Source organism: Arachis ipaensis, chromosome B5 (assembly GCF_059453495.1).
Source record: "Arachis ipaensis isolate K30076 ecotype BB chromosome B5, ASM5945349v1, whole genome shotgun sequence".
Classification (NCBI taxonomy): Eukaryota; Viridiplantae; Streptophyta; class Magnoliopsida; order Fabales; family Fabaceae; genus Arachis; species Arachis ipaensis.
Genome location: NC_142440.1, coordinates 141,926,724 through 141,998,812, shown reverse-complemented (window position 1 = coordinate 141,998,812; position 72,089 = coordinate 141,926,724). Strand labels below are relative to the sequence as shown.

The 72,089-nt window shown below is 34.5% G+C and overlaps 1 protein-coding gene and 1 non-coding gene across 2 annotated transcripts in view; one reads left to right on the top strand and one right to left on the bottom strand.

The window, feature by feature from the left end:
• Positions 1 to 30,559: 30,559 nt before the first annotated feature.
• On the bottom strand, positions 30,560 to 30,666 carry LOC148566027 (small nucleolar RNA R71). The gene has a single exon (XR_015884728.1). It is a non-coding gene; the product is annotated as a small nucleolar RNA R71 (small nucleolar RNA).
• A 38,797-nt stretch (positions 30,667 to 69,463) lies between these two features.
• The window catches only part of PIN1 (Auxin efflux carrier family protein), a 4,995-nt gene continuing 2,369 nt past the window's right edge, over positions 69,464 to 72,089 (top strand). Inside the window, exons 1-4 of the mRNA XM_016348000.3 lie at positions 69,464 to 70,527; positions 70,610 to 71,403; positions 71,480 to 71,732; positions 71,821 to 71,906. Of these exons, the coding sequence (XP_016203486.1) occupies positions 70,097 to 70,527; positions 70,610 to 71,403; positions 71,480 to 71,732; positions 71,821 to 71,906 (1,564 nt within the window). The 5' untranslated portion in view covers positions 69,464 to 70,096. The remainder of the gene's footprint in view (positions 70,528 to 70,609; positions 71,404 to 71,479; positions 71,733 to 71,820; positions 71,907 to 72,089) is intronic.

Genomic DNA, 72,089 nt, shown 5'->3' with positions numbered 1-72,089 from the left:
AAATCTAAATAGCTACACTCGACCAAAAAAAAAAAAATCTAAATAGCTACACCAAAAATTAACCGACCAGAAACAAGCTATCCATCAATTTTCAAGGCAATCAGTATGCAATTTGCCGCAAATCTTGTAACCAGCTCTCACCATCTTGGGTTAATTAGCTTACCTCTCCCTTTAAATAATTATTGAGGGTTTAAATTTGATTTTGTATATATAACTATTCATTGATCTGTAGTAAATATTTTAAATGGAGTTTAGATTTATGATGAATTAATTGAGAAATAAAAAATTTGCAACCAGCTCTATTTTCAGAAAAATGATAAATTTTGATGGAGCAAGAATTAGTTACTATTAGTTTATTAGTTTATTCTCAAGAATTATTATTGTTCCGGTCCAGCCCAACAAAAATTTTAATTCGACTGTAAATCGGTGACCCACCGAGTTACTCGATCCAAATCTAAGGGTGATCCGCGCACTACCTCACACTCTACTGAGAAGACCTGGATAGCTAGCAAAAGCTTTCAGACAGATGGGTTCAAGTGAAGGGGTCCACCCGAATTCAAAGTATAAATTAGGAGGGACATATCCCTCCCTAGAAGTACGCCACCTTTTTACCCTAATCAGCCGCCTCAATACGGACACTAACTTTATCATCGGAATGTCCTTGCAAGTGGCTCCACCCGTCGACTCACTGACGATTTAGACAGTCATCTTCCTTGAGAAGCTCGCGCTTAAATCCAGATACTCTACCTCACCCAATTGCTCAATTTCAGATTTTATTCGCACTGTCATTCATCTGAACAACCGAACAACTGGCAAACGATCCAAAAAATATATTTACCTGCGGAAAAAAAGTGTACTAAAGCTTGAAATAATGTATGGGATAAAATATTATCTAATGAATAATTTTTGTCTTTTTACATGGTTTCTCTCTACTAAGAAATGTGATCTTGGTATAATTGTCTTTGTACATTAATTTGATTATCTACAATTCTACATTGATTCTAATCCTATTAGTCTGTTACATTTGGTATGGTCTCGCTTGATGTAGAACCCTATATGAATAATAGTCAACAAAATCTTAAGCAAAGTCAACATTGGATATTGTGTTTGCAAGTTACTTATGTGGATCCACACAAATTTGTATGCTTTTTATCACCTCTACATTCAATCCGATTTCAATTGAAACTGGTCATAGTATTAAGGAGATTTGTAGTAACAGTTATCTTCACTGTCTTAGTTGCCCTTTTTCTTTCCCCAAAAATTGGTTTCCTTATCTGATCTAATGGAATAATGGTTCATCAAAACCACAGCAGAAACATGTCTCCAACAGAATTTATCCCACTGCTTCCTTGTTTTCTGTCTCATTGAATCTCTTCCTGTTTCCTTCCTAAGATGATTTGGGGAACTGTTGGGAGAACACAGGAAAATAGAAATTACATTAATTATATGCCTATTTTGTCTATGTCAACTCTTACATTCATTCATTATTTGTACTAATGGTGTAATCATTGTGTAAGGAAAAAAATTTGAGAGAATACAAAATCAGTCTAAAGCAACACATTATTAATATTGCATATTTTAATTACAATGCAAATATTAATAAAGTTGAAGTTGAAGGAGCACCTCTAAAACAAGTCCAATAATTTTGTGCACATTTGATGTACCATTTTTTATGAATCATTAAATTTTATTTGAAAAATATTATAAAATGAGAGTATTAATAGACTTTAATGCATATATATTTTAATATATAATATTTTAAAAATGACAAGTGTAATCTTTGCTTTAAAATTAATAAATATAAAGCATATAAATATATACACAAATATTTTTTTATTAATATTAATTATTGTACAATAAATTATATTTTATATTAATTGAAAATAATTAGATTATCATTAAAAAATTAAAAAACATTGTAATAGTTAATTTTTAAAAAATATATCATTTTATAATATAATTTTTTTATCCAAATATTTGTAAACATGTATTTTATTTAAAATATTATATACAATCCATGAAAATATTATTTTTTATTTTTCTCGCTTATAAATAAATATTTTTTTATTTATACTCTTAAAAGTTAGAAATAGAAAATAAACATTATTTTTACTTTTTAAATATAAATAAAATATATTTCTACAAAAATAAAAAATTGTGGAATGACATGAAAATTATATAATTATAATTAACATTTTTGTATAATTATATATATAATCTTTATATAATTACATATAGTTTTATTTTCATGAATTTTTTTTTCTTTACATGAAATCGATGTTTAATTTCAACTATTACTACAAAATAAAATCCAAAAAAGGTAAAACTAATTATTTAGCTATAATTTAATAAATAATTGATAACTTTAATAAAAAGAAGTTAAAAATGCATTCAAATATTTCTTTTTTTTTCTTCATTTGTTGTAAATACTACTCATCGTGACTGATACGAGATCTATCTAAGAGACAGAGAATTGTTGTAGTCACCCACACTCATGAAGGGCATAAACTAGTGGGTGTACATATATAAAGGTCCATAACCATGAGTTCGTTTATATATATAATCTTCAGAAGTAATTTTTTACCTATACTTGAAAAAAATCAAAATAATGTGAATCGTTTATTTTCTTTTTTATTTTCTAAGAATATAAATAAAGAAATTCAAAATACTTGTTTAAAAGTGTGAAATAAATAAATAAAAAATCAATGTTTTCATGTATTATATATAATTTTGAGGGCAAATGACGCATATAAACCAAGTATAGGGTGGTTTTACACAATTCTACCAAAGCAAAAAACGTTACAAGGTTCTACCAAGAGCAGTTTTCTATATAGTTCGAATTGGTGCATGTCGAATTACACATGCATAGTAATTTGAATCACATACTTATTCGAATTACATACACTAATACGAATCAACCTGATTCGAATTACACACACTAACACACACTAATTCGAATCACTTTGATTCAAATTAGTCAATTTGTCGTGCCCATAGTAATTCGAAACAGGCTATTTCGAATTACTCCCTATTTTGCATATATAAGTAGTTTGAAGTAACCTCATTCGAACTACTATTCCAAATCTATACCCCCACCAAATTCCAGAGAAAACGACCCAGTACGACTTCAACAAAGGCTTGAGCAGAATATTTAGCTGATGGGGGATAATCCGGACCGACTTTATCGTTTGGATGGAGTAGCACATATAGGTGGTGTCATCAATAAAGAGGTTAGTGCAAACTTGTTCTTTTAAAATAGGAGTGAATAACTTTTTTTTATATATATATTTTTTATATATTTTGTTAGTGGTTTTGATAGTGAATGATGTTAGTGGTTTTGTTAGTGAATGATGTTAGGGGTTTTGTTAGTGGTTTTGATAGTAAATGATGTTAGTGGTTTTGTTAGGGACTTTGTTAGTGGTTTTGGGGGTGAATGATGTTAGTAGTTTTGTTATTGGTTTTGTTAGTGGTTTTGTTAGTGAATGATGTTAGTGATTTTGTTAGTGAATGATGTTAGTGGTTTTGTTAGTGGTTTTTCTAGGGTACTGTTTCATGGCATCCAAGTCCAAAGATGAAAAGTGCGGAAGGTATTGCTGACTCCCAGAGCTAGAACCACCACCAGCCCCAGTTGGATTACTCGCTGCAATGTCATCGCCACTGTCATCAGCAATGAGGTCAGGCTCCACATCATTATCATCCAGCAATGCATCACCTATCCCAGCCGGTGTCCCACACTGCAAAGAACTCGGCACCCTCTCCACGATACCAACCTCTCCGCCACCACTGCAGTTGAGATCAACGACGAACGACGGGGACGCGACAGGCTAGTCCCTAGGTGCATTCACGGGCACGGACGAACATGCACCAACGGGTCTTGAGCTAGAACCGGCTACCGTGCCTAGAGTTTGGGTATTCCGGTTCGAACCTCCTGTGCTAGATACCACATCAACCAACTTTGCCAACAGCTCAGGTGTCCTGACCTCGGAAAACTGCCGGCGACAATGGAACAGGACCTGCAAATTCTCGTCACTCCCTATAATGAAAGAATCGTACTTCGCGTCATCTCCAAGCACTGAGATCGGAATGTGATAGATTAACTTCTGAACCTATTTCATGCCTTGCAGCCCAAGTTTCTGTATTATAGAATTCAAGAAGTCATCGAATCTCGTCGTAGGTCTCATAAAAATACTCAGAGGATCTTTATCAGTGAACTTCACACTGGAGCGTGTCTTTCTCTTAATCGACCCTCTATAATGCGCCAACACTACAAAAGCTCTCCTCACTAGCCATTTTGTCTCACTCAAATGAATTCAACTTACATTCACACCATATTTATACACGTCTGGGGCTTCCTAATTCGAAATAGCCAATTTTGAATTACATACACATAATTCGAATCAGCTAAATTCGAACTATAATTCGAATTCCTCTCCATATAATTCGAATCAGTTAGATTCGAACTGCCCATGCATAATTCGAATTGGGGTGATTCGAACTACCCCTGCATGATTCGAATCAGCACGATTCGAACTATCAAGAATGCAAACTCCCTCACTAATTCAAAGAGCATTGATTCGAATTACTAAGCTTTTTAGTTCGAACAGATTGATTCGAATTACATAGAGACATGCTTTTGGTTGATCCATATTTCTTTTTTCCGTTTGGCTTAATCATGTAATATCTCATACAAGCTGACTTAATACTGCCATTTGCCTTAATTTTGTAAAACATATATTAATATCAAAGGATAACTTTGTACACATTAAAAAATATATTATTATATAATAGTTAATTTTACTAAAATAATATTATATATAACATTTTGAATAAAATTCAATGTTTACAAATATTTGAATAAAAAGTATATTATATTGTTTAACAAAATTAACTATTACAATGTTTTTAATATTTTTTAAGGAATAATTTAATTATTTTCAAGTAATATAAAATAATTTAATTATTTTCAAATAATATAAAGTAATTTTATTATTTATATTTTGTTACTAAAAATAATACTACATAATAATTAATAATAATAAATAAAAATATTTTTATATATATTTTATATTTATTTATTTCAAAGAAAAAGATTATATTTTTATTTTTAAAATATTATATATTAAAATGTATTTATATATATGCATATATATGTATTAATATGTTTTATTTTTATAAAGTCTATAAATACTTTTCATTTATAACATCTTTTGATGTTTATTTAATAGAATTTAATAATTTCTAAAAAGTAGCGTATATAATATATACAAAATTATTAGACTCGTTTTAGTCGGCCCAACTTAAATCATTAAAAGCCCATTGTTACTTACCATATCTCACTGATTTCAATCAATTCCAATTAATTCAATATTTGTTTATTTGTTCAACATCATCAATTGCCCATTATATTTTCATATCTCTTCTTTTGCATCCATTAGTATTTTCTTTCTTTTACAACCTTTAATTTCAGAAATACCCTTAAAGAAATAAATAAAAAGAACGATAATTGAAATATATAACAATTTTTGTATTGGACATTTTTGTCTCTAAAAATTTTTTATTACATTGAGTTTTTTAAACTTTACAAAGTAAGATATATAAGTTCCTACCTTAGTCAGACTCATTATTTTTATTTGGACAAATAAATTTTTAAAAGTGTGACAAAAATTTCTATTAATTGTGTTTGCTTCTACTGAAATCAATACTGAAATACTGTGGTATAGGATTGAAAAGAGACAGGCTGAAATGAGCGTTAAAGAAACTTGGGTTGATGGATCATTGGTTAGTGAAGGGTTTAGCTTACATTATCCTGTTTTGGATTATTAATATAACTAGGGTTGCACATGGATCGAATAATTATCCGCATCCAATCCGAATTTTGTGGATATTATCCGATTCGCACTATGATATGATCAGATAGAGGATTTGGCAGTGATACCCGCGGATCCGATCCACAAATCCGCATATCCATATATCATATAAATAGCCTAGTTTCACCAAGTGTTGTGCTATGAATTTTAGCGTGTTGTCATGAATTTTATGATATCTTGTTTTTAGTTTTTTATGTTGTACTTCAACTTAGAACAATTAAACTTAGATCTTGTGTTATTATTATTATTATTTTTTTTGTTATTCAAGAGAACTTTTATTGATAATATTTTAGGAGTAAATAGGCTTAAACAGGTGAAAAAATAGATTTTCTAGACATTTTGAAAAACAGCCAAACAGGGCCTTAAATCAATTTTCTGAATTATGTGAATATAGCCGATATCCGATCCGACCTGAAAAAACGCAGATATCATATCCGATCCGATCCGATAGGAGTAGTACGGATCAGATAGAATTTTAGGCTATATTTGATCTGATCTGATCCGTGTGCAGCTCTAAGTATAACCTTAGTCTTAGATCTTAATTGTTTGGAGTTTAGAATTGTCTATTGGGTTTGTGAGATTTTACCTCGTCTTTATTTGGAACTTTTACCCTCCTGGGAACCTTTTTGGTTCTTACCCGTTTCAAAAATTTGCTGTTTTTCAGATAGAGGACGTGATGCATCTCATTGAGCGTGTTGGATGCTCTCCTAGAAGCGAAGATTTATTTTAGGAGTTGTATTTTGTACTTAGTTTATATATATATATATCCTCCACTTTTGTATATTAATTTGTATATCCCTTTTAGAGGTTGATTTTGGAGAACTAGAATTTATGTTTATGGTTGTTAGTCGTTTGAGGTTGTACATGTATATTTCTAGCCAGCCTTTGCTTTGTAGGTCAAGACTAGAGTTTGTTATGTCAGGAAATTATTTAATTTTCTAATTTATTTGTGGACAATACATATATTAATTATAATCATAAATTACGCTATTTCAAATTAAATGACTTATATAATGATGATCTCATTTATTGTTATAAATATTAAATTGAATAAGTCATAATTACTTTTGATTTGGAATTAAATGAGAATAAAACCAGATATTGTCTTTTGTTCTTTAGATAATTATCTTTTGTATTTTAGATATATTATCTTTTGGACTTTAGATACTATTTTATTTGGGCTTTAGGGTTTAATGGGTGCCATGCTCAAATATAAATAGTGCCTTTAGGGTTTCGGTCCTCAATATACCAAAGCCGCCTCTACAACTCTTTCTCCATCAGAGGAGTTGTAATTCAGCCGCCTAGGAATACAGAAGGCTTTGGTTGAGGAAGATCGAAAGAACCACAAGATCTAAATTCTTCCATCAATTTCTGACTTTTATGAGTAAAGGTACGCTTCCGCATTATGATATATTTTTGGTGATTCAATATGGATGATCTGGGTTAATAAAATTATTTATTCCAACAAGTGGTATCAGAGCCATCCATAATTTAGTCATAAAAATATTTGATTTTATTTTGTTGGATCAATATATATACATATGCGTTGTTTACATTATATATGAAATTGTTGCACGCTTAATGAAATTGTTCCTGATTGTGTGTGTAACACCCTACCACACAGAGCCTTATGCTTAAGTCATAAGACAAAGGTGGCGAGGTATTATGACCTCTAAAAGTAAAATTTAGTATATATATAGTATTGTGAAAAATGTTGATAACTAGGAGCCTTTGAAGAAAAAGGGATAAAACAAAAACCGTTAAATTGAAAAGCGCAACACTCCGATCGATAGCGTAACAAGACCGACAAAGGATAAACTAACGCAAATCCATAAACAAAAGAGTGCCAAAGATATGAATATCAAGACTCAAGACCCGATTTGTGAAGATAACAGGTCCGAGCATAAAGTATATACAAATATATAAAGCAAGAAACCCAAAGGAAACCCAAAGGGCGAAATACAAAACCTATTCTCCAAAACAACCTCTAAGAGGAGTCAAAACAGTATATATATATATATATATATATATATATATATATATATATATATATATATATATATATATTTAGTGGAGATAAAATTATTTAAGTGAAAATATGAAGCCAAAGTAAGTCCCAAAAACAAGGATCTTCGCTAATCCGGAAGTCTCCAACATGCCTCAGCGAGAAGCCTCACGTCTTGCATCTGAAAACCACAAAATCCGCATGGGTGAGAACCAGAGGTTCTTAGTATGGTAACAGTGCCCACATATCTAACATGTAATGTCATGGGAAAGCCGAAGGCAATCCTAGAACTTCCACCAGATAATTCAAAGCTTATAAACAGACTAAACCATAAATGGCGACTGACTAAAAATCTTCAGTCTAACTAACATTCTCCTTTCCAAATCCTACAAACCTCCCAACCACCAGCAGTAATATAATATGGCAAACACAATTATATCAGACAAGGAGATATACAAATAGGAAGCAGATATAACATTTAGACAATTAGTAGGTAATATGCAGTCAATTAGGCAATTTCAAACAATTCACATAATATGCATATGATGAATGCCTGTCCTAATGGCTGATGAGTCTCATCTGTCGGTTATAAGGCCAATCCGATAAGTCCTGGTAGCTAACCATTGGACTGTCCCTCTGTCGTGCATCCCCAACTAGAGTTATACTCAATCATAAATCATAATTCATATCCAACACCCTCACTGGTGTATATTCACGGGGGCAAGCTCATCCGAAACTTTCAGTGTCCGGCCACACTTACGACATAGGGTCAGCAGAGTATCAAGTCTCCACCTGGAGCACATGGTGGCTAGCCACTGCTTTCTCCCAGGGAAACTCGTATCTCAGATAGTGGAAGTGCAACATTCACAGTTCATTCAATAAGCATATATGCAATCATAATACGGCAATAACTCAGCCATCCGGCTCATAATTCAACCCATAACTAGCCAATTCATTAACAATTACAGCCCTTCAGCTCATGGCATATCAAGCACTTCCACATTCATCCTCCGTATCTCATACAATGATCCTTGATCATCATTCATCATTAATTCTCCCCTTTCTTCATTCATAAGCTACCACATTTGCTACCCCTTCTCATTGCTAGGCATATCATCAAGTTTTAAGACATAAGGGGTGAGATCGGAGGCTTAGAAGTCTGAAATTTGGCTTTAAAACTCAAAAATCAACTTTGGGATGAACACAGGGTCACGCTTGTGCGTCGCCCATGCGCACGCGTGGAGTGCCTCAAGACACAATGATGCGTACGCATCCCACACGCGCACACAAGGATAGGTGAAAAACCAAGTGACGCCTACGCGTCAGCCATGCGTACGCGTGGGTGCGTTTTGTGCCCCAAGCACAAAACCAGTACAACTCAGGCACAACTCCTTGGAATTTGGCTGGGCAAATTGAATTCGCTCATCGACGCGTACGCATAAGCCACGTGTACGCGTGGGTAGTGAAACTTTGAAAATGACGCGTGCGCGTCTGCCACGCCTAGCGTGGGAGTGCATTCTGCCAAAAATTTTACTAAGTTAAAAAGCTGCAGAATTCACAGTTTCAAACTCCAATCTTCCGACGGGCATAACTTCTTCGTTTGAAATCATTTTTTACCCGTTTATTGAACGTCATAAACATCCCGGATCCAATATCATTTCTAAATAAGTTTGGCACAAAACGGGAATCCGGAGTCCAAGTTATACTCCATCAAAGTATGACCAAAAATCACATTTTCATACAAAACCACAAAGTGCCATTTTCAAAACAAATCAATTCCAACCCCTTTTGAAATCAACCAAAACATACCAAAAATCAACTTCAAGCCTCCTCAACTCAAATGTTAACATTTTTATCAAAATTATAACCATCAACCCACTATATCAACCAATCTCATCACATAATCCAATTTAAAACACAATACCAGGTCATATATATTTTCCTCATTCCAATTTCCAACAATCAATCATCAATACATAAATCTTCACCACCCTCATTCTCAACATGGTTTCACCCACATTTCAACCTCAACCAATCATCAATCATATATCAAAGCATGCATATCTCTCATGCATCACACCACCAAATTATCAATATTCATAATCACATATACGACCATACAATTTATTTCAACCATTCAACAACATCAACCATTCAAATCCTATCTTAGGGCCTCTAGCCTAAGTTTTCACACCACATTACATTTTAGATACAGGAAACTGAGACCATACCTTAGCCGATTTCCCTGCTCAATCCGGAGCACTTCCAAATCACTTTTTCACAAGCTCACCAAGCTTCAACACCTCCAAGAACAGATTTTTATCACACCAAAACCTTTTTCTAAGCTTTCTAAAATCTCAATCAAGCTTCAATATCCACATACACACTACCTAAGCCACAAATATCACATTTAAACACAACAACTCAATACCCAACATCATAAACCAACAAGTTCCACTAGAGTTGAGAATCTTACCGCACTCAAGGGTCAAGGAGACAAGATTACTCTTCTTCTTCAAGCTAGTTGGGTCCTATAACATCAAAGAGCCTAAAATCTCAACACTTTTCACCCAAAAATTCGAATTTAAGGGACGAGGAACTGAACCAAAATCGTGGATTACCTCAAGAACAAGGTAGTGGATTTTGTAGAGCTCTTCGCGGTGAACACGTGGATGCAAACGGTGCGGCAATCGGAGCTTCGGATCAAAAGTTATGGTGGTTTGAAGATCAAACAAGGGTAGAACTTTGGAGAAGTGTTCTTCCCCTTTCCATTTCTTTTTTCAGCGTGGGTGAGTGCTTTGTGAGGAGAGAAAGTGCTAAAATGAGGGTTTTAGGTTTAGTTTGATTGGGCTAAGGGCCCAATATGGGTCCGGTTAGCCCGGTTTGGCCCGTTCAGTCCAATCTTGGGTCGATTTCTATAAAATTGGTATCAAAATTCTTGTCTCAATCTCCTCTATCATATTAAGCCATAAAAAAAATCACATTTTTGGATTTCTAGAATAAATTCTCATTTATGGGCTATTTAGTCGTTAATTAATCAGGTTTTACATTCTACCCACCTAATTGGGAATTTTGCCCACAAAATTCGAATTCAATTACCTGAGAATAAGTGTGGATAGTCAGTTCGCATCTCCGACTCAAGTTCCCAAGTGTGGTCCTCAACACCGGCTCGACTCCATGCCACTTTGACTAATGAAACTTCTTTTCCACGTAAATGTTTGATACTTGTATCGTCAATTCTGACCGGAGTTACCGGAAGCGTCAAATTTTCCTTTAACTAAACAGACTCAGGTTCTAACAAATGGCTAGCATCAGGAGTATATTTCTGAAGCTACGACACGTGAAATACGTCGTGCAGGCTCGAAAGGTGGGGTGGTAGAGCCATCCGATATGCCACTGGCCCAACCCTCTCCAGGATCTGAAACGGACCGATGTATCGAGGATTCAACTTCTTCGCTTTAATTGCTCTACCTACTCCTGTGGTTGGAGTAACTTTAAGGAAAACATGGTCTCTCCTCAAATTCCAAGGGCTTCCGCTTCTGGCTGGTGTAACTTTTCTGACAACTCTGTGCAATGAGTATCCTATCTCGGATTTTCTTGACTCGTTCGGTAGTCTCAGCTATCATCTCCGGCCCCAACAAGCTTTTCTCCCCAGCTCCATACCAACATAGCGAAGATTGACTTTTCCTCCCATACAAGGCCTCATACGAAGCCATTTCGATGCTCGCATGGTAGCTATTATTGTATGCAAACTCTACTAACAGCATATACCGATCCCAACTCGCTGGTTGGTCCAAAACACAAGCCCTCAACATATCCTCTAGTGTTTGGATCGTCCTCTCGGATTGACCATCTATTTGAGGATGGTAAGCCGTACTCAAGCTTAATCGGGTTCTGAAAGCCTTCTGAAATGCACCCCAGAACCTTGAAGTGAAACGAGAATCTCGATCATAAATTATAGTAGTAGGCACACCGTGAAGTCTCACAATCTCCTTTATGTACAAGCATGCTAACTCCTCAAGAGTGTAGTTCATCCGAATGGATAGGAAGTGAGCCGACTTCGTCAATCGGTCCACAATCACCCAGACAGCATCAAAACCAGCCTAGTCCTTGGCAATCCAGACACAAAGTCCATCACAATGCTCTCCCACTTCCATTGCGGAACTTCTAAAGGTTGCAACGTCCTTGAAGGTCTCTGATGTTCGATCTTCACCTTCTGACAAGTTAAGCACTTTGAGATGTATTCTGCCATATCATTCTTTATACCCGGCCACCAAAACATCGCCTTTAAATCATGGTACATCTTAGTACTCCCCGGGTGAATAGAGAATCCGCTTTTGTGTGCCTCCTTTAAGATATCTTGTCGCAAAGTGCCAACATCCGGCACAATGATCCTATCCTTGAATCTTCATAGCCCATCTTGATCCCCTGACACTCTCCACCACTTTCCTTGCTCAATAGCTGGCAACACCTTCGATAACACGTCATCGTTTTCATGAGTCTTTAGGAGTTCGGATTTAAAGTCACTTGAGATCTGCAATCGAGTCAAACATAGAGTTCCAGACACTTCTTGAACACCAATCTTCAGAATCTCGAATTCCTTGAGTAACTTCTCTTCTTGAAGCATCATCCAAGAAGCGTACAACGACTTCCGACTTAACGCATCCGCCACTACATTGGCTTTTCCCAGATGGTAATTCAACTCAAAGTCGTAGTCCTTCAATAACTCCATCTACCTCCTCTGTTGCATATTGAGCTTTTTCTGATCAAAGAGATATTTCAAACTCTTGTGATCAGAGAAAACTTGGAACTTAACCCCATAGAGGTAATGCCTCCACACCTTTAGCGCAAACACAACCGCAGCAAGCTCCAAATCGTGCGTAGGGTAATTAACTTCATGAGGTCTCAACTGCTGTGAGGCATACGCCACCACATTATGATGCTGCATCAGCACGCACCCTAAACCCTTCAGTGAGGCATCATAGTACACCTCAAATGATTCGTTTGGCTCAGGTACCACCAACACAGGCGCAGTGGTCAATTTTTGCTTCAATGCTTGAAAGCTCTCCTCACACTCAGGAGTCCAAACAAACGGTGCATCCTTGTGGGTTAACTTTGTTAATGGCAAAGCTATTTGTGAAAAGCTTTTGATGAATCTTTGGTAGTAGCTAGCTAAGCCCAGAAAACTCCTTATCTCAATAACTGAGGTTGGTTACTGCCATTCCATCACTGCTTCCACCTTAGAAGGATCTACAGTTATCCTCTGTTTACTCACCACGTGACCCAGAAACTTCACCTCACTCTTCTAGAATTCATATTTAGACAATTTCGCATAGAGTTTCTTTTTCTTCAGTATCTGCAACACGGTCCTCAAGTGTTCCGTATGCTCCTCTTCAGTCTTAGAATAAATCAGTATGTCGTCAATGAAGACAACAACGAATTTATCCAGAAACGGACGGAAGACTCTATTCATATAGTCCATAAACACTGCAGGAGCATTTGTCATCCCAAAAGACATTACAGTGTACTCGTAATGACCATAACGAGTCCTGAAAGCGGTCTTAGGGATGTCCTCACCTCTCACCCTTATCTGGTGATAACCGGATCACAAATCGATCTTGGAGAAAACCCCAGCTCCTTATAACTGATCCATGAGATCGTCAATTCTTGGCAATGGATACTTATTCTTTATTGTGACCTTGTTCAGCTATCAGTAATCCACACAAGGTCGCATACTCTCATCTTTCTTCTTCACCAGCAACGCTGGTGCTCCTCACGGAGAAACACTTGGTCGGATGAAGTTCTTACCCAACAGATCCTCTAACTGAGACTTTAGCTCGACCATTTCCAGTGGTGACATCCTATAAAGAGCACTCGAGATTGGGCCAGCCCCAGGCACCAAGTCAATAGCAAACTCAACCTCTCGATTAGGTGGAAATTCATCAATATCGTCAGGAAACACCTCCGGAAACTCACACACAACCGTAATTTGTTCCAATCTTTGATCATCACCCGAAACACCCGCGGTTAATAACAGAATACCCTGACATTCGGTTCTAGAATAATATACCATTATAGAGTTCAAGTAATAATTATTCAACACAACCGGCCCTTCTGTATCTTCCGGCATAAAGTACACCGACTTTGCAGAACAGTCGAGCAAAACATGGTTCTTAGATAACCAATCCAAACCCAAGATAAGATCAAGACCGGTCATCGGCAAACAGATTAAATCATGGACAAAATCACGTTGCTGGACCCTAAATGAGACTTGCGGGCACCCTAGCCTAGTTATCATGGCTTCATGGGTAACATTATACACCTTTAGGTCATAACCTAAGACTACAATCTTCAATCCTAACTCGCTAGCTTTTTCAAATGCAATGAATGAATGCGTTGCTGCCAAATCAAATAAAGCATTTAAAACTTGACCAGCCATTTCACAGTTACCTCGGATAAGTGTCTCAGATCCCTCGGCACCAACAGCTGAGGTGGTGAACACCCGACCAGGCTGCTGTGCTCTCCCTGCACCTTGCTTCTGCTTTTCTGGACAGTTTACAGCCTTATGTCCCGCCTTACAACAAGAATAGCACAAGCCACATCTGGCCTTGCACGAGGCTCCCGGATGGTGACTTCTGCACCTAGCACAAGTTTGCTCATTCTGAGACTGCTTCCCAAACCTTTTCCCTTGGGAGTTGTTGTTGTTGCTGTTGGGCCTCCTGAAAGAGCCTCCCCGCTTGAAAGGCGAACCTCTAGGAGCAAGGCTCTTCCCTCGGTTCTGTGGAATGGTCCCCTATGGCTTCCTCTCTCAGCAGCTTCTTTTTTCACACACTCTTCAGCAACTCTGCTCTTGTTTACTAACTCTGAGAAAGTTTTGATCTCCATTGGTCCCACTGAGCTAAAGATGTCGCTCCGGAGTCTTCCTTCATACTTAATGTACTTCCATTCCTCAAAGTCTCCCAGAGCTCCCTGACACATACGGGAAAACCTGAATAGCTCCTCAAACTTGTTAGTATACTCAGATACGGACATAGCACCCTGCTTCAGCTGCAGTAACTCGAGTTCCTTGGCCGTCCTGGCAGAATTGGGAAAGTACTTCTTATAGAACTCCTCCTGGAAGGCATCCCAGGTGATAGGGTCATCACCCTGCTGCAGGAGACGTCGAACTCCTTGCCACCAATGCGATGCTTCCCCAGTGAGCAAATAGGTAGCAAATTCAACACATTGCCTTTCAGGTACCATTTGCGCTTGCAATGCTTGCTCCATACCCTGAAACCAGGTATCGGCTTCAGTCGGGTTAGTGGTTCTATTGAACTTAGGTGGATTAATCTTCAAGAAGGTTGCCAGTGTCATCGGGCCCTGAGCTTCACTTCCGTCATGGCCATGGTTGTTCATCTATTGCCCAAGGGCCGCAGCAGTGGCCTGCATAGCAGCAGCCATATTCTCCAACACCACCATAAAATCTACCAGGTTATTTGGGTTAGCTCCCGGTCCCTAAGTACTAGTACGACCTCTCCCGCAACCTCGACCGCATCCACGAGGCACCATCTGGTTCCTATACACACCAAACAATCTATATTAAGTTGATCAATCTCAATATCGGAAGTCTAGTGCTTCAAAGTCCCAAATGCATGCTTATGAACGTTTATGCCAGTTATATCAATTAGATATCCTAATAGCACATAACACACATACAGAGAATGCACAGAAGCATAGTCAGTCCATCCCTCAGGCTCTACAAGAACGAACTGCTCTAATACCATAATGTAACACCCTACCACACAGAGCCTTATGCTTAAGTCATAAGACAAAGGTGGCGAGGTATTACGACCTCTAAAAGTAAAATTTAGTATATATACAGTATTGTGAAAAATGTTGATAACTAGGAGCCTTTGAAGAAAAAGGGATAAAACAAAAACCGTTAAATTGAAAAGCGCAACACTCCGATCGATAGCGTAACAAGACCGACAAAGGATAAACTAACGCGAACCCATAAACAAAAGAGTGCCAAATATATGAATATCAAGACTCAAGACCCAGTTTGCGAAGATAACCGGTCTGAGCATAAAAGTATATACAAATATATAAAGCAAGAAACCCAAAGAAAACCCAAAGGGCGAAATACAAAACCTATTCTCCAAAACAACCTCTAAGAGGAGTCAAAACAGTATATTTATATACATTTTTAGTGGAGATAAAGGTATTTAAGTGAAAATATGAAGCCAAAGTAAGTCCAAAAAACAAGGATCTTCGCTAATCCGGAAGTTCCCAGCATGCCTCAGCGAGAAGCCTTACGTCCTGCATATGAAAATCACAAAATTCGCATGGGTGAGAACCGGAGGTTCTCAGTATGGTAACAGTGCCCACATATCTAACATGTAATGTCCTGGAAAAGCCGAAGGCAATGCTAGAACTTCCACCAGATAATTTAAAGCTTATAAACAGACTAAACCATAAATGGCGACTGACTAAAGATCTTCAGTCTAACTAACATTTCTCTTTCCAAATCCTGCAAACCTCCCAACCACCAGCAGTAATATAATATGGCAAACACAATTATATCAGACAAGGAGATATACAAATAGGAAGCAGATATAACATTTAGACAATTAGCAGGTAATATGCAGTCAATTAGGCAATTCCAAATAATTCACATAATATACATCTGATGAATGCCTGTCCTAATGGCTGATGAGTCTCATCTGTCGGTTATAAGACCAACCTGACAAGTCCTGGTAGCTAACCATTGGACTGTCCCTCTGTTGTGCATCCCCAACTCGAGTTATACTCAATCAAAAATCATAATTCATATCCAACACCCTCGCTGGTGTATATTCACGGGGGCGAGCTCATCCGGAACTTTCACAGTGTCCGGCCACACTTACGACATAGAGTCAGCAGAGTATCGAGTCTCCACCTGGAGCACATGGTGGCTAGCCATTGTTTTCTCCCAGAGAAACTCATATCTCAGATGGTGGAAGTGCAACATTCACAGTTCATTCAATAAGCATATATGCAATCATACTCAACCATAATTCAATAATAGCTCAGCCATAATACGGCAATAACTCAGCCATCCAGCGCATAATTCAACCCATAACGAGCCAATTCATTAACAATTACAGCCCTTCGACTCATGGAATATCAAGCACTTCCATATTCATCCTCCGTATCTCATACAATGATCCTTGATAATCATTCATCATTAATTCTCCCCTTTCTTCATTCACAAGCTACTACATTTGCTAGCCCTTCTTATTGCTAGGCATATCATCAAGTTTTAAGACATAAGGAGTGAGATCAGAGGTTTAGAAGTCTGAAATTTGGCTTTAAAAACTCAAAAATCAACTTTGGGATGAAAACAGGGTCACGCTTGCGGGTCGCCCACGCGCACGCGTGGAATGCCTCAAGACACAGCGACGTGTACGCGTCCCTCCACGCAAACGTGGATAGGAGAAAAACCAAGTGACGCCTACGCGTCAGCCACGCGTACGCGTGGGTGCGTTTTGTGCCCCAGGCACAAAACCAGCACAACTCAGACACAACTCTCTGGAATTTGGCTGGGCCAATTGAATTCGCTCATCGACGCGTACGCGTGGGCCACGCACACACGTGGGTAGTGAAACTTTGAAAACAACGCGTGCGCGCTGGCCACGCTTACGCGTGGGAGTGCATTCTGCCAAAAATTTTACTAAGTTAAAAAAGCTGCAGAATTCACAATTTCAAACCCCAATCTTCCGACGGGAATAACTTCTTCGTTTCAAATCATTTTTCACCCGTTCTTCAAACGACCTAAACATCCCGGATCCAATTTTATTTCTAAATAAGTTTGGCATAAAACGAGGATCCGGAGTCCAAGTTATGCTCCGTCAAAGTATGCTCAAAAACCACATTTTCATACAAAACTACAAAGTGCCATTTTCAAAACCAACCAATTCCAACCCCTTTTGAAATCAACCAAAACATACCAAAAATCAACTTCAAGCCTCCTCAACTCAAATGTTAACATTTTTATCAAAATCATAACCATCAACCCACTATATCAACCAATCTCATCACATAATCCAATTTAAAACACAATACCATGTCATATATATTTTCCTCATTCCAATTTCCAACAACACCATTTCCAATCAATTATCAATACATACATTCATCACCACCCTCATTCTCAACATGGTTTCACCAACATTTCAACCTCAACCAATCATCAATCATATATCAGAGCATGCATATCTCTCATGCATCACACCACCAAATTATCAATATTCATAATCACATATACGACCATACAATTTATTTCAACCATTCAACAACATCAACCATTCAAATCCTATCTTAGGGCCTCTAGCCTAAGTTTTCACACCACATTACATTTTAGATACAGGAAACCGAGATCATACCTTAGCCGATTTTTTCGCTCAACCCGGAGCACTTCCAAATCACTTTTTCACAAGCTCACCAAGCTTCAACACCTCCAAGAACAGATTTTTATCACACCAAAGCCCTTTTTCAAGCTTTCCAAAATCTCAATCAAGATTCAATATCCATATACACACTACCTAAGACACAAATATCACATTCAAATACAACAACTCAATACCCAACATCATAAGCCAACAAGTTTCACTAGGGTTGAGAATCTTACCGCATCCAAGGGTCAAGGAGACAAGATTACTCTTCTCCTTCAAGCTAGTTGGGTCCTATAACATCAAAGAGCCCAAAATCTCAACACTTTTAACCCAAAAATATGAATTTAAGGGATGAGGAACTGAACCAAAATCGTGGCTTACCTCAAGAACAAGGTAGTGGGTTTTGTAGAGCTCTTTGCGGCAATTGGAGCTCCGGATCAAAAGTTATGGTGGTTTGAAGATCAAACAAGGGTAGAACTTTGGAGAAGTGTTCTTTCCCTTTCCATTTCTTTTTTCAGCATGGGTGAGTACTTTTTGAGGAGAGAGAGTGCTGAAATAAGGGTTTTAGGTTTAGTTTGGTTAGGCTAAGGGCCCAATATAGGTTCGATTGGCCTGGTTTGGCCCGTTTGGTCCAATCTTCGGCCGATTTCTATAAAATTGATATCGAAATTCTCGTCTCAATCTCCTCTATCATATTAAGCCATAATAATCACATTTTTGGCTTTCTAAAATAAATTCTTATTTATAAACTATTTAGTCGTTAATTAACCAGGTTTTACAGTGTGTGCATCAATACATATATATACATTATATATGAAACATATTCCTTCCATACCGTTTTGGATTGCTTTTATATATATTACATGTTATGCATATATGTATACTGTTGGCCATTTATTATACACATATATATTATTATTCTTTCGATATATATATATATATATTTTGATACTCATGAAATTAATGATTTATTCTAAAACATTAATAAAATATTGCTAAATTTGGATTGTCTAAAGATTTAAATTGTGTGTCAATAATTTGCTGTAAAGTTAATTGATCATCTTTTAGGATATAAAGATTATTATGTATATGTCACTTATGCGAATATTAATCTATTCAAAGAAAGATTTATATTTGGCCAAGTTATGGGTACATATTAATAATATTTAGAAGATAATGCTCATTAATTTTATCGGATCAAGAATTTTTGGCACATGAGTTATAATCATATTTTCTTTAAGGTCTGAAAAGACACTATTAAGATTTAATTCCTTTTGGGATTTAAGCATTTTTTTTATTGTTACATAAGAAAACTAGTAAAAATTTGGATTATTATACCCACCTATTTTATAAATATTTAGTTTTGGAATAAATTGATTGAAAATTATGTTGCCAAAGTAGCCCATTTTGTGAAAATTGATTTATTTAAAACATTAGAAATATGGTGATATGTAATTCATGCGAATATTGGTCAATCCAAAAGAAAGTCTATATTTGGCCGATTTACATACACATATTAATGGTAAATATATGTTTGGGTAACTAATTAAGAATAAAGTAATGCTTATTATTTATGCGGACAATAATCGACCCAAAGGAAGTTTATTGTTCGGCCAAATAATAAGCATTGCACACTTCTGTTTATTTTTTATTAATTATGCGATCAATAATCGGCTCAAAGGAAGGTTATTGTTTGGCCAATTAATAGAAAATATATGCGGTAATAAATAGGTTGCGAAGTTTAAGTTTCCATGTGCGCATTCAGTCGGTCCAAAGAAAGGCTTAATGTATGACAGAAATTTTGACAATATTTGATTACTGCAATGAGAGTATCACTTACAGTTAATTTTCTATCCAAAGATAAAAATTAATGTTGTTCTAGATATCTCAATATGGATTTTTCTCATTATTTAACTAATATTTACTGCATGTTCTTTTGTTCTAATACAGAAACTATGTTTTCAGCTACCAATGATTCTGCACAAATTAGCAGTATTCCTATGTTGAATGGTTCAAAATTTAAGGTTTGGAAGGATACCGTGAAGATTGTCCTCGGTTGTATGGATCTGAATATAGCTCTTTGAGAGAAGAAACCTACTTCTACTCCGAAAAATCTCAATGAGGTTAAAATAGAGAAGTGGGAGAGATCCAATCAAATGAGCATTATGATCATGAAGCGCTCAATGCCTGAGGCGTTTTGGGGCTCAATTACTGAGGATAAAGATACTAAACAGTTCTTAAAAGATGTTGAAAAATTCTTTACTAGTAATGAAAAGACGGATGCAAGTAGCCTTTTGAGCAAACTTGTCTCCATGAGGTATAAAGGTAAAAGGAACATAAGGGAGTATATTATGGAAATGTCTCATCTTACTTCAAAATTGAAAGCACTAAAGTTAGAGTTGTCTGAATATTTACTCGTGCATTTCATTTTGATCTTCCTTCTTGCACACTTTGGGTAATTCAAAGTGAGTTATAATACTATGAAGGACACTTGGTCCTTAAATGAGCTTATATCTCACTGTGTGAAGAAGAAGAGAGGCTACAGCAAGATAAGACTGAAAGTGCTCACATGGCTTCAACTTCTCATTATAAAAGAAAGCGTGATACTACTGCGGATGTACCTTCTCAGCAGAAAAAGGCTAAGAAATAGGATCAAGTTTCAACCTGTTTTTTCTGTAAGAAGGTGGGACACATGAAGAAGGATTGTACCAAATATGCCACCTGGTGTGTAAAGAAAGGTATAATTCTTACTTTCGTTTATTGTGAGGCTAGTTTAAGTTATGCACCGGTTAATACTTGGTGGGTAGATTCTGCTGCTACTACTCATGTAAGTATTACTATGTAGGGTTGCCTGTGGAGCCGACTGCCAAGTGATGCTGAAAGACACATCTATGTGACAGACGACAATATAGTTGCAGTCGAAGCTATATGAACCTTTAGATTATATTCCACGAGTGGATTTCACTTAGATTTATTAGAGACATTTTATGTAACGTCATTTAGACAAAATTTGGTTTCTGTTTCTTGTTTGGACAAATCAAGTTATTTTTGTTCGTTAGGAGACAATAAAGTCAGTCTCTTTTATAATTCGAATAATATTTGCTCTGGTCATTTGGTGGATAATCTATATAGGCTTGACCTAAATTCCTATAATAATGAAATACTGCAAACAGGTACAAAACGAAAACTAAATGAGAATTCGGCATCATTATAGCACAAATGCCTAGGTCACATCTCTAAACAGAGAATTCAAAGGCTCGTATCGGATGGAATTCTTGGACCCCTAAATTTGGCAAATTTTGAAGTTTGCATTGAGTGCATAAAGGGAAAAAGGACAAACGAAAGGAAATTAGGTGCTGAGAGAGTTAAAGATGTCTTAGAACTGATACATACCGATATATGTGGTCCATTCCCTACTGTCTCTTGGAATGGATAACAATACTTTATTATGTTCATAAATGATTACTCTCGTTACGGGTATCTGTATTTAATTCATGAAAAGTCCCAAGCCTTGGATGTTTTCAAGTCTTTCAAAGCTGAAGTTGAACTTCAACTTGAAAAGAAAATTAAAGCTGTCAAATCTGATCGTGGTGGTGAATACTATGGAAGATGCGACGGTTCAGGTGAGCAACATCCTGGACCTTTTGCTCTTTTCCTAGAGGAGTGTGGTATTGTTCCGCAATACACCATGCCAGGCAAACCTAGCATGAATGGTTGCAGAGTGAAGGAACCGAACTCTTAAGGACATGGTGAGAAGTATAATTAGTCATTTTTCCTTGTTTGAATCACTTTGGAGAGAAGTCTTAAAGACCGCAGTGCACGTCCTTAATAGGATGCCAAGCAAAGCAGTTAACAAAACTCCATATGAAATTTAGACTGGGAAAAGGCCCAGTATAAAGCATTTGCATATTTGGGGATGTCCAGCTGAGGCGCGACCTTATAGGCTGCATGAAAGAAAATTGGACTCAAGGATAATTAGTTGCTAGTTGTTGGTTACGCTGAGCGTTCACGGAGGTACAAGTTTTACAATCCTACATGAAGGTCTATTTTTTAAAATGGTAAATGCGAGATTTCTTGAGGATGTTGAGTTTGGGGGGAGGGGGGAAGAAAATACTAGGAATGTTGCTTTTGATGAGGATTTTATAACTGATAATGATCCGGTCTTTGTACCTATTATTATTCAAGACACAGTTATAGTATAAGAGCACAATGAGAATCCTACTGTAGATCCAGTTACAATACTATAGAACAATGAGAATATCATTGTTGCTCAAGATACTGCTACAAGACAGCAAAATAATGAGAATCCTCCTCAATCCCAACCCATATAGCAAGCTCAACAACCTCAAGAAGTGACATTAAGGAGATCCAACAGAGAAAGAAAAAAAATCCATCTATGGTCTCAAACAAGCTTCCTGCCAATGGTGTCACAAGTTTAATCAAGTCATTATCTCATATAATTTTGAGGTAAATATTATAGATAAATGTGTATACCGTAAGTTCAGTAGGAGTAAATACATATTTTGGTCTTATATGTTGATGACATTCTACTTGCCAGTAATGATATAGGCTTGTCGCTTGAAACTAAGAAATTTCTATCGAACAAATTCGAAATGAAAGATCTTAGTGATGTCTCTTTTGTATTAGGAATCAAGATACTAAGAGATCGCTCTCAAGGTATTCTTGGATTATCACAAAAGAACTATATCAAAAAAGATTTTAAGTAGATATGTCATGAAAAGTTGTAGACCAATGGACACACCCGTAGCTATAAGAGACAAGTTTAGTCTCAAGCAATGCCCCAAAAATGATATTGAGAAGACACCAATGCATGATAAACCTTATGTATCAGCATTAGAAAATTTAATGTATGCTCAAGTCTGCACACATCCCGATATATCATTTACAGTGGGAGTGTTGGGTAGATACTTGAGCAATCCGGGCATAGATCATTGAATAGCTGTTAAACGCGTAATGCGTTATCTAAAGAAAACAAAGGATTGCATGCTTACTTATCGGAGATCAGAAAAATTTTGGAGATCATTGGGTACTCTAATTCCAATTTCATGGCATATAGTTGTGAAACTTTGTCATTGAGCTTCGTATAATAGATGACATTGAAAGGCCATTAAAGATATTTTGTGACAATAAGTCAACAATATTATACTCCAACAACAATAAGAACTTGATAAAATCGCAAGTTCTTAGTTGTCAAGGAGAAAGGTTAAGAAAAACATATTTCTATAGAACATTGATAAGAGAATTATTGTCGTTTTAGAATCAATCAAAACAAGAATCAATTCGTTGGTAGCATAGTCCAAACCAATAATGAATTCTCCTAATCAAATGTCAAATATTCAAATTCAAAGTAACCAAGATCAAGAGTAATTCAACCTTGGGTCGTTCTTCCCTAGGAGTTGTAATGAAATGTACAATTATTGGCTATGAGAGAGAGCAGGGGGATTGGGAATGAAAGCAAGAGCAAGAAATGTAAATAGCAATGAATTGAAACAAGCATGCAAGGAATTTAAAGGAAGGCAATTAAAGGACTCTTGGCAAGAAGTGGGTAATCTAGGTTTCCTATCCTAGTTGTGGACCACAAACATGGTAATTGTGTGGAATCAATCCAAACTAGTCAATCCTCCTTGAAAATTTGTCAAAAGAGCATAATTGATCTCAATCCGTAAGTTCTAGTCAACTCACTAATTACTTAGTGAAAGACTAGCATTAATGAAAACCAAACCAATTAACTATTTTCACACAATGCGGAATGGATATCCACAACTCAATTCCACCCAAACACCCAATTTCTTAACCAAGAGTGAGAAAACTTAACATGCAAGAAATTAAAAGTCAAAAGCAATAAAAGTCAAAGCAAGTAAAATTAAAGTGCAAGAAACCTCTTGGCAAGTAATTGAGAACTAAGGCTACCTATCCTAATCATTGACCACAAACATATGATGATTATGAAGAGTTAATCCTACTTAGTCAACCTTACATCGAAGATAAGTCAAATAGGCATAGTTAATTTCAATCCCTAAGTCCTATGTTAACACTAAGGGGTCACATAGAGTCAAGGGAGACCAAATCAACTAACTACTCTAATGTATCAAACAAGAATGGACATCAATGACTCAAGGATCACCAAAGTCAACAATTTCAAGCCAAGAGTGAAGAAAAACTAAGTAAAGACTAAGCCAAGCATTTTATCAAATACTTGGTGTGCATGAAAATAAAATGATATTTAATTACATTAAAAATAAATTCTATCACTACCAAAGCAAGAAAATAGCAATAACAACTAAAGAAAGCAATAAATGACATGGAAACATAAATTTGTATTAAATGTAAATTAAAATAACAAGAGTGTCATAAAACATAAAAAGGACAAAATAAAGAAAATAATAAGAGAAATGAAGAACAAAGAAGCAATAACAATAAATGACAAGGAAAAGTAAATAAAAACAAGAATTAAAAGTAGAAATTACAAGAAATTAAACTAATAAACCCTAATTCTAGAGAGAGGGGAGAGCTTCTCTCTCTAGAGAACAACCTACATAATGCTAATCTAACCCTATTTTTTCCCCCTTCACATGGAGTGAGGCCTTCCTTCATATAGCACTCAATCAGCTTCAGAAAGTCCCAAAATTGGGCCCTAGAGGCCCAAAAATCACCCCCAGCGATTTGCAATAAATGAGTCATGCGCTGGGACGTGTGCGGATGAACAGGTGTGTGCGTCCGCACACATGCTGATTTTCTTCTTGTGCGTACGCACAGGTTGTCGTGCGTACGCACACAAAGTTTTGTGGCTTTTGTGCGTACGCACAGGTGGTTGTGCGCACGCACACTCCAACGTGTGCTTCGCCTTTGTTTCCTTCATGCTTTCTCGCTTTGTACATGCTTCCTTCCACTTTTGCCTTGCCAAACTTGCCTTTAGGACCTAAAATCACTCATCAAATATGTCATGGCATCGAATGGCATAAAAGTGGGATTAAAAATAACTAATTTAAGCACAAAAACACATGTTTTCACATTTAGGCACAATCTAGAGAGAAAACACAAAGCATGCTATTTGGATGAATAAATGTGGGTTTATGTGATGAAATCCACTCAAATCAAACCAAAATATACCGAAAAATATGGACTCATCAATTCTCCCACACTTAAACAATAGCATGTTCTCATGCTAATCACAATCAAAGGAGAAGGATAAGGAGGGAAAGCAATTTATTTAATGCAACTAACCACATGCATGCAACTATACTAAATACTATCTATCTATATCTACACTATGGTTCCTATTGAGTTTGGTAAAAACAAACAAAAGAATCTCAATCAATCCAAAATAGGAACTTAGGGGCAAGACAAGAAAATATAGCAATATAATCAATGTCCAAGGATTTGATTTGAAATTTTCAAATCAATTTCAACAACTTGCAAGAAGATACAAGATAAGCAATGGAAACATAGAATTGAGCGATTGAACCCCTCACAGGATGTGTTTACACTCTAGTCGCTCAGTGTTTAGTGCTTAATCACTCAATCCTCCTTTAATCATGTTTTCAAAGATTTTCAAGTCATCTAACAATCAACTAATATTTGATGAATGAATGCAAATATCATGAGGACTTTTGAGGGCTGTAATGGGGCTTAGGTAAGGGTAGGATTAATATGGTTAAGTGGGCTAATAGATTGGATCTTTGATTAGCTCAAGTATCCCACTTGATCCTATATCATCCCACATACATGACAAAACAACCTAACTTTCCATCCATTTCTTTTCTCACATTCACTCATGCATCCTTTTTCCAATTCACACACATATGCATCCTTTATTTACATTCTTATTTTCTTTTCTTTTTCTTTTTCTTTTTCTCTTTTTCTCTTTTTTTTATATATATATACTTAACATCAAAAAGAGACGCATATGTTTCAAGTATAGAATGCATGAGTGTTTACCCATTTTTCCAAGTTTTCAATATAAGAACCCAAAATACTTACTACCAAAGTTTCCCACAAATTCCCCCCACACTTGACTAACACACACGCTCAAACCCAAGCTAATCAAAGATACAATTCAAGGACAATATTGGTTTTTCACATAGGGCAAATGATGTGCTTAAAATTAGAACAAAGGGAAATTAAAAGGCTCAAAAAGTGGCTTACAATGGTAAATACAAGGATTGGCCATATGGGTTAGTGAGCTATACAAAGATGGCCTCAATCATACTAAATGCAATCTAAAACAACAAATATAGGACATAAAGATTTCAAGCAAATCAAAGATCACAATCATAAAAGGAGTTTATAACACACAAGAACAAAATTTTGTGGTTGGAAAATATGCAACCACACAATTAAAGCTCAAATCTCACTTGGTATTTGTTCAAGCTCTTTTCTATGTTCCATAAAAAGATACTTCAAGCAAGTTCAAAAAAATAATTTTCAAATCTAATCAGTGGAATGACCAAAAAGAGATTTCTTGAAAATTCTTTGTTGTTTTACCAAAACTTATTTACTATATGTATGTATGTATGTATGTTGTGATGGATGCAATTTCAAAATCTCTCCTAGTTTTATTCCTAATTTTCAACAAGCAAAAATTAACATGAACAATTAGGACAAAATTGACTAGGCATTATACTATTCACATCATCCAATCACTACTTCTATCTATAAAATATATACTAAGGAAAAGATGCAAAAATGCAACATGCAATAGCTAGATATAAACTATTATATATATATATACCAAAGGAAAATGCGATGCAACAGTAAAAACACTCCAAATATATACAAGAAACCTACTAAAAGAAGTAAAAATAAAGTGCAAGGTGTTTGGGAAAAGAAAGTTTACACCACAAAATGGCGAATCCTCCCCCACACTTAAGCGTTGCACGGTCCTCCGTGCACAAACAAAATCCGAGGAGAATGTCTCTCAAGAGCTCCACCTTCGGTTGGCGGATGCGGGGGCATGGATTGTGTGGAGATTTTCGAGTCCATGTATGCTCGGCATCTCCCCCCTCCTCAGTATCCTCCTCCTCTCCCGGCTCCTTGCCTTTATGTCTCATCCTCAAAAAGAAGAGCAAAGTATAGTTAGGACTCATAGGGCAAGTAGCACAAAAGGGTAAAAGAGAAGAGTGAATAAGCATCTAATTGAGGAAGTTCGCATAGTGGTATGGAATACACACAACGGCCGGCTAACGTGGCATCCACACAATGAAAAAGTAAGCATGAGTTCCTCAACTAAATGGCCTAAGAAGCAAGCAATAAATGAGCATCAATCAAACACAAGTAAACTTAGGCAATTGCAACAAGAGTGAATTGAATTAAGAATATTGGATATTGAAATTGTGCAAGTGAAAGCTCAAGAGTGATATAAAATAGCACAATAAACAACGCCCGATCCATTAATAAAAAGGAAACTACTTATTCATCATGAAACATAAGGAAAAAGTCACATGGTATAGGTACTTGTTACAAAAAGTGATACACTTGATAGCAATCAAGTTAAGTCACTCAAACAAATGCAAAGCATTAAAAACAAGTACCGGACATGTGATCCATTTGATATGAAAATCAAGATGAACAAGTAATTTCAACTCAATTCACCAAAGTGAAAGTGCACAATTCAAGATGCCAAACAAGGATAAAGTTTAATGCATATGGTAGCTACAACATATGAATCAAACTCACAATTTATCTAGGCCTTTAAACAAGGATTTTAATGCTCAGTGCACATATTTATCAAATTTGAAACCAAATTCAAGCAAGAAGCAACCCAATCAATGTTAAACAAACACTTGCAACTTATTTATTTGTCAAACAACTAAACTAAAGCTAATATAATTACCAAAATAAAAACGGAATGCAAACAAAATGAACAAGAACAAGTAGAAAATAGGGTGAAAGAGAAGAAGAAGAGAGGAGAAAAGAGAAGAAGAGAAGAAAAGAGGCATAGTGAGAAAACAGGGGCATGCGCACGCACAGGGGTGTGTGCGTGCGCACACTATGAGGAAAGGGGAAGGTTTGCGAGCGCACCCGCTGATGCGTGAACATCTTTCTTATTTTTTCCTAGTGAATTTGCACTTAATTTGTTAAATTTAATCAAGAATTTATTATCTTTTAGCAACTATGGATGCTACTTTGAGTCTTGTGCAATTCTACTTATTTTAGGTAGCATTTGGTTGGATTTGATGGAGCTTCCGCAGGATGGAAAGGAAGCTTGCACAAATAGAATTAGCACAAAAATTAAAAGAGATAACCAGCGAGGAGCGACGCGTGCGCGTACCTGACGCGTACATGTGAAAAACGAATTTGCTCAGTGACGCTTGCGTGTACCTGACGCGTACGCGTGACATGCGAAGAAGACCATCGACGCGTACGCGTGACATGCGCTACATGCAGAAAACGCTGATTTAAATTCTGATTTAAACTTTATTTTTATTTTAAAATAGGAAAAGATATTATTTTAGTTTTAGAAAATAGATTTTAAATTAATTAGGATTAGATATAAAAGGGAAAAGCAACTTCCCTTCTGGGGGATTCCATTCCACCTCTACCAAAATACATTTTATTAGAATCCTTATTTTTCTCTCTGAACCATGAGCAACTAAACCTCCATTGTTAAGGTTAGGAGCTCTGTCTATTTGTATGGATTGATTTTATTATTATTTTTATTTTAATTCATGTACTGATTTATAATTCAAGAATTGTTTTCGTTATTTATCTTATGAATTTGGGTGGAACGGAAGTATGACCCTCTTTCTAATTGAGTTCTTATAACTTGGAAAAGCTCTTTACTTGAACAACAGTTTGAAAACATATTCTCCTAAGTTTCTAATTATCTGGATTTAACGGGATACGTGACATATAATCCTCTTATATTTGGGTAATTAGGATTTTTGTGGTATAATAACTAGAATTGAACTTTACCCTCTAATTGGAATTAATTGACCAAGGAATTGGCAGTTGATGAATTTTAGAGGAGACTAAAAAGGTCTAAGAAATTAGGGTTTAGTCATATATAAGTTGCCAGGAATTAAATCTTGCATGATTAAAATATATTAATAAGAAAAGTCAATCCGGAAAATAGATAACTCTAAAGCCTTAACTGTTTCTCCATACATATTTCACAACCTGTTTACTGCTTGCTTTATTAAATTTCTGAATTATTATTTAATACTTTTGAATACCAAAACACCCTTTTCTGTTTGTCCAACTAAGTAAATTAATCAACCATTGTTGCTTAATCCATCAATCCTCGTGGGATCAACCATCATTCACTTGAGGTACTACTTGGTACGACCCGGTGCACTTGCCGGTAAGTTTGTGGTTTTAAATTCCGTATCAAGTTTTTGGCGGCGTTGCCGGGGATTGACTGTGATTAACAACTATCAGTTGTTTGATTGCTTAGATTACGCGTTTTAGTTTTAATTTTTTAATTTTTGCTTAGTCTTTTCGAAAAAAATTTTTAATAAATAAATAGCACTAATATTTTTCCTTAATTTCTGAAATTGAGTTTGGTGTCACCTAGTTAATTTTATTTTAATTTGCTTGTTTATTTTCCCTGTTAATTTTTGAAATTTTCTGTCTAATTTCAGTTATCATTTTCGAAATTTATTTATTTATTTTATTTAGTATTTTTATTTTATTATTTTACACAGGTTACCTCACAGGGACTTTTCTGTTCTCTGACATAGAGAATCCCATCTTTTCTTGTCTTTTGTTTGTTTATGCGCAGGAACAAAAACAAGGAACATCTCTTAGACTTTGATCCTGAACCTGAAAGAACTCTCAGGCGATGTTTGCAACAAGCAAGACTTTACAAGGCTGCAGAATCCACTATGGATCCTAATAATGCTGTTAATGCCAATGTGGCAAATCCGAATTCGAATGAACCACAAAGGAGGGTGCTTGGCTCTTACTCTGCGCCTACTGCAGATCTTTATGGAAAAAGTATTGTGGTGCCTCCTATAGCTGCGAACAACTTTGAGCTGAAGCCACAATTGTTCACCCTGGTGCAACAAAACTGCCAGTATCATGGTCTTCCCCACGAAGATTCAAATCAATTTATTTCTAATTTTCTGCAGATTTGTGATACTATGAAGACAAATGGAGTGAACCCAGAGGTGTACAAACTCATGCTCTTCCCGTTTGCTCTGAGGGATGGAGCAAAGCTATGGCTAGATTCCCAACCCAAGGAGAGTTTGGATACTTGGGACAAGGTTGTTACTGAGTTTCTTACTAAATTTTTCCCACCAAAGAAGCTGACTAAGCTTAGGGTGGAGGTTCAGACCTTTAGACAGAAGGATGGTGAAACTCTCCATGAAGCTTGGGAGAGGTACAAGCTACTGACTAGGCAATGCCCTCTGGACATGTTCTCCAAATGGACCCAACTAGACATCTTTTATGAAGGCTTGGGTGAACTATCCAAGATGTGCTTAGATAATTCCGCAAGTGGTTCATTGCACAAGAAGAAGACACCGGAGGAGACTATTGAGCTGATTGAATTGGTTGCTAGCAATCAATATTTATACTCATCTAACAAGAATCCTGTGAACTCTGAGGCTCCTCAGAAGAAAGGTGTTATGGAAGTAGAAGCTCTTAATGCTCTTCTTGCTCAGAATAAGCTTATGTCTCAGCAAATAAGTCTACTTACTCAACAGATGGGGGCATGCAAGTCTCAGCTATCAACACCCAAAACTCATCCCAAGAGGTCCCTTATGACATGACAGGTAATTTTGTGCAAAATGATAATTATGATTATGCTCAATGCTCTTCTAAACAGGTCAATTACATGGAGAGTGGTCCTAGAAAACCCAACAATGATCCATATTCTAAGACATACAATCAGGGGTGGAGAAATCACCCAAATTTTGGGTAGAGGGACCAACCTCAGAGAGCTCAGAATTTCAACAATAATTTTCAGGGCGACTTCCAACAGAACAATTACAATAACCGCCAATTTCAGTCTCAGCAGCAACAACCACCTCAGCAGGCAAACTCTAAATCCCAAGAAGATTCTAATTGGGAGATGATGAGGAGTTTTATGCAGGAAACCAGAGCCTCCATTAGAAACTTAGAGGTGCAAATGGGCCAACTGAGCAAGAAAATACCTGAGAGGTCTGCAAATACATTTCCAGGTGATACAGTGGTGAACCCAAGAGAAGATTGCAAGGTTATTCAATTGAGAAGTGGTAAAATAGCTGGCTCTGAGACAAGGGCCAATGAAGAGCTAGTTGAAAAGAAATCTCCAGAGGAGAAGAAGGAAGAAGTGGAGCACGCCCCTCCAAAGCATGCAGATAACCCATTCCCTGACTCTCTTGACACGTATCCTACATTGCCAAAGGCTCCTGAATACAAGCCAAAAATGGCATCTCCTCAGAGGCTTCAGAAGGCTTCCAAAGAAAAACAGTTCTCTAAATTTTTAGATGTCTTCAAGAAGCTACAAATCAACATTCCTTTTGCAGAGGCTCTTGAGCGAATGCCTCTTTATGCTAAATTTATGAAAGAATTATTGACTAACAAGAGGAATTGGAAAGAGCAAGAAATTGTGGTGTTAACCAAGGAATGCAGTGCTATTATTCAACATAAACTCCCTGAGAAAATGCAAGATCCAGGGAGCTTTGTAATTCCTTGCACCATTGGAGATGTCACCATTCAGAGAGCTTTATGTGATCTTGGAGCTAGCATCAATCTCATGCCACTTTCAGTGATGAAAAAGCTTCAAATTGAGGAGGTAAAACCCACTCGTATTTCTCTTCAACTTGCTGATCTTTCTATTAAATTACCTGTGGGTGTTGTTGAGGATTTACTTGTGAAAGTATGACCATTTATTTTTCCTGCTGATTTTGTTATATTAGACATGGAAGAGGATGTAAGATCCTCTTTTATTCTTGGTAGACCCTTTTTAGCTACAGGAAGAGCTCTGATTGATGTGCAAAAGGGTGAATTAACCTTGAGGGTAAATGAAAAACAGGTGGTCCTTAATGTTTTTGAAGCTCTCAAGCACCCTAGTGATTCTGAAGGGTGTATGAGAATTGATGTTGTTGAACCGCTTGTTCAAGAAGTACTGGAAGCTGAGGTACTCGATGACATTCTGGATCCTATTTCTGAGTATGAATTAGTTGAAGTTGATGATTCACCACCCCAGAAGACTATGGTACACACGCCTAAAGCAGAGGAGGAAGCCCCCAAGCTTGAGCTCAAACATTTACCTCCTTCTTTGAAATATGTGTTCTTGGGTGAAAATGATTCCTATCCAGTGATTATTAGCTCTTCCCTGAAGCCTGAAGAGGAAGAGGCGCTTATTTTAGTGCTCAAGAGCCATAAAACAGCTCTTGGGTGGACCATTAGTGACTTGAAGGGGATTAGTCCAACCAAGTGTATGCACAAGATCCTCCTTGAAGATGATGCTAAACCAGTTGTGCAACCACAAAGGAGACTCAATCCAACTATGAAAAAGGTGGTCCAAAAAGAGGTAGTCCCAAGAAAGGAGGGATGACAGTGATTAAGAATGAACAGAATGAGCTTATTCCTACAAGAACAGTCACGGGTTGGAGAATGTGTATAGACTACAGGAGGCTCAACACTGCTACAAGGAAGGATCACTTCCCCCTGCCTTTCATTGATCAGATGCTTGACAGGTTAGCTGGTCATGCTTTTTACTATTTTCTAGATGGATATTATGGATATAATCAAATTGCAATGGACCCTCAAAATCAAGAGAAGACAGCATTCACATGCCCCTTTGGAATATTTGCCTACAGGAGAATGTCTTTTGGACTTTGTAATGCTCCAGCAACTTTTCAGAGGTGTATGCTTTCAATTTTTTCTGATATGGTTGAAAAGTTTATTGAGGTATTTATGGATGACTTTTCTGTTTTTGGTAATTCTTTTGAATCATGCCTTAAGCATTTATCTCTGGTCTTGAAACGGTGTCAAGAATCAAACCTTGTTTTAAATTGGGAAAAATGTCATTTTATGGTTACAGAAGGTATTGTTCTTGGACACCAGATTTCAAGTAAGGGAATTGAGGTTGACAGAGCAAAGGTGGAGGTAATTGAAAAATTACCACCACCAGCTAATGTTAAGGCAGTCAGGAGTTTCTTGGGTCATGTAGGATTTTATAGGAGATTTATAAAGGATTTTTCTAAAATTGCTAAACCATTAAGCAACCTGTTGGTTGCTGATGTTCCTTTTGTCTTTGATTCTGATTGTCTGCATGCTTTTGAAACTCTGAAAGCAAACCTTACCTCTGCTCCCATTATAGCTCTTCTTGACTGGGATTTACCATTTGAATTGATGTGTGATGCCAGTGACTTTGCTATAGGAGCTCTTTTAGGACAGAGGCATGATAAGCTTGTACATGTCATTTACTATGTCAGTCGTGTGTTAAATGATGCCCAAAAGAATTACACAACTACAAAAAAAGAATTATTAGCTATTGTGTATGCTGTTGATAAGTTTAGGTCCTATTTACTTGGTTCTAAGGTCATTGTTTATACTGATCATGCTGCTTTGAAGTACCTTCTAACTAAGAAGGATTCTAAACCAAGATTAATCAGATAGGAGTTTGATATTGAGATAAAAGACAGGAAAGGGTCAGAAAATTAAGTAGCTGACCATCTCTCCAGGATTGAGCCTGAAGCAGGAGTACAACCACCCATAGCTGTGACTGAGACGTTTCCGGATGAGCAATTGTTCCTCATTCAGCAGGCTCCATGGTTTGTAGACATTGCAAATTATAAGGCCATAAATTTTATTCCAAGGGAGTACAGTAGGCAACAAGTAAAGAAGCTATTGACTGATGCCAAGTACTACATTTGGGAGGAACCATACCTTTTTAAAAGGTGTTCAGATGGTATCATCCGGAGATGTGTCCCAGATGAAGAAACACAGCAGATTCTTTGGCACTGCCACGGTTCTGATTATGGAGGCCACTTTGGTAGTGAAAGGACAGCTACAAAGGTCCTTCAGAGCGGGTTTTACTGGCCGACTCTCTTCAGAGATTCAAGAGAATTTGTGAAGCACTGTGACAGATGTGAAAAAGCCACGAATCTCCTTGCCAACTATGAAATGCTACAGCAGAAGATTCTTGAGGTTGAGTTGTTTGATGTGTGGGGTATTGATTTCATGGGACCTTTTCCACCCTCACATTCAAACAACTATATTCTAGTGGCAGTAGATTATGTGTCCAAATGGGTGGAAGCTGTGGCTCTGCCCACCAATGATGTCAAGGTGGTAATGAGCTTTCTTCATAGATATATCTTTAGCCGGTTTGGTGTCCCAAGGACACTCATTAGTGATGGAGGAAGTCACTTCTGTAACAGACAGCTGGACTCTTTTCTGCAGAGATATGGAGTCCGTCATAAAGTGGCAACTCCCTATCACCCTCAGACAAGTGGACAGGTTAAAGTTTCTAACAGGGAACTCAAGCGGATTCTAGAGAAGACCGTCAGTGTTTCAAGAAAGGACTGGTCTAGGAAGCTTGATGATGCTCTCTGGGCATACCGGACAGCTTACAAGACTCCTATTGGCATGTCCCCTTATCAGTTGGTCTATGGCAAAGCCTGTCACTTGCCAGTTGAGCTGGAGCATAAAGCTTACTGGGCAACCCAGTATCTGAATCTTGATTCAGAAGCTACAGGAATCAAGCGAATGCTTTAGTTGAATGAGCTTGATGAATTCAGATATTCAGCCTATGAGAATGCCAAGCTTTATAAGGAGAGAACCAAGTTATTGCATGACAACAAGATTGCCCATTGAGTCTTTGAGCCAGGACAGAGAATGCTTCTGTATAATTCAAGGCTCAAACTCTTTTTCGGGAAGCTGAAATCCCGGTGGTCAGGACCGTTTGTGGTTACCAGAGCTTCACCATATGGTCATGTGGAAATACAGGAAGAGAATTCTGACAGGAAATTTACAGTGAATGGCCAGAGGTTGAAGCACTATCTTGGAGGCGAGATCGATCGCCAGAGGTCCACTCATCTGTTGAATTAGCAGAACAGACCGTCAAGCTAGTGACGTTAAAGAAGCGCTTGTCGGGAGGCAACCCGATAATTTCGTATCCTTAGTTATTTTTCGTAGTAGTAGTTTTCCTACTTATTTGATTTTTATTGAGTTTTTACTGTTTTTCTGATCATGCAGCTATTTTAGAACAGGAACCGAATACTTCAGGCGACACAAAAAAAAAAAGCACACGACGCGCAAGCGTCGCTGACGCGTACGCGTCATATGTGTGTGCGTGAAAAATAAAAATGAACAGAGAGTTGAGCAGGAGTGGCGCTGGAACTATGTTTTGCGCACAAACAAGCTGACGCGTACGCATACCACACGCGTGCACGTCGATTGCACAAATGGCCACCTACGCGTATGCGTCCCTGACGTGTACGCGTGACCCTGAAAAACAGCGTCAATGAGTGTATGGGCAGAGAGTTGTGATGGCTTGGGGCTGGAAGTGTGCTAGAGGCACAAACTTGATCACGCGTACGCGTCCCTGACGCGTGCGTGTCCTTTCCACAAATGGCCATCCACGCGTGCGCGTGCATGATGCGCATGCGTCATATGAAAATTTTGATTCCCAAGCCACGCGAACAGAGAGTTGTGCGTGTGCGCAGCTGCCTTTGCGCGATTCGCACAAACCAAGGGCACGCGTATGCATGCCAGACGCTTATGCGTCACTATCAATATCGGGCGACCCACGTGTACGCATGCTGTACGCATACGCGTCGCCTGCGCCGCACACTCCACTAGTTCGCCGTCCAGTTTTAAATTTTCATTCTCTCTCCCTCCCAAATCCTAGTTCTCTCTTGTTCTTTTATCCTTTTATTCTTCTTTCATCATAATAATATTTTTTCCTTGTTTTCAGTTCTTCTTTGCTTGAGGACAAGCAAACCTTTAAGTTTGGTGTTGTCGCTTCGCTTATGGCTTTTCTGTTTATTTTAATAGCACCAAAGGGAGATGAATGTTCTTCATGGAGGAATGAGATGGCCACTAGCATAACTGAGGTGGTTGAGTTCCTTTCATTCTATTTCTCTTCTGTTCTTATTTTGTTGTTTTCTGTTTTCTGTTGCTTTGATTGCCTGCATGGTCTTTAGTACTTTCAGTTCTTAGAATTAGTTCCATTCTGTTATTTGTCTCATGTACTGCTCACTGAACTTGAATCTAAAAAGAAAAAGAAAAAAAGTGATATATTGCATTAGAAATTGAGTAGTGAATACATGACATGAACAGAGTATATTTAAATTAGAATCAAAGAATGTTAATGTACAAGGAATAGGGATTTAGAGAATTATTATGACTTCTCTGAAATAAACAAAAATTTAATCCTTGAAGCAAAAGAAACAGCAAAAAAAAAAAAGAGGAAAAGGGGATATAAAAGCAAGGTCCAAGGCTCTGAGCATCAATGACTAGGGAGGTCAGACATGATTAAAAGCTCAAAGAGTTGTTTCTCTAGTCATATGCTTGTGGTGTTCTTGTGTCAAGTAATCCTTGAGACAAAATATTTAGAGTCGAGATCAATTACAATCAGCAGAGTATGCCAAAGGCTTTGAGCACCACTGTCTGGGAGTAGTTGAAAGAAAAATCAGAACTTCAAAAGAGTTCCCCAGTTAAGTGCTTGTGGTATTTCTGTGTCAAGTAAAGCTTGAGACAAAACATTTAAAGTCACGACCAAGATCAAGGTGCAAAGCACCAAAGAAAAGAAAAACTGCTGTGTTCAAGGGTTAAATTGAATTACAAAAGATCAGAGAATTCATAATATTATCCGGATTCTAATTCCGAATGACACTGACATCCTTCTGATTCAAAGGAGAGTGAGATGCCAAAACTATTCAAGATTGCAGTTGTAAACCCCACTTCAAGAAGAGACATGAGCTTAATTGAACTCTCACTTCTCATACGAATTCACATCTTAATCATGTACTAATTTTGGTTGCTTGAGGACAAGCAACAATTCAAGTTTGGTGTTGTGATGCGTGAGCATCTTTCCTATCTTTTTCTAGTGAATTTGCACTTAATTTGTTAAGTTTAATCAAGAACTTATTATCTTTTAGCCTCTATGGATGCTACTTTGAGTCTTGTTTAATTCTATTTATTTTAGGTAGCATTTGGTTGGATTTGATGGAGCTTCCGCAGGATGGAGAGGAAGCTTGCACAAATAGAATCAGCACAAGAATTAAAAAAGATAACCAGCGAGGAGCGACGCGTGCGCGTACCTGACGCGTACGCATGAAAAGCGAATTTGCTCAGCAACGCGTGTGCGTACCTGACGTGTACACGTGAAATGCGAAAAAGACCATCGACGCGTACGCGTGACTGATGTGTACACGTGACATACGCCACATGCAGAAAACGCTGATTTAAATTCTGATTTAAACTTTATTTTTATTTTAAAATAGGAAAAGATATTATTTTAGTTTTAGAAAATAGATTTTAAATTAATTAGGATTAGATATAAAAGGGAAAAGAAACTTCCCTTCTAGGGGATTCCATTCCACCTCTACCAAAATACATTTTATCAGAATCCTTATTTTTCTCTCTGAACCATGAGCAACTAAACCTCCATTGTTAAGGTTAGGAGCTCTGTCTATTTGTATGGATTGATTCTATTGTTTTCTTTATTTTAATTCATGTACTGATTTATAATTCAAGAATTGTTTTCGTTATTTATCTTATGAATTTGGGTGGAACGGAAGTATGACCCTCTTTCTAATTGAGTTCTTGTATAACTTGGAAAAGCTCTTTACTTGAACAACAGCTTGAAAACATATTCTCCTAAGTTTCTAATTATCTGGATTTAACGGGATACGTGACATATAATCCTCTTATATTTGGGTAATTAGGATTTTTGTGGCATAATAACTAGAATTGAACTTCATCCTCTAATTGGAATTAATTGACCAAGGAATTGGCGGTTGATGAATTTTAGAGGAGACTAAAAAGGTCTAAGGAATTAGGGTTTAGTCATATATAAGTTGCCAGGAATTAAATCTTGCATGATTAAAATATATTAATAAGAAAAGTCAATCCAAAAATAGATAACTCTGAAGCCTTAACTGTTTCTCCATACATATTTCACAACCTGTTTACTGCTTGCTTTATTAAATTTCTGAATTATTGTTTAATGCTTTTGAATACCAAAACACTCTTTTCTGTTTGTCTAACTAAGTAAATTAATCAACCACTGTTGCTTAATCCATCAATCCTCGTGGGATCGACCCTCATTCACTTGAGGTACTACTTGGTACGACCCGGTGCACTTGCCGGTTAGTTTGTGGTTTTAAATTCCGCATCACCCGCTGTGCGAGCGCTCCTGGCAGAAGAGGGAGTAAGAAGTGTGCGTGCGCACAAGGGTGTGCCCACGCACAGAAGAAGTTTTTTTTAGGAAAATGATCATGTGTGCGTGCGCACGCACAAGAGCGTAAGGGTAGGGGTTCACGCGCACAGGCTATGCCAACGCTCCCACCAAAGTGATTGCAAGTTGGCGTGCGGACGCACAAGCCTGTGCAGCCACACATACAACGCGAAAAAGGGCATGTGTACGTACGCACGAGTGGGTACGCATGCATAGGTCGCAGAAAGCAGGGGAACGCGCGCGCACAAGGCGTGCTGGCACTGGGAACAGAGGGCAAAATCATGCATGTGTGCATGCACAGGTCGGTGCGCACACACAGGTCGCAGAAAATAGAGGTTGTGTGCGCACGCACGGGAAGGTGCGTACGCACAGATGCCCTGTTTTGCAAAAATTTTTTCTTTCAAAATCAAGGTACCAAGCCTTAGTTCAATCAAATCAAACACCAAAACATTCAAGAACCCATAAATTCATGATCCAAACTAAAATTAACATATTTAAACTCAAAATTAAACTAATTTTAAGCTAACCTAGCATAACAAAAAGCAAATAAGTCAAAATATATACAAAAAGAGAAGAGTTAGAACAATGTTACCAAACACTTTTATTTAATGTCTTTAAATTAGACAATTGGGAGAGCCCTTGCTATGGTGGCTTGTGCTTGACTTCCCCACCATTGCTAGAATGTCTAATGTCCTCTAGAATCCCAATTCTAACCATCAACAAAGACAACCAAAAAGCAAGCTATTTATATATTAACATATATACAATAGCCAAAACATACACCATTGCAACTCTCCGGCTACGGCGCCAAATTTGATAATGAGAATTATTGTCGGTTTAGAATCAATCAAAACAAGAATCAATTCATTGGTAGCATAGTCCAAACCAACAATGAATTCTCTTAATCAAATGTCAAATATTCAAATTCAAAGTAACCGAGATCAAAAGTAATTCAACCTCGGGTCATTCTTTCCTAGGAGTTACAATGAAATGTACAATTATTGGCTATGAGAGAGAGTATGGGGGATTGGGAATGAAAGCAAGAGCAAGAAATGTAAATAGCAAGGAATTGAAACAAGCATGCAAGGAATTTAAAGGAAGGCAATTAAAAGACTCTTGGCAAGAAGTGGGTAATCTAGGTTTCCTATCCTAGTTGTGGACCACAAACATGGCAATTGAGTGGAATCAATCCAAACTAGTCAATCCTCCTTGAGAATTTGTCAAAGGAGCATAATTGATCTCAATCCATAAGTTCTAGTCAACTCACTAATTACTTAGTGAAAAACTAGCATTAATAGAAATCAAACCAATTAACTATTCTTACACAATGCGGAATGGACATCCACAACTCAATTCCACCTAAACACCCAATTTCTCAACCAAGAGTGAGAAAACTTAACATGCAAGAAATTAAAAGTCAAAAGCAATAAAAGTCAAAGCAAGTAAAATTAAAGTGTAAGAAATCTCTTGGCAAGTAATTGAGAACTAAGGCTACCTATCCTAATCATTGACCACAAACATATGATGATTATGAAGAGTTAATCCTACTTAGTCAACCTTACATCGAAGATAAGTCAAATAGGCATAGTTAATTTTAATCCCTAGGTCCTATGTCAACACTAAGGGGTCACATAGATTCAAGGGAGACCAAATCAACTAACTACTCTAATGTATCAAACAAGAATGGACATCAATATTTCAAGGATCACCAAAATCAACAATTTCAAGCCAAGAGTGAAGAAAAACTAAGTAAAGACTAAGTTAAGCATTTTATCAAACACTTGGTATGCATGAAAATAAAATAATATTTAATTGCATTAAAAATAAATTCTATCACTACCAAAGCAAGAAAATAGCAATAACAACTAAAGAAAGCAATAAATGACATGGAAACATAAATTTACATTAAATGTAAATTAAAATAACAAGAGTGTCATAAAACATAAAAAGGACAAAATAAAGAAAATAACAAGAGAAATAAAGAAGAACAAAGAAGCAATAACAATAAATGACAAGGAAAAGTAAATAAAAATAAGAATTAAAAGTAGAAATTACAAGAAATTAAACTAACAAACCCTAATTCTAGAGAGAGGGGGGAGCTTCTCTCTCTAGAGAATAACCTACATAATGCTAATCTAACCCTAATTTCTCCCCCCCCCTTCACATGGAGTGAGGCCTTCCTTCATATAGCACTCAATCAGCTTCAGAAAGTCCCAAAATTGGGCCCTAGAGGCCCAAAATTGCCCCCAACGATTTGCAATAAATGAGTCACGCGCTGGGACGTGTGCGGACGCACAGGTGTGTGCGTCCGCACACATGCTAATTTTCTTCTTGTGCGTACGCATAGGTTGTCGTGCGTATGCACACATAGTTTTGTGGCTTTTGTGGGTACGCACAGGTGGTTGTGCGTACACACACTCCAATGTGTGCTTCTCCTTTGTTTCCTTCATGCTTTCTCACTTTGTACATGCTTTCTTCCACTTTTGCCTTGCCAAACTTGCCTTTAGGACCTAAAATCACTCATCAAATATGTCATGGCATCGAATGGCAAAAAAGTAGGATTAAAAATAACTAATTTAAGTACAAAAATACATGTTTTCACATTTAGGCACAATCTAGAGAGAAAACACAAAAGCATGCTATTTGGATGAATAAATGTGGGTTTATGTGATGAAATCCACTCAAATCAAACCAAAATATACCGAAAAATATGGACTCATCAAATATATAGAAACAGAGTATATGCTAGCAGACCCATTACCAAAGGATTAACCCCTAAAGTCTTTCATGAGCACATTGCTTAGATTGGTGTCAATATTTATGATGCCTTGATTTAGTGGGAGTTTATTTTATGCTATATGTCCCATGACAGATAATTGAATTATTTTTCTGCAGAATTAAAGTTAGTGGTTTATTTCATGTTATGTGAAATGTTCATTTTGCAATATTTGTTTTGTGTTTGATCTCAATAAAATTTTAAAGTTAAACCAGCTGGAAATAGACATGCATGAGATCACTTGGTATGTAATTTCCATATTACTCTTCCAAATTTGATCTATGTCGTTAAGTATATTAGGATGGTGATTCTCATGGTTTAGTCACGACATTAATGTGATAAAAGCTGCGGTGATTTCATATCTAATATATGAGACGGACTAGATTGTTAAAGTAATAAGGGAAATAGCATTCAGATGCGCGCATAAAGTTGATAAGATGTGATTATGTCAAGAAAGAATATATGTATAGCTCAAGTGGGAGATTGTTAGGAAATTATTTAATTTCCTAATTTGTTTGTGGTCAATACATATATTAATTATAATCACAAATTACGCTATTTCAAATTAAATGACTTATATAATGGTGATCTCATTTATTATTATAAATGCTAAATTGAATAAGTCATAATTACTTTTGATTTGCAATTAAATGAGAATAAAACCAGATATTATTTTTTGTTCTTTAGATAATTATCTTTTGGATTTTAGATATATTATCTTTTAGACTTTAGATACTATTTTATTTGGGTTTTAGGATTTAATAGGTGTCATGCTTAAATATAAATAGTACCTTCAGGTTTCGGTCCCTAATATACCAAAGCCGCCTCTGCAACTCTTTCCCCATCAGAGGAGTTGTAATTCAGCCGCCTAGGATACAGAAGGCTTTGGTTGAAGAAGATCGAAAGAACCACAAGATCCAAATCTTTCCATCAATTTCTGACTTTTATGAGTAAAGGTATGTTTCCGCATTATGATATATTTTTGGTGATTCAATGGATGATCTGAGTTAATAAAATTATTTATTCCAACATGTTATATATAATCATTTTCATTCTATATGTATATTATGTCTCTTTGGTTTTTTTCTATACCAAGCTTTCTACCTTTATCGTTTTCAAGCACAACGCGATTCTCGCTTTTACCTATCTTTTCTTTAAGGCTCCTAGTCAAAATATCCTTTGAATATATATGTATATGTATGTATTTTGCTTTTAGATGTCGTAGCGTCTCACCACCTTTATTTTATGACTATAACGTAAAGTTCTGTGTAATAAAGTGTTACAATGAGTAGATCTTTAATAGAAGCGGAGTTCAGGTGTCTTGCAGATGCTGCAGCAGACATCACTTGGATGCAGAATCTTCTAATGAAACTCAGAGTACCCTCTTCAGTTGCTCCCACAATATTTTGTGACAATTTGAGTGCTATTCTTTTAGCCGCAAATCCTATTTTACATAGCCGTTCTAAGCATTTTGAAGTTGATTTACATTTTATTAGAGACATGGTCTCCAAGAAGAAATTGATTGTTGTGCATATATATTCCTGTATCTTATTAAGTGGCTGACATCTTAACTAAACCAGTCTCCTTTGCACTCTTTGAGAAATTTTGCAGCAAACTCAAACTTCAATCCTTGGAAGTCATGAGTTTGAGGGGGAAGAGGGATTGTAAAACATAATACTGAATTTAATCGAGAATTGATTAAAGAAGTGTGAATTAAAGAAGTGTGAAGTGTTAGTAATAGAATTAGTTATAGTCTTGGTTTTCTTTCTCTCTTATAAGATTAGGCATACATGTACATACCCTTTTTAGTGTATCTCTGCTATATAAGGCTGAGCCTTCTTTGTGTATAACACACATTTGAATTATACATTAATAAAAATATATCAGTTTAGTTTCTCTATTTTCTACATTAGCGTTACAATTCTTTAATTGTTCTTCATCTTTTATAATCCGATTGTTTAATAAGTTTGAAGAGAGGAGTATTAAGGATATTAGTGTATCCAATATTATTATTTGAAGAATGTTAGAAGATTATCAAAATTTATTATTTTTTATTATTAGTTAATTATTACTGTTTAAAAATATGAGATAAAATATGTTATTAAATTATTAGACTAAAAAATTATACTAAAAAAATTAAATTAATAGATAAATAATAATAAAAATAATAAATTCTGATAGCTCCTAATATTTTTGAAAGAGGGTAATTATGTTAGTTATAGTTTTGAAATATTCACATTCCTTGAAAAGCAAGCAATTCGATTTATTTCTCCGCTTCATGTTTTGCTCTTGTTTGCAGCAAATACACCTGTTACATACATCTCATGATTTTTCAGTGAACAACTAAATTGTTTTCTTAGTTCTTAGTTCTATGTTCACAACTTCTTTTGCTTTCGAAATACCTAATCCAACACAAATCACTTCTATCAAAAGTAATCATTTGAAAACTAATTGTTAAAATTCATTATTTTAAAAGTAATTCCTTCAAAACCTAAATGATCAATCACATGTGTCATTTCTTGAACATTAAAACCTTGAATTATATTATTGCAACTGCTTAGAAAAATATAAAAGTTTATAATTTGTTAATCTAATTGAATGAAAGTATAAAATTAGTTTGCACACTATTATGCACACGCATGCATAGATATACAAAGTATTTTCATATAATAGGGTTCCATGTATTTTAATTTCATGCTTACTTTTGGTATATGCATACGTATATATTTGTTGACTATAAGACTTCATTTTTTTTAAACCAAAGATAGAAAGACTCAAACTCGCGACCTCTTAAATGAATATGAGTCTCATTCTTTGATTTATCTTATTACGTACTATGTTAATTATATAGTATAATTTGTTTGCATAGATTGAAGTATTCCCAAATTTTTGCTAAATTCCATGTTAACAATTGCAGTATATATATATCCGTTATCCGTCATCGTATAAATGTGATTTGTTAGCCTCCCAAATCTTGTTAGCAAATTAAAATATTCAAAGGGCACGAAATCTTGAAAAGAAGATAATTTTGTTTTGGATAAAAAATAACTAAAGTGGTTTACACATTCATGCAAGGGGTTAATAAGACAAAAGAAGTTCATAGATACTGAAGAACAGTAAAAATAAATAAATAAATCAAATGCATGCATTCCATTTCATGCTCTTAGGAAACACAAAAACCTATTGCAGTGCGTGCGGCTAAGCATAGTGTTTGGGGTTTTTGAATATAGATAGTTAAAAGGGTTTGTAAGACTGACATACCAATCACCATTATTTACCTTAATTAAGTTATTTTTAGTTTATCATTATTTACCATTTTATATATATGCTAATATATATTGCTCATGGCCTCCATCATTGACTTCAACGCATGCTCTAGTTAACATTTTCTAGGAGATGAATATATGTTTATATATCCCAAATGAATCAGGCTAAACTAATAATTAAACTTGGTGTATGATAATAAGTAATTAAGATAATCACTACAAAAAGAAATAGTTTTAGTGACAATTTATTTTACATTTAGCCACTAATATATTTAGCAACAATTAGAATTAGTTATCTCACGATATGTTACTAAAAAATTTTAGTAAAAATTAGGGGTAAGTACGATTTTGGTCCCTTAAGTTTAGTGCCAGAATCGAATTCGTCCCTCTTGTTATTTTGCCATTAAAGTCGTTCGTAATGTTGCATTTGTATTTAACTTCGTCCTTTGTAATTAAAAATTTTTTTTAATGACAATTCTACCCTTTTCATTTCGCGGGAAAGGCTTGGTTTCTTTCCTTGGATGAGAAACCCTTGACGTTTCTTATTCACAACGCTTGGTTTCTTATTAACAAGGCTTCGTAAAGGAAATCCAATACATTGTGCCCTAACCCAGAATCGGAGAGGACCGTAGATGTTGATGGACTGAAACTGAAGAGAGGAGGCGAGATCGAGGAACTGGAAGAAAGGGACGTGAGGAGTCGCTGGAGCATTACCAATAGGGTTTGAGTAGGTATGTTTTTGTTCCTTCTTTTCAGTTTGGTAGCTCTCGCTGCAGTGGGTATTCTCGGGTTAGATTACTTAGGGTTTGGGGGTGTGTTTATCGTTGGAATGAGGCCATGTGTGTGGAGAGTAGGGATTAGGTAGGTCCGTCTGTTTCATATTCTATATTAATGTGTATGTGTTGTTGTACTCTGTTTCAGGGTGTGGTAGAAGACGATGGGTTATTTTAAAGTGAAGGTTTACCATGGAGGATGGTTTACGTATAAGAACAGTCCATTAGAGTATGTGGGAGGAGAAACAACGGTGATAGAAGAGATTGATGGTGATCGGTGGTCTATATTTGAAGCGTATGCTGAGCTAAAGCAACTTGGTTACGTCGAGGAGAATATCCCATCATTATGGTTCAAGGATCCAGTTGCTAAAGACATGGAGAAAAATCTGAAATTGTTTAAAACTGATGCGGATTCCATTGAGATGTGTCGAATAGCAGAGTTGAGAGACCATGTAGAGTTATATGTTGTCCATAAGGTTTAGGACGAAGAGATGTTTCTTGATGTTGGCTACATTGATGTTGGGGATAAAGATGGGATGGGTGACATTAGTGAGGGGCAGGAGCTGGTTCCGTATGGGGGAGTAGATGAGGGGGGAAAGCAATCTGAACCATTTGCTGCTGACTCTGGGACGGAGGACGACAATGAAGTTGGGTATGATAAATCTAGTGACAGTGACAGTCTCGATTCGGAGTACAATCCATCTGGGGAAGAGGACGATAGTGAAGATGATGTGCACTTTACTGATAGTGATGATGATGTTGATCCTGAGGTAAGTGGGTTTCAAGATGTGAATGTGATGAGTAAAAAACCTAGGGCTGTGAATAAGAATGCTTGTGCAAATGAGCAGTTTGAGAATGTTGAGGGAGGAGAAAGTGATGACTTAGATTTCGATCACCAGGTTGGGTCAGATTCAGAGCATGAGGGCTTCACATTTCCAGTTCACAAGCTTCAGAAAGATATGAGTCAATACAAATGGGAAGTTGGCACTTTGTATGCATCTCGGGAGGAGTTCAAGGACACTGTAACTGCTTATGCTGTGCATACGGCAAGGTCAATCAGGTTTAGTAAGTGTGACTTGCAGAGGGTTACGGCTGTTTGTTCGGGTGATTGTCCTTTCTGGGTGTATGCTGCAAAGGTCAGGGGTGAGGAAACTTGGCAGCTACGCAGCATGAACTTGACACACACATGCACACAAGCACACAAGGTGGGGATCTTACATTCGAAATGGCTCGGCAAGGCGTTTAAGAAGAAGGTTGAGTCAAATCTAAAGGTGAAAATAAAGGAGTTGGTTTCGAAGGCACAGAAGAAATGGAACTTGACTGTCACTAAGTCACTGGCCACTAAGACCAAGCAGATTGCACTTGATCAAATTCAGGGAACCTTCCGAGAGCAGTATAAAAGAATTTACGATTATGGACAGGAGCTGATGAGGGCAAATCCAGGATCCTCCGTTCGCATACAAGTGCAGAGGTCCCCAGATCTTGACAGTGAAGCACCAGCAACATCAAGGACCAGTTACTGCATCTTTCAGAGGATCTATGTGTGCTTGGAAGCATGCAAGCAGAGCTTCCAGCATTGCAGGGATTTCATTAGCCTAGATGGCTGCTTTTTGAAGACACCCCAGGGAGGACAGCTGCTAACTGCAATTGGTTGGGATCCCAATTGGCTGCTTTTATGTTTCTGTGAACTTTGCTGGGAAAGTGCAGTGTGACTTGTTAGCTACTTCTTGATATGTTATGTTTCTCTCAACTTTGCCTATGAGCATCTATGTGTTGTACTTGGTTGCTGGATTGGACCAGCCAACCCTTTTGGGATTACCTATGTGCCTGAAACACTTTTTATTATCTATGTTATTATGACATTTACCATATTCACATGAGGTTGTCTTTGATTCAAGTTTGTTATATTGTTAGTAATTTAGTCAGTAATGGAAAACAGGTATTTACCAAGCAGAAATCAAATTACATAATTGTCATTTATACAGAGAACCAATTCCACATAATACATTCATACCAGGTACATCATTGTCACCTAATAACTTACCACCAACACACTTCTCACCAAAACACAGTCAACAAAACCAACCCTAAAAGAATTTACCAACAACAACAACAGCATCATACCCAAACACCCTTTTCATACCAGGTTCAATGGAATTACACACTTAGGCCTAGACATAGAAAAATTATGCAGCAACAGAAACAGGAACCTAGCCCACCCAACAAACCCTAACAGAGCAACGACCATTAACTTCCACTCTGCCGCTTTCGTCCTTGATTTCAGGGAGGCAACCTTCTTCTTCATCCTTGCAATTTCTGGGTTTCCCACCTTTGTCTCCGGATCTGCCCAACGAAAGAAGTTGCAGCCTTCATGCACCTACACAAAATCACCGTCTTCAATCTCCACTCCTCAACCCAAATAACTCAACTCAGAAGAAAAGAAAGAAAAACAAACCCCATAATAAACACAGCCCCAAAATCTGTGCCCGTAGTTCTCCTTCGTCCCCGAGGTACGCAGCACCGGCCTCTCACCATGGGAACAGAGCAGCAACGCACCATGCGAGGAAGATTTGCTCCGTGACGACATCGGGCTTTCGGCAGCCATGGCGTTCTCCCTCCTCGACGTGGACGACGGTGGTGTCGAGGGCACTTCCAGTGTCAACCAACTTGCCCTTCTTTTTGGGAGTTAACATATGCCTATTCCCTTTATTTTTATATAACCATTCTTCTAACTACCCTAACGATGCAAAGGGCATTTATGTCCGAAAAAAATTTTAAGGGCGAAGTTAAATACAAATGCAACATTAAGGACGACTTTAATGGCAAAATAACAAGAGAGACGAATTCGATTCTGGCACTAAACTTAAGGGACCAAAATCGTACTTACCCCTAAAAATTATAACAGTCTTTGATTAAAAAAACTTTTTAATAGTAAAAAAAGCTTATAACATAACATTATAACATATAATAATAGCAAAAGTATACTTGTCAAAAAATTAACTAAAAAATAGTAGTCATAATATTATTATCACTAAATATTTATTATTTGTTATGAATTTTTTTAAATTTAAATTGATAAAAAGAGACACATAAATAATTATATATTTAATACACTCTTGAGAACAAAGTCTTTTTTTTATTTATTTACATGAATTCTCTTGCATATGTTTTTTTTTCTTTTTTATTTGAGATTTAAACCAAAATCAAACTCTAAATTTTTTTTATCATAAAAACTATGATACTATTCATAAACTTATTTTTTCAAAAATTTAAATTGATAAAAAAAAACACACACATGAATAATTATATATTTTGCACTAATAAAACTAGTATTTTTTTACGGTGAATAGAAGATATATATACATCTGAATTTTATCACGGTTTAAATTTATACTATTGAATTACTTTAATAAATTTTATACTAAGTTCAACTAATATTACGTGCGTCATAAGATTGTATACATTTTTCACTTAAATTATTTTGTTCTAACAAAATATACGGGGTTAATAGTTAAATCAATCTTTGAAAGATAAGATATTCTCTAATTTTGTTCCTAAAAGATTTTATTAATTAAATTAGTCCTTCAAAAATTATTCAATTAATAATTTCTGTCAATAATTGATAATGTGAAATATTAATTGGTAGTATATATATGATGCCTAACATATTTAATTGGACGCTGATCAAATATGTTTTAAAAATCAATCAATTTAATTGGTTAGATCATATTGGGAATAGGGTTTATGTAATTAGAGAACAGAACTAAATTAATAGATTTTCATAAATATATCTGATTAATATTTAATTAGACATATCAAGTATCATGTATGTTGTCAATTAATGTTAATTCTGTCTCAGGCGATATTGTTGGAGGAGGAATACGAGCGACATCATTTTCTCAGACCACCTTCTCTATGAACAGTAGTAACTAGCACTTTAGAACTTCTTTCTTTCTTAATTGTTTTCTTTCTCTCCTTTACCCATTAGATAATTTTTATTTAACATCTCGATTGAAAAATTCCTTTGTCTTAACAATGTACTCCAGGAGAACATAATGTACTCCAAGTATAAAATTTTTTTTATGCAATAAAAAGTGTATTTTAAAAAAAATTATTAATAAAGTAATTAAAATACAAATATAATTAAATTTTAATTTTTAATAGACTAATTTAATTAAAAAAATTTAAAATTAAATTTTAAAAATATTTTATTTTTTATGGACTAATTTAATTATTAATCTATACGTATATCTTAGTCTTAAGATACTACTATACATGCTAATGAGCCCTAGCCCGTTTATTTTTACAACACAGGCTATATAGTTTCGCCAATGAAAGAAATGAAAGTGTAAAGTAAAAGAAGATAAAACGTGAAATCTCTGCTTTAGTTTTTGTCCTGCAATGCTAAAAGTGAAGAAAAAAAAAAAAAGTATTTTCCCCGTTTTCTTTTTTTTTCATCATGCCTCCTGCATTCTCTTAAATTTTTGTTGCTACTATATATTGCTGACTAGTAATCGATAGATGGTTGATTTATATGATATAGCATAATAATTATAAATGAGAAATGCACTATTAGTAAAATTTATTATTTTTGTCAGTAATATTTAAAAATATAAATTAAAAATAATTGTTAAATTATTAAACTACAAAAATTAAACTAATAACTAAAATTGTTAATAGAAAATAATAAATTTTACTTGTTTTTAAGCTTTTATAATTATAAATTATTGGCCAAGAAGGACTAAATAAATAGGCTTATAGCTAAATAAAATAATATTTTTTTATAAAGAATTAATTCATGATTTTAGTACGATTGATCCTAAACACTTTACCCACGAGAGCCATGAAAGGTATTGATACTTTTTCTTAGGTATTAATCTCTTTTTTGTTAATGTTGATTCTTTTTTGTCTTTTGTTTGTTCTCTTTGAATCACTCTACTCAAGAAAAACAGATAAAAGGTTGTGTGCTTTTCAGTAACATTCTCTTTCCACAGCTAGTGCTGCTCATATCAATGCTCGTTTAATTATGTTTCTTTCTATATATGATTATATTACAAATGTTAATAATAATCTTTTTTTTTTTTTTAGAAAAAAAAGATATAATTATGTGAGTGTGCTTGCTATTACTTTAGTTCTTTCATCTTCATTTTTCCCTCTTCAATAATCCTAAGGGCAATTGGCTTGAAAGTAATATTGAAATGAAACCATAGGAGACAATGACACTTTTCCTTTTTGATATTATTAGATCATGCACTTATTATGACTAAGGTAATTAAAATTGATATTTTATATAAAATTATTAAAATTTAACCATGTAAAATATAAAATTGTACGTAACATTATATTATCGTAAAATCGTCTAGTATAATATTATAAATGAGCATAATAAATTAACTTATTTAAAATTCTAATATCAAAATATTTTAAGAATTAAATCAAAATTTTAATTACCTTATTATTTGTAGCTGTGCTAACATTTCTAGTTACTAATAAGGGTGTAACTTTTTTTTTTTTTCAAAATATGTTTGGTTGTAATTCTTGTTATGAAAAAACAACCATTTGAGGGATTTGATAGATGAATAAGATTAATTTTTGTATTGACTAAATGCAAAATTGACCATTTGATATAGTCCATCGAAAAATAAGAATAATATATAATGTTTTTTTATTAATAAAATCAATAGGTATATATTGGCATAAATCACTTTAATTTGTGCAATATATTAGTATAAAATGGGACATCTCCACATGTTTCCATTTAAATCAAAGACATTATTGTAATGGTAGACACACTAGACACACTAGTGTACTCCTTATCTAAAAGCCCATATAATTGTTATTATTGTTGTTGTAGAATTGTTGTGAAATTTTTTGAGTATGTGACCAAGATATTTAACCCTTAGGAGCGTATTAAAGTAATTCTGAAATTAATATTAGGGTGTATGAGTAGTTTAATTAGCATGATGATGTTGTTTGGGAAAGGCCATGAAACACAATGATGGTAACTCAGCATATGCTGCTCCAGACCAATATTCCTTCAACTTACTTTTCGTACTTAAGACATTATCATTAAATTAAACAACTGCTTCTTTCTATTTAACTTCTTCTAAAATAAAGAAATGTGATGTAAGTAGTAATCAGGTTCAAATTAAATGTTTAACCTATTTTATTAGTTTTTAAATAATCAAGTTCAATTAAATTAATCAAATAATTTATTAGCATAATAAAAACTAGTTAAAAAAAGAAGAGAAGACGTATAAAAAGAAAGAAATAAGAATTAATTGAACTTGTTTTACAAAAATAACTTGTTTTGCTGATATTTTTCACTAATTGTTATTAATTATAAGAAGTATTAGATTTTAAGATTTTTTTTTCAATTAACTTATTTAGAGACTTCTACATTTGAATGAAAAAAATCAATTCCCAAGTTCTTATTGAAAAACAAAGAAATGTGTGTTTAAAGGTAATTTTTTTTGAATAATTATTCAGTGAATTATTATTTGATGCATGAGGCATTTATTAATCTAAAAGTTATTTTTTTAATTTCTTTTTTCTTTTAATTTTTACTTTTAAAAAGTAAGACATTAAAAAGAAATTTATATATTGAATTGATTAACATGCCAAGCTGCTAAAAAAAGCAGAAAGATTTAGTACTACTTACTGGTGTTGTGTGTGTCATAATAAAATGAGCATTTTAATTGGGTTCACACTTTCACTGCTTTATAGATTCGAGTAAACAATTCTGGAACAGTTTCAGAAGTCAGAACCCTACTATATACATTCTTTTTTGAATTCCTTTTTCAGATTTCTGAGTTCAAAATAAAGAAAATCTTTGGGTTGGGGCAACAGTAACATGCCAAAGGTTCTTCACCTAATAACACCACTCACCCTGTTTTTTTTTTCCCCAATGATTTATGAATTATTCAGAATTTAATAATCTCGAAGAATATCATCAATATATTTGCTTGTTTTGTCATATATATTTTTAGCGGTCTTAAAAGCCGTGAAATAATTTAAATGTTTCCGGAATATTTCTTTATATTTGCTTAATAAATTTATCTTTCTATCCTTGATTTTTTTTTTAAATCTTGGTGTCATTGGACATAATAAGAAATTAAGAAAAGAATAGATAGCGAGTGAAAGTTTTAGGAGAGTTGAATTAAAAAAGCATTGTTTATAACAAATAAAGTTAATTATATTGAATTCGCAAAACAATAGATTATTTTGTGGAGCGAATACTCAATCCAATTTCTGATCATTTTTTTGAAGAACTACGAGACAAAAAAAAAAAATTCTTTTTGACCCTTGAAATTAATTTTATGGGGCTAATTAGTCCCTCTGTTGACATATGGACTAATCAGTCTCATAAAAAAAATAAAAAATTAAAAAGGATATTCTTTTTTTGTTAAAGACTTTTTTATCTTTTAAAATAATTATTAGGGTCATTTAAAAAAAATTTATATTTTTTTTGTGTGTTTTATTTCGTAGCAATAATACAGAAAAAAAGAAGAAGAAAGATTGACACTAATATCTTAGTTCAATCACAAAATAGAATGTAACCTACATTTAGTAGTCTCAATTACAAATCATAATAAAATTTTTACTATAATCACATTTGATTAGAATTACCAATTCAAAGAATCTCATCACTCTTTCCACACTTAAACTATATTTAGTTCGTTGAGGGAATAACTTCCTCTTTTAGTTGAAGCAGTCTTTGCACAATTCATCATGATTAAGATCATTAATATTGAAGGGGAAAAAAAATAATTCTTCTACTTGTTAATTAGTGCAGCAGCTTGCCATAATTATATGATATTGGGAAGATATTCCTCACTTATTGGTGTAATAGATAAAGTTAGTTGTAATACACAATTTTAAATCTGTTTGTTATCACAAATGTTAATATGTAATTACTGACTCAACAGAGAATAAAAGTGTAAACATCAAAGGTCGATAATTATAAAGTGTTAAAAGAAAGTGAATATTTGTACGAAAACCAAAACATGCCTCCTTGGTTTCTATTTTCTTTTTTATTTTTAGTTTTTAATATTTTTAAGGAAATTAAATGAAACAAAAATAAAAATAGCAAAAATAATCCTTCTTATCATTTTCTTCTTCAAAAAATTTTAAATAAAAAATAAACAAAGATATATATTCTCAAACCAAATAGCCCTTATACTCTCAAACTGAAAGGAATTGCATTATATGGGGGATATATCAATAGGTGTTGGTCCTTTATTTTTAAGGGAAATCGTATGCAATAGGTTTATTAATTGATCTTTTGCTAGTAACTACTATATATGGATTGATTAAAATCATACTCCAAAAATGAACTATAATTGGAAGTTACATATATATAAGAAGCTTTTTGCAAAATTAACTTCACATGCACCTTTCATTTATGTTCCCCTAAAAAAAATCACAATCAATAATACATATCGTGGTACCTTGTTTTCCCTCTACTTTTCACCCCCAATAATTGGTTATCTAAAAACTTAATTGAAGTTGATTATTTGTGCAGATACATGGAATGAGAAGTTGGTTTCTGTGTCACTCGGAAAAAAAAAAGAAAAAAAAAAGAAGGAAGAATATAAGAACAATAATAATACATACAATAGCATGTTGAACATGTAATCTCGCTCTCACCTACCAAAATGAACCCGAAGCTCTTGGAAGTGGCAAACCTATTCTATTAGATATGGTGTGTTGAGATAAAGGACAATTTAGGTCCACGTGATGCTTTTTGCCTTCACTTCACCCTCTTTCATTTGTTTTTTTTTTTTTTTTTTAATTCTCGCCTTCCCATTTTTTTTTTAAATATTTATATTATTTTTTATATGCATCTCTTTTGTATTTTTTATTATATAAAAACATTTTTTTTCATTTCTTGTTCATCATTTTTAATACTAAAAAAATATGTACAGCAAAATAATGCATATATCCTCTTTTATTAATAATACAAATTTATTATATGATCAAAAATTTTATAAAAAAAAATTAAAGCTCTTTAAGTAAGTGAGACAGCTTGTTTAAATTTAAAATATATATATATATATATATATATATATATATATTGTTATTTAATCACTCATAGCCCCATACATAGTCTCATAATAGAAAGTGGTTTGATTCATCTAACCTGTTTCCAACATGGTTAGTAGTTACTACTATTCAAGTGGGATTTTTCTCTTTTTGCTTGATCCTTTTATTTTTACTTCAGATATGTTAAATAATATTATACCAAAAAAAATATATTAAATAACATGCTAATGGCTGGCTAACTAATTGATCCAAAATTATCCTATTAATAAAAATAATAAATTTTTAGTTAGTGTTTACTTCGATACGATAATGAATTTATACGTATAAGAATATGGACAAATAAAAATACGATACATGAATTATATTATTCTCATGTGCATTTTTTTTTAATACAAAATACATATAATATTGTTATTTAACTAAAATATCCTTAAAATTTATTAGAAAAAGACAAAAATAACATTTTATTTATTTTTACAAAAAACCTTACACATTTATTTATTTAGCATATACTCAAAATTCTATTAATCTTAACTTTTGAATTTCTAATTTTTACAAAACGGTGATGCGGCGGCGGTTTGGGGGGGAGGGGGTTGCGGCAGTTTTAACCGCCGTTATTTTCGGGTTCCGTGATCAAAGCGCGGCCGTCGACCAGGTCAACCGTCGACACAGCAGCGGCGATTATTTTGAAGAACCGCTGGAATAACCGCTGCGAGAGTCACTCGGCAAATCGCAGCGGTTTGAAACCGCCACTATATGTTTGAAGCAGGCAGGGCTGGTATATGGCGACGGTTTTGAACCGCCGCAAAAAGACTTACAGGAACCTCTTATATGATTTTCGTGGAATTTTTATACCGCCGCGATACCTACAGCATGTTTTCTTTTTTTTAAATAAACAAATTTATATATAAATTACTTCCTAATCCTTCGATCCTGATAAAAAAATTACTACTACAATATTAAAATCTACAACTCAAAATAAAATAAAAAAATCTACCAAAATAATATGAACATTACATTTCAAAATATAATATATATTTAATAAGTCTTACATAATCATAAATTAAACACAATCAGTGTTTAACAACTATATTTACATAGTATATAAATTCAAATAATGCAATCCTAAAATTAAATTAGAAAAGAATTTTGCTTCTAATATTTAACGAACTATGCTAAAATCTTAAAATAAACAGTCACTTTGATAATAAAAGTCTTCAATCACTTCAATCATAAAATTTTACAACCACTTTATTGAATAGTATGTGACTTTATTTTCATTGGTGAGTCTCCAACCTAAAATTAAAAATAAATAAAAATATGTTAGAATAAAAACAGAGACCATTAAATAATTTAAGTCTAATATTAATAGGCATAAATCATCCGCATAAATTAGGATAATGAACAACAATAAGTAAATCATTATTTTACTAAATCAGTCACAATGAAAGATTCAAAAAAAAAAAAGATATAATATTTATCCTATTATAGCGGTAAAAAAGTCATGTAACACTTTTTTACTCATACAATGATTAATAAAAAATGTCGCTTGCACTTATAATATATAAAAAAATTATTGCTTTATTCTCTTGTAATTCTTTTCTCCCTTTTTCCCAGCGATAATGGTGTCCGAGTAATTTTTTTATGTTGGGGGTATGGATTCTCTAATTCCACAAGAATTGTTGAACTATATTAGTGTTCCGAGTCCTAATGAAACTGAAGTTGGTCAATGGATAAGTTCTAGATATCATAAAATGTTTTTTCGTATTACCTTTCTTGTATACTATATTCATTGTATATGAATCTTTTGAGTAGAGTAAATTGTTTTCGGTATCGATTTGAAAATCTGATAACTTTGTGCATTGATGTTATATGCGATATTGGTTAACTAAGATATGCTATTATATATAGAAATTCTATATAGTTTAAACTAAAACCTTCGATGGAGTTGTGGGTCGAACGTAACACAGCAACCGTGGTGATTGAGTCTTTAGGATTGGAATGGGAAAGAAAACGCAGAGCACATCATCATCATTATTATTATTATTATTATTATTATTATTATTATTATTATTATTATTATTATTATCAGATCAGTTTTTCGCTTTTTTGTTTTTTTTTTAAATTATGTGAAATTCAAAAATTAAAGTTAATTAAATTTTGATATTTGTAAAATATTCATAAAAATATTAATTTTTGTGTATTTTTAATAATTATTATAAAAATATTTTTGTATAAATAATAATATAATATATTATCTTTTTAAAAATTAAATGCTAATATTAATAAATAATATAATTTACGTATCATATTTTTATTTGTCTCTATATTTTTGAAATTAAATACCTTCTAGTTTATCATTACAATTTTTAAAATTCGATAGATTTAATATCACAACTCGCGATATATATCTATTACAGCTTTTGATACCCTAAATTTAACAAATTATTGATAAAAAAAGAAAAAGTCTATGACCAGTAACTTTATTAAATTTTGGCCAGCATGTAACTAACAAAGAAAAGTGAGCCATTTAGATGAAATTTCATACCAATCTCATACTATTAAAATCATCATTGATGACTATTTGATGACTACAAATCACAAAAATTACTGGTCCCCTAACACTCTTCGATAAAAAAAAGTCATTTGTTCAGATTTCCAGCACTAGGAGGATGTTGCTGGTTTATTCCACTACAGTAATGTTACGCAGTTAAAAACGCACAAATAATAAATAAAAATATATATTCAATAACACTCTTATTTATAAGAGGGTAAATTACATTTTTTTTAATTCAATTGATATAATAAATTTTTTATAATTATTTTTTATTTAATTACATAAAAAATCAATTAAAATTTTATAGGAATTAAATTTTAAAAAATTCTCTTTCATTATTACATCAAACAATTATACAATTTTTTTTTTCAAATAAAAGTTTCAAATCTTTATACCATTAACTCGAAAAAATATTTTAAATCACTACAACATATTTTATAAAAAAAATTTAAACATTTCAAATTTGATTAGCCTCAATTTATTGAAAATAAAAAACATAAAAAATTATTGTTTTATAACATGCAAAATAAAAAATAAGTAAATAAATAATAATAAATCAATATCAATTCGTTAATTATAAATGTTATATGTTTAAATTGTGGATAACTAGGTATTATACATATAAAATTATAAATATTAAATTAAAAATATTTTAACAATTTTAATATACAATTTATATTATATATATAGAGAGAGAGACTATATGCTATAAAATAAAAAAATAAAAATGAAATATAAACAAATTATAAAATAAATTTTTAAATATAATTATCAACTGGTCATATTAAAATCAATAAATAAACATACATATAAATTATCAAATAAAATAATTTAAAATCATGATTTATTAGTGCACGTGTGAGATAATTTGAAAAATACATAATTTAGAATTGGATGATATTAATTATAAAAGTACATTAACTATGAAAATTATATGTATAAAAATTATGGATATTATGAGTATAGAATTATAGATATTATGTATGAAATTAAATGTTAAGTTAAAGATCTTCTTACAATTTTATTATGTAACTCATATTTTTACATATTGTTACAAAAATAAAATATAATATAAAATATAAAAAAATTATGAAACAATTTTTTAATAAGATGGTCAAATTCAAATGCCATAAAACAAAAAATAATGAAATAATTAATACTTGACAAATACTGTAATAAAAAAAATTAAAAAATATAAAACAATAAATAATAAACTAAGACAATGCTTATAAAAAAATACTTATATCTTGAACAGGGATTGAACAGTTATAAAATTGAGATGAATGAAAACTTTTCTGTTAAAAAAGTGTCTTGTGCTCTTTGGAAGTTTTAGTGTTGAAAATTATTTAAAAAAAAAAAAACGAAGAGTGAGCAAATTATATACTATAAAATAAAATTAGCATACACAATAAATATGAAATATGATTTTATTACTATTAATGCAAATTATATACCCAACATGGAAATAAACGTATGCTGGTTTTAAAAGAAAAATAAAATATTATTAATGTCAATTAAATAATATTGATCCATTGGTATTCAAGGAAATTACGGTATTGATATTCATTCAATTAATGAAAATTAATATTAGGTAAACTACTTAGATAAATTAATTACATGAAAATATTATTTGTATCACCCAAAATCAAAATTGATATGTGTATCTCTCAAAGTCTATTTTTATATAAATCGAATTAGGACAATTCAAATTACAATTTCCAACAGTAATTCAAATTAGGATGATTAGATTTACTATGGAATGCTGAGATTGGCATAAATCGAATTAGGCATATTTGATTTATACATAAATTAGGTAAATCGAATTAGGTGGAGTAAATTTATGCATGGTTGAGATTTTTTTAAATAAATCGAAATATCCTAGTTTGATTTATCTTTTTGGAGATCTACATGCATAAATCGAATTAGGTTGAGCATATTTACTAAAGTTTTAGCAACATATCTAAATGGAGGTTGTCTAATTCGATTTAGTAGGAAACAAGTGTGTATAAACAACTGTGAAATGTGAATTCTCCATCATAGTAAGTCCCACAATGGCTAGTGACGAGAGCTTCTTGGTTTTGGTACACTATAAAGGGTCGATTAAGAAAATAACGCGTTATGGAATTAAGTTTACGGATAAGGATCTGTTTAGTATCTTCATTAGACCTTCGACGAGTTTCACAGAGTTTAAGTATAATATAATCCAAAAACTGGGGCTGCAAGGCGTGAAACGGGTGGAGAAGTTATTCTACAGAATTCTGATCTCGGTTTTGCAGGATGATGTGAAGTATGATTCATTCGTCATGGGCAGCGATAAAGATTTGGAAGTTTTGTTCCATTATCGTCAGCAATTTTCGAAGGTAAGGACCCCTAAGCTGTTAGCCAAGCTTGTGGATGTGGTCTCTAGCTCAGGAGGCATAGTTATCAGAACCGAACCGGTAATCAACTCGGTCATATGACCGGATCATTGGGTCACTGATTCAACCGGTGGGTCACTGATTCACCTGGTTAACCCGGTCATAATTAAAAAAATTATAAAATTATATAAATAAAATTAAAATAATATCTTAAAACTTAAAATACAAGTCTTTACAAACATTAATAATCTAATATCAATGTTTAAACATAACTAATGATCTAAAAAAGATAATAAAGTGGTTTCTAGTACAAAATATGTTCTCAATTTAAATCAACAAGGACGAACGAAGAACACAATTGGTAAATCAAGTCCAAGGAGTTGCTGATGATGCTTATTCTTGAGATGGTGGCATTTCTGATGGTGTTTGAGATGAAGACATTTTTAAAATTCTAGCAAAAGAAATAAAAGATTTTCAGCAACAAAAAATTTACCTAAGTGAGTTTTTAAGCAACACAGCAACTACCACCAAAGTATTCAATTCAAAGTTTCAAACATTATCATCCAGCAACAAAATTCAAGTATTCAACTAAAACATTATCCAACAAGCAACTCTGTTATCTAGCAAGTATTCAAATTTTCTCAAGTTCACCAACTCTAAAACCAAATACAACAGCAACATTAACCAGAATCAATAACAATTTTAAGTTTCTAACTTAAATTTTCTCAAGTTCACCAACTCTAAAACCAAATACAAAAGCAACATTAACCAGATTTAATAACAATTCTAAGTTTCTAACTCAAATTTTCTCAAGTTCAATAACTCTAAAACCAAATACAACAACAACATTAACCAGATTCAATAACAATTCTAAGTTTCTAACTCAAATTTTCTCAAGTTCACCAACTCTAAAACCAAATACCACAACAACATTAACCAGATTCAATAACAATTCTAAGTTTCTAACTCAAATTTTCTCAAGTTCACCAACTCTAAAACCAAATACAACATCAACATTAACCAGATTCAATAACAATTTTAAGTTTCTAACTCAAATTTTCTCAAGTTCAACAACTCTAAAACCAAATACAACAGCAACATTAACCAGATTCAATAACAATTCTAAGTTTCTAACTCAAATTTTCTCAAGTTCAACAACTCTAAAACCAAATACAACAGCAACATTAACCAAATTCAATAACAATTCTAAGTTTCTAACTCAATTTTTTTCAATTTCAACTAGGGGTGTGCATGGCCCGACCCGAAGACCCGGTCTGGCCCCGAACTCTTTAGGGCCTATTTTGGTGTGATTTCACCGAATCTAGGGCCGGGTAAGGGTCTCAAAAATAGACCCGGTCATTATTTCAGGTCGGGTCCGGGCCATGGCTCAGGTCACCTGAACTCGGCCCGGTGGCCCGGTCATCATACATAATTAATATTTTGTGTTATTAGTGATGGATAATGCCTATTCTTATGTGAAATTTAAGTATTGTAAACCTTAATATTTTGTGTTATTAGTTATTATAAGACTATAAGTTAATGTTTTATGTTTAAAATGCATAAGATTTTAGACTAATGCATAATATTGTGTTATTTGTATTGATTTAAATATTTGGTGTTATTAGACAATATTAGTATTGATTATGGTTATGCTTTAATTTTAGAGAAGAGTTGGTTCTTATTATATTTTTCTAAGTGAATTTTACCGTGTCAAATAATGGTTCGAGTTTTGGAAATTTGGATATTTTCATATGCTAGCTTATAAGAAGGTATCAAGGTAATGTAATGTTAACGGTCCGGTTTTTATCCGATTTTTATCCTGTATAATCGTGGCCCGAAAGTGTATAGGCTTCATCGGGTCTAGGGCTGAGTTCGGGTCTAATAAATAGACCCGATATATATTTCGGGCCGGGTCTAGGTCACATCAAATTTGGTTTCACCCGTCCCATGCACACCCCTAATTTCAACAACTCAAACCAAATATAACAGCAATATTAACCAAACTCAATAACAATTCTAGGTTTCTAATTCTCTCCAGTTCAACAACTCTAAAACCAAATACAACAGCAATAACCACCAGATTCAATATCAATTCTAGTGAAAGAACAGAGTAGAAAACTTGAAGGGAGCTCACCTGATTGACGGGTTCCAACACTGTGACTGCCGCGACACAAGATGACGACCACCACCACCCGAGGGAGCAGCTGTTGCTTGACTGGCCGTCTGCTTCTGCCGTCGACGAACCGAACGCAGGGGCACGGGACGGCGACGGTGACCGAGGTGAGGGGACAAGATGAGAGACTGAAAGAGCGACGAAGTGAGACCGTGAGAGACTGAGAGTGACGAATCTCAAGGTGAGGGGAGAGACGAGAGAGCGACGAGGTCAAGGTGAGGCCATGAGCCAGGGAGTGAGTCGGAGAAAGCACAGACCACAGAGACGAGGTTGGCGCTTGGTTGGGTGGGGGGTTCCACCTTCCACACTTCCACTCACATTCAGAGTCTCAGATTTGGCATTTGGGCAGTAGGGTTTCGTTGAAAGGGAAAAGAGAAGAGAGGGGGGTTGTGTTCTGAAATGACGGCGTTTCAGGTTAAATGAAAAAAAAATTGGACCGGGTCAAATAAACCGACCGAGTTCATTGCACATCCGGTTCAACGAGTGGCTCGATTCGGCCAGGTGACCGGGTTTCCGGTCGAACTGGCCAGGTTGAGCCGGGTCTGATAACTATGTCAGGAGGTTTTAACCGGATTCCTCTGCCTTCAGCCACGCTGCCAGGTCGAGTTCGAGGCCTGTTGGTGCCTCTTCATCTCTGCCCGTAATTGCTGATGCATGTTTGGTGGCCTCCCTGCCCTTCGTTGCTGATCTAGACCGCACTCGTGATAGAGAACGGGTTGATATTGTGCCGGTAGTTGATGCTGCGTTTGCGGTGGCTGGCATTGATGATGTGGTCCCAGAACCCCGACAGGATGGATTCCCGAATGGTGTTGAAGATGTATTTCAAGATGAGGAGGATGATGATGATGTGGAGCCTACCATGATTGCCAATGATAGCAATGATGAGGATGAGAGGAATACTCCAACTGGAAGTGGTGTAACAGGTAGTTCAGGAACACCGCAGTACCCCTTGCACTTTTCATCTTTAGACTTGGATGCCATCAGACAGCAGGGGGATCCTGCCGTGCCTGTCAGATTTGGGACCAGAGACACACACGATACTAGAGGACTAGCTGAATTTCAAGTTGGTCAGCAGCATAGTTATCAAAACTGAACCGGTAATCGACCCGGTGAAGTTACTGGGTTACTGAGTTAGTGGTTCAACCGATGAGTCAGTGGTCGAACCGTTTAACCCGGTAATAATTAAATAAATATATAAATATAATACAATATTTATTGAAAAATAAAAATTAGTGTTTAATACTCTAATATTTCATATTATTTAAATTTAAATAAATTATAAATAAATTTTATTTGCTCATTGATTTAATATGATATATACATATAATTTATATAAATTATTAGCCTTTAATTTAATGGGTCTAATCTAAAAAGAAAAACTAAAAAAAAAGGTTACATATAAATAAAAGTTACATTTATATGAACTAGTGTATCGTTGTAGGTTTAGAGCATTCTCATGTGAACTTTGTTATTATATATTTTATTATTAGTCTATGATAGTGAAAGAAGTAAGTCTGGCTTAGTGGCAAGAGTGCTGAAGCTTTGCACATGGTTCTTGGTTCGAGTCCCACTGTGATTCAGCACCCCCGCCGGTGCACCCTAGAGACCCGCGGGTCATGTGCCATAATCGCACTGGTTCATATTGAACCATATGATTTTTAACGGATTTGACCACCATTGACCGAGTTAATTACAGAAGCGGTCTGCATCTTAAATCGAACTGGCCAGACCACCGGTTACTGGGTTTCTGGTCGAACCGACCAGTCTAGTTCTGATAACTATGGTCAGCAGTTTCAGGATAAAGACGAGGTCGTGTTGAGTGTTCAGGATAAATATTTTATTTTACTAACCTCCTTATGCGCGGTGCCAGCGATATGTTCGACTCCATCTAAGCGGTAGATTCGATTCGGATCGTCTTCCATGATGATAGGCTGCGTCGCTTTCTTTGGATTTGGTGGGGTATGGGTGGTGAAATGTAATTCAAATGAAGTGAATTTGAATTATATATAGCCAATGCACATGTAAATCGAAACAAGGCAGCTAGATTTATATAGAGCCTCGGTCACATGTAAATCAAATTAGGCTGGTTAGATTTAGTATAGGGTAAATCGAAACCACCTCATTCAATTTACTATGGGCACAAAAATCATTCGCTAATTCGAGCAAGCCTAATTCGAGTTACTATGTGTTTGTGAAACTGTGTGCTAACTAAATCTACTCCACCTAATTCGATTTACCTAATGCATGCATAAATCGAATATGTCTAATTTGATTTATGCCCATCTCAGCGTCCCTTAATAAATTTAATCATTATAATTCGAATTACTGCTGAAAATTGTAATTCGAATTGCCCTAATTTGATTTACATAGAAATAGACTTTGAGAGATACACGTATCAGTTTTGATTTTAAATGATAGGTAATATTTTGATGCATTTGGTTTATCTAAATAGTTTACCCTTAATATTATATATGTGCATGAGGTATATGGATAATAACGTTGCAAGTTATATAAATGAAGTCAAAATTAAAAATTTTTGATAGTTTTAAGTTGAAAATTATTGTCTCCTAATATTTTTGATTTTTTTAATATCATGAATATCATGAATATAAATGCTAAATAATCAAATCCTTTTTTAATTAAATCTAACTAAGTTAGAATTTATGTATTACGTATATTTTTTTGTATGTTCTTCTTCTTCATCGTTGTCTTCAGCGACGTTGTCTTCGGTATCTTCCAAAAAAAATAACAAAAAATGATAGTATCCTATTTTATGCTTTTGCATAATTCTTATTTAATATTGTCGTTGTTTTCTTCTTCTTATTCTTCCAAAAAAAAAACTACAGTATTTTATTTTTTGTGTCACATTTAATAAATTATAGTGTCAAAATTAAAAAATTTCTATGACACAGTTAAAAAATTTGATACTATTTTTTTTATATTTTTTTCAAAACAACTCCTCATCTTTCTTCTTCTTCTTTTTTTTTTTTTGCCAAAGGTATGCATTTTTTATTGATTCAATAAATAAAAGGATTGGTATAAATATGAATAACAAACAGAGATAAATAAAGAAAGGTTCTACCTGAAACTAAAGACTAGCTAATTAGAAATACTTACTGAGAAAGAAAGTTAGAGAGAAAAATCCATTGCACCGACACAACGATAAGCTTCTTCCACCGCCATGGCCGAGGAGAGCTTTTGACCATCAAAGACCAGTGAATTTCGCGATTTCCACAAGCTCCAAGTTAGGTAAGTTGTGTATTCCAGTTTCTCTTTCGCAATACTACCTCTACTAATTTGATTTTAGAGTTCACTCCACCGTTTCCAAGGCTCATCGATATGATTCACTATCAAAAAGTCCACCATCCTCCACGTCGTCTCTGTTTCAAGGCACTCCCAGAGGCAATAGGTTACCGATTTTACAGTCAATCTACACCGAGGATAAGTCAAGTCTACCGATGAGATTTTGGCATGAAGCTTCTACCTAATTGCTAAACCCCTATGAAAAATCTTTTATAGAAAATTTTTCACTTTTGGTTGATATTTAAGTTTTCAAAGATTTGACTAGATCTTTTTATTTTAACATTGTGCAGGCAACAACTCTCATGATGGATGGAAGAAATGGAAGACTACTTTATATCCTGGATGCCACTGAATAGCTACTTGATTTTTTTTTTCAACCAGGTGATTATATCTTTTTCTCCATAGATTTTTGTATTTAGAATTGCTATAGCTATTTATAGAAGGTAATGTTTATGAACAAAACTTGATTTCATTGTCTATCTAAGTGAATTAAATCAGATACCTATTCTGGATAGTAATTAGTGTGAAAATTTAGAATTGCTGTAATTGTTGTGAACTCCTGTATCCAAAAATCTTCCTTAATACGAATAGTGTTATCTCTACCAATTTTTACATATATCCTTTTTCTATCACTTTGTGTCCTTCAATTATACTTTTCCACTCCCATGATAGATTGTTCCTTGACTCGGCTCTCATGAAATTGAAATATATGTAGTATTTTGCTCTTATAAACCTTGCTAATTAGTGAGTTAGGTCGAGTTAAAAGTCTCCAACCTTACTTGGCTAGCATTGCAAGGTTGAAGACTTTTAAGTCTTTAAAGTTATGGTCTTCCTAATCTTTCGGTTTGCTTGAAATCTGCCACCCTATCCAATGCATCCTTCTTTTCATATCTTTTGTCCTCACCAGAAATTAAGCATCACTTTTTGTATTTTATCCGTCAGTAATTCTGGTAATTTGAAGCAACTCAGAGTATATAGAGGTACTATCGTGGGTACGACCTTGATTAGAACTTTTTTTTCACTTGCAAACAATAATGATCTCTTCCAATGTTTAATTTTTGAAAAACTTTGTCTTTGATGTAGTTGAATGTATCTCTCTTTGATCTCTGAATAACCACCAATGGTCCAAGATATTTATTTTGATTTTCAACATGAGGAACTATTAGAATTTCAGTAAGGTGATTACGAGTAGTGTTAGTGGTGTTATGGTTAAAAACGACTGATGACTTGTATAAATTAATCACTTGACTACTGATTTCCTCATAGTTTCTCAAAATCCGAATCAGATTTAGGCAATCATTTTCCATGACTCTGTTAAATAGAATTGAATTATGCACAAAGAATAGATGATTGATCTTAGGACATCTGTGATTAAGTCTCAGCCTTGAAAATTTTAGCCTCTGTTCTCCTTTGTAGAGCAGATGAAAAAAGACCTGCACAAAAAAGAAATAGGTAGGGGGATAGAGAGTTACCTTGATGCAACTCTCTATATGGTTTGAAGAAACCATGAGGTTATCCATCCACTATAACAGAGTAATATAAGACATTTTAGTCACACACTCCTTAATCCATGTCATCCACTTTTCGCAAAATTCTAATTTCTTTATCATCGTCCAAACAAAAGACCATTCCACCCGATCATAAGCCTTACTCATGTCAAGTTTCAGTGCCATGTCATGACTGTCGAACTTCTTATTCTTCAGAAAGTATATAAATTCATGTGCAATTAAAACATTATCACTAATAAGCCTTCCTTGATGAAGGCACTCTGAGAATCACTGATAAGCCTATTTATGACAAACTACCTCCGACAGTCCCCTCTGCCAGCGTCTGCGCCACTAATAGCCTCCGAAAGATCTCCTCTTTAGTATCACTCTTTACAGCGCCGAAAATACCCCACTCTTACTCTCCCAGCGCTAAATCTCCTCTCATTTTCTCAGTTTCTCACATCAACGAAGCTCCTCCCTTTTCTCTGTCGTCGACGCCACTCCACAGCACTCAGACTCGTGTCCCGTGGCGGCACAACCCTTTCCTCTCCATCCCTATCGTCAAAGGGCTTCTCTCTATGTCCTCCTCCACGGAGCCACGCACTAGCAGCTGCCATCGTCCTCCACGCACCAACAGCCACCATCGTCCTCCACGCACAGCAGCAATTGCACTAGACCGTATCTAATTTAGGGGATTTTTTTTAATTCTGTTTTGATTTAGGATTTTTCTTTAATCTGTTTTGATTTATAATTTTTTTAAATTCTGTTTTGATGATTCCTTGTTTGAACTCTTGTTTATGATTATGATTTTGAATTCGGTTTTGATGATTTTGTGCTTATTATTCTGATTTTTAAATCTATTTTTATGATTTTGTTTTAATAATTATGTTTTAAATTTAGGATTTTTTTTAAATTCTGTTTTGATTTATGGTTTTTTTTAATTCTATTTTGATGATTCTGTGTATAAAATTTTGATTATGATTATGATTTTAAATTTTGTTTTGATGATTATGTGTTTATTATTCTCATTTTTAATTCAGTTTTTATGATTTTGTTTCAAATTTGTGATAATTATGCAGTTCAATATCAGTTAAAGTGAGAACATTGGCTACACAGAAGCTAAGGAGCAATATGACCTGGTGTTGCTCATTCGAATGAATTTGCAAGTGTAAGATTTCCAACTGCATTATTCTGATTTTTGTTCTGGTGTTGTTTGGTTAATTGTTTTCTAAGTTAATTAGTTAATTGTTGTTAATTGTCTGAGCTAATCTTAACTTGTTTATTTTTTGAGTTAATTATTGACTTATTATTTATTGTTGTTAAGTTTCTAAGTTTATTATTATTATCTAACTTAATTATTTTTTGAGTTAATTAGTTGATTGTTGTTAATTGTCTGAGTTAATTTTAACTGCTTGTTTATTTTCTGAGTTAATTATCGATTTATTATTTAATGTTGTTAATTTTTTAAGTTTAATATTATTTGAGTTAATTAGTGTTGTACTTTCTGATTATTAGTTTAAAAATTATTAAATTTAAATATTTAAAATTATATATTAATTTTTAAATAATTTTTTTAAAAATTTAAAATTTAAATTTATCGTCGGTTAGATCTATCGGCAGTTATTAATTTAATTATTAATTAATAATATATTACTGTCAGATTTACTAAGAAAAAAAATTACTAGCAAAATTTTTTTATGGTAATTAGCAGTGGAATAAAAAATTCGCATGTAAATAATTACATGCAAAATTTATATTTGTTGAATTTATGCCAACAGTAAATATATTATCGATAAATTATTTTTATTATTCTGCCAATAAATTTGATAGTAATCAATATTTTTTTTTGTAGTACTTTATGAGTAATGTTCTTAGGTCATGAGATTACACTGTGGCTTTAGAACACGACAACTCCATCTTTTAGTATAACCTTTTAATTTCAAAAAAAATAAAAAATAAAAAATAAATGGGCATGCTTGGTAATATTGTGTGTTCAATACTGTGTTTGGTAACAATTTAAGTCCATCTTTTAGTATAACCTTTTAATTTCAAAAAAAAAAATAAAAAATAAAAAATAAATGGGCATGCTTGTAATATTGTGTTCAATACTGTGTTTGGTAACAATTTAAGGTAACAATTTCCACACAAAAACAGAAAATTTTAAGACTGTGTTTATTTGTAAGAATATGATACTAAAATATAGATATAAAAATATAAAATTGTATTTGATAAGTGAAATATAAATAGAAATATTATTTTTTGAAATACTAAATCAGTAGTATATTTTATGTGAAGATGGACACACAGAGATATTGAATAGAGATATAATTTAATTTTTTATTTTTATTTTTATTATTATTATCAAATTTTTATAATTATAATTTTTATTATTTTATTTTTTATTATTCTAAATTTTGTGTGAAGAAAAAAATAAGGTAAATTAAATTATTTATTATTTATTTTATTTTATATTCAATTTACTCCTAAATAAAATACTAATTTTTGTGTTTTTATTATTCGTGCCATGTTTTCAGTGTCTTGTAACTTAAGATATAAATTAAAAAAAGTTATCTCTATCATTAATTTTGTTTGTTGGAGGAATAGAAAAATAAATAAATTTAAGAGAATAAATATTAATTTTTATCTTAATATAACATTCATTTTTAAAAAATACTCTCATACATGTAAATGACAATATTTATTTTTCTATATTTTAATTTGTTTATTCTTTGAATGAAGGCTCGCAATGCTAATATCCTTACTAAATTCCATGAAAAGTGATTTAACAATGTTTCCCTATCATTTTAAATGTTTTAGTAATAAAAGAAGTATATGAATATGAAAATTAACTATTAAAATTAGTTATTATATATATATATATATATATTATTTAAATTATTTTTAATATATATTTTATATTAATAATTAATTTTATTATATATTTAGTACAATTATTTAGTAATATGACTAATTCTTAAACCAAAACAACTAATAAGGATTAATACTCCTGAATTTCATAAAGTCAAGGAAGAAATATTAGAAGAAAAAAACCTTCAAAAAATCTGGATACAGAGGAAAAGAGTCTCTTTACAAATGTTATAAGTTATAACACTACAAAAACAAGCACTTGGAGACATGTCCACCTCATCCCAAAATGCTTTTTCTAAGCTTTTTGTGACAATCTTAGGACCCATAGAAGGCAAGAGAGAGAGAGAAAGAAAAGAAAATAAAAAATAAAAAAGAGAGGCACACACAAACACAAACCCCTTATAAATATTTTTTCCTTGTTGTAGTTTAATAGTTATCAAATTACAAATAGCACCCCCCATATCCCCATCCTCAAATCCAAACATAAACCCACTCCAAAACAAAAAGGAAAACAACAAATTAAAAAAATAAAAATAAAAAAACCAAAAAAATATCCCCTAACTCACCCCATTTTATTTGCCTTGCACTTGCAGCAGCTCTCTCCTCAAAGCTCTCTCAAATAATATTTGCTGTATTCTTCGGCTGTATACCACTCTCGAAACCCAAACCCCCAAAAACACATGCTCTTCATCACCATCACCATCATCATCATCACCACCACCACCCCCACTTGATACCCCCAACCCCCCACACCTTTCTATATATTCCTTATCTCTCTCTCTTCACTTCCTTTCACCTTATTCTTCTTTCACTTATCTCTCATAGTAGTAACAAAGAAAGAAGGGACCATGATTACCTTGCTAGACTTCTACCATGTCATGACGGCAATGGTGCCGCTCTACGTGGCCATGATCTTGGCCTACGGCTCAGTGAAATGGTGGAAGATCTTCTCCCCGGACCAATGCTCCGGTATCAACCGATTCGTGGCGCTCTTCGCCGTTCCGTTACTCTCCTTCCACTTCATCGCTTCCAACAACCCTTACAAGATGAACCTCCGATTCCTGGCCGCCGACACGCTCCAAAAGATCATCGTCCTGGTCGTCCTGGCCATCTGGAGCAACGTCACGAAGAAGGGTTGCTTAGAATGGACCATCACACTCTTCTCCCTCTCAACCCTCCCTAACACCTTGGTCATGGGCATCCCATTGCTTAAAGGCATGTACGGTGACTTCTCCGGCAGCCTCATGGTCCAAATCGTCGTCCTTCAGTGCATCATTTGGTAATACATGTAACAAACTTGTAAGCTTCTTCAATGTGCAATTAATTCTTAATTTTTAATACTAGTGAGTTTATACATACAGGTATACGTTGATGCTCTTTATGTTTGAGTTTAGAGGTGCTAGGATGCTTATTTCTGAGCAGTTTCCTGACACCGCTGGCTCTATTGTCTCCATCCACGTGGACTCCGACGTGATGTCACTGGATGGAAGACAGCCCTTGGAGACAGAGGCGGAGATCAAGGAAGACGGAAAGCTCCACGTCACCGTCAGAAAATCAAACGCCTCCAGGTCAGACATTTATTCACGAAGGTCTCAGGGTCTGTCGTCAACAACTCCGAGACCTTCCAACCTCACCAACGCCGAGATTTACTCCCTCCAATCCTCTCGGAATCCCACTCCCAGAGGATCAAGCTTCAACCACACGGATTTCTACTCCATGATGGCCGGTGGAAGAAGCTCCAACTTCGGTGCCAACGATGTGTACGGAATGTCCGCCACTTCAAGAGGACCCACTCCAAGGCCTTCAAACTACGACGAAGATGGTGCCAAACCCAAGTTTCATTACCATGGCGGCGGCGGCGGCGGCGGTGGAACGGCAACCGGTGGAACAGGACATTACCCTGCACCCAACCCTGGCATGTTCTCTCCAACTACCGCTTCAGGTGGCGGGTCCAAGAACGTTGTTGCGAGTGCGAATACGAATGCAAATGCAAAGAGGCCTAATGGACAAGCTCAAAATAACAAGCAAGAGGATCTTCATATGTTTGTATGGAGTTCAAGTGCTTCACCTGTTTCTGATGTGTTTGGTGGTGCTGGCCATGATTATGGACTCCATGATCAGAAAGAAGTCAAGCTAACTGTATCCCCAGGAAAAGGTTTGCTCTTTCGTATGTCTTCATTTTTGAATTGTAATAGGCTCCGCCATAACTTTATTTGATTATGATGATGCAGTGGAGAATCATCACAGGGAGAATCAAGAGGAGTATTTGGAGAAAGATGAATTCAGTTTTGGGAACAGAGGGATTGATAGGGAAATGAACCAGCTTGAAGGTGATAAGGTTGGAGTAGATGGAAAGGCGAAAACAATGCCCCCAGCAAGTGTGATGACGAGGCTTATTTTGATCATGGTTTGGAGGAAGCTTATTAGGAATCCCAACACATACTCTAGTCTTTTTGGCCTCACTTGGTCTCTAATTTCATTCAGGTTCATGGAAAATCTCTACCATACCTTCAATCACAATACTAAAACTCATTCTTTCTTTCTTGCTAATTCTTCAATCTTCAATTTGCAGGTGGAATATTGAGATGCCTGCTATCATAGCAAAGTCTATTTCTATTCTGTCAGATGCTGGACTTGGCATGGCCATGTTTAGTCTTGGTCAGTATTATACGTTATACTTCTTTCTTCTCTTCTTTTTTATTTTGCAAAATTAATTTTTAGATAGGTGTTCAGAGAATTGAACATGTTCTGGCATTTTCTTAATTAGCTTGAAAAAAGGTTAAAAATGGAGAGAGTATGAAGATTTCTAAAGATTGATGATTATTTATAATTATCAATAAA